Genomic DNA, 72,089 nt, shown 5'->3' with positions numbered 1-72,089 from the left:
TCCTCTAGAATGTAAGCCCCGTGGTGTCAGGGAACATGTCGACCAACTCTGTTATATTGCAATAATAATAATAATAATTGGGGTATTTGCCTAGTGGCAAAGCACGGTCTTGGGAATCAGAGACCTTGGGTTCTAATCCCACCTACGCCACTAAGTGCTTGCAGCATGGTCTAATGAATAGAGCACAGGCCTAGGAGTTAGAAGATCATGGGTTTTAATCTCTGTTTCACCATTTGTCTGCTCTGTGACCTTGGGCAGTTCACTTCACTCCTCTGTGCCTCAGTTACCTAATCTGTGAAATGGAGATTGAGACTGTGAGCCCTTCATAGGACAATCTGATTACCTTGTATTTACCCCAGCGCTTATAACGGTGCTTGGCACATAGTAAGCGCTTAACAAATACCATAATTTTCTTCTAGATTGTGAGCGCGTTGTTGGGTAGGGACTGTCTCTATACGTTGCTGAATTGTACTTCCCAAGCGCTTAGTAAGCGCTTGAACACAGTAAGTGCTCAATAGATACAACTGAATGAATGAATGAATATGTGCCAGGCACTGCACTAAGCACTGGGGTGGATACAAGCAAATCAGGTTGGACACAGTCCCTGTCCAACGTGGGACTCTGAGTTTCAATCTCCATTTTCCAGATTAGGCAACTGAGGCACAGAGAAGTGAAGTGACTTGTCCAAGGTCACACAGCAGACAAATGGTGAAATGGGGATTAAAACCCATGATCTTCTGCCAGACCTGTGCTCTATTCATTAGACCATGCTGCAAGCACTTAGTACAGTGTTCTGCACACAGTTAATGCCCAATAAATGTGATTGTTTGACTGATTAGTAAATTCCCAGCTCAACTGCACAGCCATTACAAGTGGACAATTGCAGAGTCAAGGGCCTGCTGTTTAAACCTAGGCAGCATGGCCAAGTAGAAAAAGAGTGGGACTGGGAATCAAGAGATTTGGGTTTGTGGCCCAGCTATGCCTGCTGTATAACCTCGGGTGAGCCACTTTGCCTATCTAGATCTCAGTTTCCTCATCTGTCAAAACGGGATAAAATTCCTATTCTCCATCTCTCTTAGACAGTTAGTCCCTTTTGAGTCAAGCAGGCACTGAGTCTAATCTAATTATACTGCATTCATCCCAGTGTTTGGCATATAGTAAGTGCTTAGTAAATGCCATTGTTATATTATTTTCACCATTCTAGATTGATCACACAGACTTGGTTAATCTTTACATTGGGCAACTAAAGGTCCAGCTGCAAGGAACAGACTCAGTTCTATATTAAATGAAAAAATGTATCTACTGGAGCTGAAAATAACAGGAGATCGTTTTTGCCCTCAGTTTAAGGGAAAGTGATATTTTAAATATAGCAACACCAACACCAAGGAGAGAGGAGAATGAGGAAGTGGGAATATATGATTCAGACTATAGCATTATTTTGTCACCTGTAAAACTTTGGTTATGGTTATCTTCAAAAGAGTATATTTGGACAGAGCATCGTGAAACCTTTGGCCAGATATGGGAAAAAATGCTTGAAAAAAACTGTAAAATTGGTTGAAATAAAATTACTAATTAAACAGCACATAAAAGAGATTATGTTCAAGTTCTCAGGCAATATGTGCATTTAGACTAGTAATTTCCATTTTTTGTTGGATTGGCCTGTAACAAGGTGCCATTAGGACCTTTTTATTAATGGCTCAACGAAGGCTTCAGCCTCCTCACTGACTTTGCTTTCTCCATCCCCTCCCTTTTTCTGTCCATACTTCATTTTACTGATGGGACCATTTTCCTAAAACACAGTTCTGTGCCTGCCTCCCACCTCCTCATAAATTTCCAATGGTTCCCTAGTGCTTGTATCAAGCATAAACATCTGAGCAAGGCTTTAAGGTACTCAATCAGGTCTCTCATTAATTATCTTTGTTCTTCTTCCATTACCCTAGCCCACACACTTCACTCCTCTGTTGTCAATCTGCAGTGTTCTCACTGTTCCACATTCTCATCTCCCTGCTGCTGACTTCACGCTCACCCCCTCACATCTGCCCGGAACTCTTTCACATCCACTGTTCTCCCAATCTTCAAAGCCCTTCTGAAATCATTCCTCCTCCACAAGGCCTTCCCTGATTAATATTTCATCTCCCTACCCTATTTCACCCCCTTGTTATTTCAGCTTTTTCCACAACATCTCATAGCCCCAACCCCAGAGCATGGGGATTAAGACTGTGAGCCCCCCGTGAGACAACCTGATCACCTTGTAACCTCCCCAGTCCTTAGAACAGTGCTGTGCATGTAGTAAGAACTTAATAAATGCCATTATTATTACTATTATATCTTGAGTCTATTGCTTCCTCATTCCTGCAATTTAATAATAATAATATTGATAGCATTTGTAAAGTGCTATGTGCCAGGCACTGTACTAAGTGCTGGGGTGATTACAAGCAAATTGAGTTGGACACAGTCCCTGTCCCACATAGGACTCACAGTCTCGATCCCCATTTTCCAGTTGAGAGAATTGAGGCCCAGAGAAGTGAAGTGAGTGGCCCAAGGTCACACAGCAGACAAATGGCAGAGCCTGGATTAGAACCCATGACCTTCTGACTGTCAGGTCCATGCTCTGGCCACTATGCCATGCTACTTCTCATTATAGTTTATGTCTTACCCACTACACTGTAAGTGTCTTGCGGGATTATGTGTAGTAAATGTACTCTTAGTAATGGCATTACCATTTACTTTACCAAGTGCTTCATCCTCTACACACAGTAGATTTTCACTACTAATGATTGATTGATTGTTTGAAGACTACAAATTGATATCTGCGGTGGTCTACTCTTGTTTTCCATTAGACTGTAAAATAATTTAGGGCAGATATCATGTCTTATTTTATTATACTAGTCCAAGCACTCAGTAAGGTGCTGTATACAGAGAAGGTGCTCAGTGGATAAAATTGAAGATCAATTCCATTGGATTGTAAACTTTCTGAGGACAGGGATCACGTCTACGTACTCTATTGTACTCTCCCAAGTGATTAGCATGATACTCTGTACATAGTGAGAACTCAATAAATACCATTAACTGATTGATTGGTGGAAATGGGTAACAGAATAAGGTAGAGAAAGAACGTGGCCTAATGGACAGAGCACGGGTTTGGGAATCAGAAGGACGTGTCTACTTGTTTTGTTTTGTTGTCTGTCTCCCCCTTCTAGACTGTGAGCCCGTTGTTGGGTAGGGACCGTCTCTACATGTTACCGACTTGTACTTGCCAAGCGCTTAGTACAATGCACTGCACACAGTAAGCGCTCAATAAATATGATTGAATGAATGAATGAATGAATGAATGACCTGGGGGCTAATTCCGGCTCTGCTACTTGTCTGCTTGTGATCCCCCTTTTATCTGTAAAATGGGGAGTAAGACTGTGAGCCCCATGGAGAACTTGGATTGTGTCCAATCTGATTAGCTTGTATCTACCCCAGCACTTAGTACAGAGTCTGGCATGCAGTAAGTGCTTAACAAATGCCATTAAAATAAAACGTTCCTTGTCCTCAAGTAGCTCACATACCTCGTTTTTAATAGTGTTGTCTTTTTAATTATGCTGGCCTCTACACCATAAGCTCGTTGTGGTTTGGAAATATGTCTGTTACACTGTTCACAGTGTGAAACTCTCCCAAGCGCTTACTACAATGCTCTGCATACGGTAACCACTTAATAAATACTACTGATTGATTGATTGGCTGATAAAATACGAGGGGTTCTCCCTTCCAGACTTGGTGCTTCCCTTTCAGGGAGGGTTCTTACTCCCTGAAACCTGACACATAAAAGTCTCACATTACATTTATGGTAGGAAAATATTTTATAATAACAATGGTATTTAAGTGCTAACTACATGCCAAACACTGTGCTAAACACTGGGGCAGAGACAGAAAGATCAGTCCCCAGTCCGTGCCCCAAAAGGGGTTCAGGTTTAAGAAGGAGGGAGAAGAGATATTTAATCCCCATTTTACAGAGGAGGAAATTGAGGCATAGAGGTCAGTGACATCCTAAAGGTCACTCAGTAAGCAGGTAGCAAAGCACACTTTCCACTCGGCCATGCTGCTTCTCTTTAGGTCTTACAGCTTCTTTGTCTTGGACTTCCCTATTGATGTTATATTTCATGGAATTCCAGAAAAAGCCTCCTGGGTATCATTCATCCTCATTAAATAAGCCCAAAAGCTTCTTAGAATAGTGAAGTAGTTGGGTGCAATGAATGAAATAATTTCAAAATAATTGAACGACACTCTATTTGCTTCCAAAAAGTTGACAAATGAATTGGTACCTACCAGAGTTGTTCTTGAAGGGAGAAAAATTGGCTAAGAATTTTGGCTCAAACAATACATGAAGAGAAGTCCCCAGGCAATCAAGAGGTGATCACCTGGGGTGGTTTGAGACTAAAAAAAGAGAATTAGAATTTTTCAGACGACTGTTCATTGTAAAGTGGACATGTGATATTCTAACCTATTTGAAGTATTCTACTCTTCCTCTAAGTGCCAGAGCAGTGCGTTCTAATGGATAGAGTGTGGGCCTGGGAGTGAGAAGGAACTGGGTTCAAATCCCGGCTCTGCCACTTTTCTGCTCTGTGACCTTGGGTGAGTCACTTCACTTCTCTGGGCCTCAGTCACCTCATCTGTAAAACGGGGATTGAGACTGTGAGCCCCATGTGGGACAGGGATGTTGTCCAACCTGATTATCTTGTATCTATCCCAGCGCTTAGTACAGTGCCTGGGACATAGAAAGCACTCAACAAATACCATAATTATTATTGTTATTATTGAGCCACCTTTATTTGATCCTGTGTCCCATTTCTGGGAAGTCTACTTTTACAACTCACACTCCTAGACCAAGTACTTTTGGCAGCAGGGGTGATCATTTCTCCCCATAAGATGGGTGGCCATGGAATCCAGTGATCTGTCCAGCCCATTCACATGCTTTCCTAGCATCCGTAGCATCTGGCCGGTACTGCTTTCAGGCTTTGAGGCATGTGTGTGTTTCATTTCCCACTAGTTCCTGACAGCAGGCATGATTTTTGAATATTTAGGCCTGTGTTTTACTTTCCTTCCTGAGGTTGGTCTCCAAAGACCTGGACCATATCCCTATTGGATAACCACCCGCCTTAATGCTTTAATAGCTAACCAAACACAGCTGTTCCATTCATCCCCAGAAAAATAACATTTCCAGGGAACTCAATTGTGAAAAAATCCGCCACTCAAAACTCCGCTGCAAAATGCAAAAAGCATTTGAAATGATTCCTGGTTTGCATTTGCTGGTGAGCTGCAAGCAACTGGGCTTCGAATGAAATTAGTTTGAGTCTTTCAAAACGGTGTCAAACATAAAACAAATTAAAACTGAAAAGACCGATCAGGGGCCCACTGAGCTCGTCTGGCCTGGTTGACCAAAGAGAGTTTTTGAGGCGGATGTGGCAAAGGCAGCTGCTAAATCAGTTGCAAAAAGAATCTGAGGAGAAAGAAAAATGTAAAAGGCCCTTTGTGAGAGGAAAAAATGATTGTGAACAAGAGTGCAGGTTAAAAACGCTACTGCCAAATCGAGGGAGATGAAATTTGACTTCAAGGATGAAGTTGTGTTTTCCATTTCATTCTGCCTTTGCCGCTGGAAAGAGTTGGAAGTTTTGGCAAGAGAAAGAAGTGGGTCTCTGGATTATGAGAACTTTCAAAAATCAGAGCAGATATCAGGAAACTAAGAGAGGAGAGAGGGACAAGAATCAATCTGAGGTTTATTTCTGGCAGTAAACTGCGTTCTGTAGAAGGTGGTGGGTGTTGTGGGAATCTCAAAAAGCTCACTTAGACTGTTAAATGGGTCAAAGCACTATTTTCATCAAAATGCCCTATCAATTTTTTCCAACTTCAAATCAAAAATTCAGTCGCTCTTCAAAGAGCCGCGGTCCCAAGTAACAGCAGCTTTCCTTGACAATGTCCAAAAAAAGACCAAACGTGATACAGATATTTTGGTGAAATGAGGCTTTTTAGGCCTTCACAGATACCAAGTTGGAGTGCTCACAGAAATAAGTCTAAACCAGATCCTGGATTTCTACCAATTATGACAATGTGGTTGCTTCTTTCAGCTGTTGAGACATCAGAATTGTTTAGATCTCATTCATTTTGCTTTCAGGACTTGATCATGCCACCAGGCAACCTTCCCTGATTAACTATCAACACCCAACAGGCCCGGCAATATGACAATCACCTAAGGGCAATGTCAATCCAATGGCTACTGAAAATTCACACCATCCCGACTGTCATGTCAAAGAAGCAACCACTTATTAGTCATAGCAATCATCAGTTGATGGTATTTATGGAGCGTTTACTGTGGGTGGAGCACTGTACTGAGCATTTGGGAGAGTACAATGCAGTTTACAGTCTACAGTAAAATCATTCAGTCAGTCAATCATATTTATTGAGTGCTTGCCATGTGCAGAACACTTTACTAAGCGCTGGGAGAGTACAATACAATAACAATACAATAGAAGTAGCATGGCTTAGTGGCAAGAGCACAGGCTTGGGAGTCAGCGGACATGGGTTCTAACCTCGGCTCCGCCACTTTTCTGCTGTGTGACCTTAGGCAAGCCACTTAACTTCTCTGTGCCTCAGTTACCTTATCTGTAAAATAGGGATTAAGAATGTGGGCCCCACGTTGGACAGCCTAATTATCTTGTAGCTACCCCAGCACTTACAGCAGAGCTTAGCACATAGTAAGCACCTAACTAATGCCATAATAATAATGATAATTATTATTATATTATATATTATTATTGGCTGGTTGGACATATAAATATATACACATATAAAAAGCCTCATATTATTATTATTATTAATAAAAACAGACACATTCCCTGCCCACAATGATCTTATGCTCAACAGTAAAGCCATTTGGCCTCCTAGAAGAGTACAGGGCTGGAAGTCACAAGAACTATGTCCTAATCAAGGCTCTGCCATTTGCCTGCTGTGTGGCCTTGAGCAAGTAATTTCACTTCTCTGTGCCTCAGTTTCCTCGGCTGTTAAATGAAGATTAAATATCTTCTCTCCCTTCCCCTTAACTCTAAGCCAAATGAGGGTCAGGGACTGTGTCTGAAGTGATCTTATGGTCTCTACCCCATGCTTTGCACAGTGTTCAGCATATAGCAAGCACTTAGCACATACCACTTTTTCTAGTATTAACAATGATAACAGCCATATCAACCCAATAGTCACCCCAGCACTTTAACCCATCCTCATCACTTCTGTGAATATGCATAATAACAATGATAGTATTTGTTAAGTACTTACTTTGCCAAGTACTGTTCTAAGCTCTGGGGGAGATACAACGTAATCAGGTTGTCCTATGTGGGACTCACAGTCTTAATCCTCATTTTACAGATGCCCAAAGTCACACAGCTGACAAGTGGTGGAGCCGGGATTAGAACTCATGACCTTCGACTCCCAAGCCCGGGCTCTTTCCACTGAGCCACGCTGCTTAGAACGGTGCTCCAGTGCTTAGAACAGTGCTTGGCACATAGTAAGTTCTTAACAAATACCATCATTATTATTCTCATTGCATACGCAATGTCACATTCATTTCTTTACTTCAATTTGTTCTGATGTTTCACTGTGGCATATTTCTTCCCTCAATCTGTCTGACCCTCACTCATCCTACTGCTCCCACTATTGTGAAATAAATGTGAACCCCAGTCTTCATCATTGGATTGCAATATCCTTGTGGGAAGAAAATGTGTGTGTGTTTGTTCCTGTTGGTCATTCAATCATTCATTTGATTGTATTTATTGAGCACTTTCTGTGTACAGAGCACTGTACTAAGCGCTTGGGAGAGTACAATGAATGGATACATTCTCTGACCACCATGACCTTACAGTCTAGAAGTGGAGACAGACGTTAATATTATCCTCTCCCAGGGGCTTACTACAGGATTAGAATCTGGGTCTCGACTTCTGGCCTTGTGTTATTTCCGAGAGGTCACAAAACCTCTCCTGATAATTTTTACAGCAGTAAGATTAAGCAAGACAGCCCTGAAATCAGTGTTAGAAGCAACAGTGCTCATTTGGTTTATATTGGCCATCTGGAAAACTAATAAATGCTTCAGAGTGCCCCAGATTCCTAGGGGATATTAATGAATAGAGGGATAATGGTACATAAAATGTCTAGAAAGAACTGTGATGTAATGCCAAGAATGACATGAAATTGAGCATTTATATGTCCAACCTGCATTCTCAATCAATATATGAATTTTTCTGTAGTCAGTATAAGTGCCAGATGCAGAGCACTGTCCTAATGGCTTGGGAGAGTATGATGCACAATCCCTTCCCTTAAGGAGCTCTAAGTCTTGACCAACGACAGTATCATTTCCGTTTTCATTCATTCATTCATTCCATCGTATTTATTGAGCCCTTACTGTGTGCAGAGCACTGTACTAAGTGCTTGGGAAGTACAAGTTGGCAACATATAGAGACAGTCCCTACCCAACAACGGGCTCACAGTCTAGAAGGGAATTGTTCCTTTTTAGGTACGAAAGAATGAGTTCTTGGCCAGTGAGTGTCGACTATCAACATTCATTTTCCAGTTCCCATCACTAAAGTATTCCTATTCTGCCATCTGCTGCCCAGGAAGTCTGGAGAGCAATAGCCAGGGCCCAGAAGAGGAGGAAGAGGAAAGGGGCAGGAATGTTCCTTTTCACCTCTCCAAAATACACCATCAATCAATCAAACAATCACTGGTATTTACTAAGTGCTTAGTGTAAGCTCAGCACTATACTTGAAGCTTGGAAAAGTAAAATACAACCTTGTTGGTAGACACAATACCTGTCCACAAGAGCTTACAACCTAGAGGGGGAAACAAACATTGACACACCTTAAGGCTATGGAAAATAGTAGAGCATAAGGGTATTTACATAAGTGCTGGAGTGGGGTGGATCGAAGTGCTTAAGTGGTATACTGCTAAAAGTATAGTCTATGCAGCGGGGAGGGCAGTTAGGGGAAATTAGGGATTATTCCAGGAAGCTCTCTTGGAGGAGATGTGGCTTTTAAGAAGGGTTTTGTAGGTAGGGAATGTGATGGACTGCCAAAAATGAAGTGGGAGACTTCCACAAAACTAAAAGTTATAGACAAGATCGAGGTGCAGAGATTAGGTTAGAGTTAGAGGAGAGGAGTGAGTGTGTTGGTTTCATTCATTCAATCATATTTATTGAGCACTTACTGTGTGCAGAGCACTGTACTAAGTGCTTGGGAACTATAAGTTGGCAACATATAGAGATTGAGGTAGGAAATCAGTGAGGTAAGGTAGGTGGAAATCAGGGAGGTAAAATAGGTGGGAGACAACTGACTTTCTTAAAACTAATGGGAAGGAGTTTCTTTTTGATGAGAAGATAGATGGGCAATGACTGGAGGTTCTTGAGGAGTGGGGAGATGTGGAATCATCTGGGCAGCAAAGTGGAGTATAGACCGGACTGGAGAGAGGAGAGACAGGATGGAGGGAGGTCAGGAAGAAGCCTGGTGTTGCAGTCGAGGCAGGAAATGGTAAGTGTTTTGATCGGTGTGGTAGCACTTCGGATGGAGAGGAATGGGTAGGAGATGTGAGGTAAAAGTGACAGGATTTGGTGAAAGATTGAATATGTAGGTTGAATGAGAGAGATTATTTGAGGCTAATATCAAGCTTTAGGCTGGTGAGACAGGGAGTGATGGGAAAGACGGAGGGAGGACAAGATTATATGACACGTTGAGGAGTTCTATTTGGGCCATGTTAAGTTGGAGGTGTTGGTGGGACTTGCAAAGCAGGAGGAAATGTAAGAATAAAGGGAAGGAGAGGGTTCAGGGCTGGAGAAGTAGATTTGGGGAATATTTATAGAGGGATAGTAGTTGTAGCCATGGGAACCAATGAATTCTTCAAGGCAGTGGGTGTACATAAAAAATGGAAGGAGATGCAGAAGTGGACCTCAAAGAAGTCTCACTGTTAGAGTGGGGGAGGCAGAGGAGAAGCCCACAAATGAGACTGAGAAGGAGCAGTCAGAGAGATAGGAGAAGAAACAGGAGAGGACAGTGTCAGTGAACCAAGGTTAGATAATGATTCCACGAGAAAGGGGCAGTCTAATCCATCAATTAATCAATGGTATTGATTGAGAGCTTATTGTGTGCAGAGCACTGTACTAAGTGCTCGGGAAAATGCAACACAATCGGTAGACGTAATCCCTGCCCACAGGGACCTTACATTCTGCAGGCAGAAACAGACAATAAAATTAATTACAGCTAGGAGAGAATAATAGAGTACAAATTTATTTATATATTTACATAAGTGCTGGGGAGCTGTGGTGTGTATCAAAGTGGTTAAGGAGTACACAGACAAGTACATAGTCAATGCAGAGGGGAAGGCAGATATGGTAAATAAAGAAATCCACTGTCCTCATGCAGTGCCACAGTCATCATGCAGTGGCACAGTTGTCATGTCGTGTCACCATCCATGCAGTGCCAGTCTCAAAGCAGTGCCACTGTAATTTTGCGGGAATAAGGTGATCTGGACTTAGTTAAAAAGTAGTCTTCTGAATGCCACATGCAAATGAAGACCCCCTTCCTCTCTCCCTCTCTCTCTCTCTCTCACACAGACACACACAGACACACACAAACACACACAGACACACACGGAGCCAAAGATGGGAAGCAGAAAGTATGCACAGTCTATTGTTTAGCTTTAGGACATCAGCAACTCACAATCCTGAGAGCAATACTGACAATTCTATTCAACTGATCTCCCTACTAGTCATGGAAAAAAAGAGGCTGTTTCTATGGCAACTGGCAAACGACCTGGTTCGTCCATTAATACGGAATCCTATACTTTTTAGGCTGCCACCCTGTCAAGAGAGCCCACTTAGAATAAGAGTTTCTGGCGGAGTTGGCAGACACGGGAAAAGGGTTTTGGATACAGGCTTCATTTAAGCAGATTGCCCTCAAATTGACCCAAATCCGCAGGAAACTATTTTACCCAGCACACGGAGTTTTTCACAACACTTTTGCCTATGTTTCATCTCCCAAACCCTTAATACAAAATACATAGTAGAGAAATTAATATATAGTCCCTAGCCCTGGGTTAACCACTACTGCTAAAACTACAGTTACCAACTGCGGCTACTACTTCATCTACTACTACTACTACTACTACTACTACTAATAATAATAATAATAATAATGATGGCATTTACTAAGCACTTACTATCTGCAAAGCACTGTTCTAAGCACTGGGGAGGTTACAAGGTAATCAGGTTGTTCCACGGGGGGCTCACAATCTTCATCCCCATTTTACAGATGAGGTTATTGAGGCACAGAGAAGTTAAGTAACTTGCCCAAAGTCACACAGCTGACAACTGGTGCAGCCGGGATTTGAACCCATGACCTCTGACTCCAAAGCCTGTGCTCTTTTCACTGAGCCACGCTGCTTCTCTTTTACTACTACTATGGCTGTTGCTACTACTAAGGCTATCACTGGATCCTAATGACTCAGAGAAGTGAAGTGACTTGCCCACAGTCACACAGCGGACAGTTGGCGGAGCTGGGATTTTGAACCCCTGACCTCTGACTCCAAAGCCCGGGCTCTTTCCATCTGAGCCACACTGCTTCTCATCTATATGTCAAATCTATATGTTTCCAACTTGTACTTCCCAAGCACTTAGTACAGTGCTCCACACACAGTAAGTGCTCAATAAATATGATTGAATGAATGAATGAGCAGCAGGAGACAATATGATGTGAGTAGCCTGCAGGGATCAATTTGACCTCCATGAAGTAAGCCATTGTGAATGACAAGCAGGAGGCTGGGTGGGTGGGATTTGCAAGAGTAGTGGGGTAAAGAGTGGGCCTGCTGACAACTTTTCCTCTGGAGTCCTGAGAGGAACAGGGGACAGGAATTTAGGGACGATAGGGCCTGGGAGGAGACAGGCAACAAAAAGCCAACAGACCAGAAAGGGGTCATTTTGTTGGTCTGTTTTCACTCCTGACTGAAAACCCTCAGATCTGATCAGAGACCTGGGATGAGCAAGTCTGGGAGTCCAGTTCAATCAATCAATACTTATATTTATTGAGCACTTACTGTGTGCACAGTAAGTAACAGACAGATAATAATAAGCACAGAGAAGTGAAGTGACTTCCCCAAGGTCACACAACAGGGAAGGGGGACAGCTGGGAGAAGAAGCCAGGTTCTCTGACTTCCAGGTTGCTGCATTTCTACTAGGTCACTACAGAGTAGTGTTTCTACCTATAAATATTTACTCATCCTCCCACTCCTGCTTTGTGTTAATCATTTCTACTTGGGTATCCATTTCTCCCATTAGACTTTAAGTCCCTTGTGGGCAGGAAACAAGATGTGACTTCCTTCTAATGTATTCCCATCTGAATCCAGTGCAGTGCTCTCCACTCAATAGTCACTCAGTATATACTATGATAGACGGTATTATTATTATTGTTATTAGTAGTAGTATTACTATAATAATAATAATAATGATGGCATTTGTTAAGCACTTACTATGTGCAAAGCACTGTTCTAAGCGCTGGGGGGATACAATGGGATCAAGTTGTCCCACGTGGGGCTCACAGTCTTAATCCTCATTTTACAGATGAGGTAACTGAGGCTCAGAGAAGTTAAGTGACTTGCCCAAGGTCACACAGCAGACATGTGGCAGAGTTGGGATTCGAACCCATGACCTCTGACTCCAAAGCCCGGGCTCTTTCCACTGAGCCACGCTGCTTCTCATCATTGCTATTATTATATTTTATAAGTGCCTACTATGTGTCAGTTATAGTTATATACTATGTCACAAGAAGTAGCATAGCCTAGTGGAAAGAGCATGGGCGTGAGAATCAGAGGATCTGAGTTCTAATCCCCTTTCTTACACCTGTCTGCTGTGTGACCTTGGGCAAGTCACTTAACTTCTCTGGACCTCTGTTGCCTCATCTGTAAAATGGGGATTAAGATGGTGAGCCCTATGCGGGACAGGGACTGTGCCCAACAACTCGATTATCTTATATTTACCCCAGTGCTCAGTACAGTGCCTGGCACATAGTAAGTACTTAACGAATAAAAAAAAACATTATTGTAAGCACCGGGGTAGATACACGTTCTTCAGGTCAGACATGGTCTCTCTCCTAAATGCAGCTTACAGCCTAAGCAGGAGGGAGAACACACATGACCACACTAAACAGAATGGTTTGCAGAACATTAAGCAAAGAATCACAAAACCGTGGTTAAAAAGTCATGATTAATACGAAAAAAGTCTGACATTCATTCATTCACTCATTCAATCGTATTTATTGAGCGCTTACTGTGTGCAGAGGACTATAGTAAGCACTTGGGAAGTGCAAGTTGGCAACATGTAGAGACGGTCCCTACCCAACAACGGGATCACGGTCTAGAAGGGGGAGACAGACAATAAAATAAAACTTCTTTTCTGCCCGTGTTTATTTACTGTATTAATGCAATGCTTTGAATCTTCAATCAATCAATGGTATTGAGTGCTTACTGTGTGCAGAGCACTGTACCAAACACTTGGGAGAGTATAGTGCTCTGCACACAGTAAGTGCTCAATAAATACGATTGAATGAATGAATAAATTGGTAGCCACGACCCTTGCTCTCAGGGAGCTTACAGTCTACTGGACTTTTTCCACATTCCCCTCCTCCTCTCACCCTCACTTTCCTTCTCTTCCTTGTAATCACATTAAGCAGGGGACCATTCTAGGTTGAAGTTTCCAATTACAGAAGGTTTTTTTAATTTTCAAACAAAAATAACTAAGAAATTGAGGTTTCCTTATCTTTCCAAGCCAATCACCAACAACACAGGGAAGCTCTGTTCTGGATCTAAACCTCAACCTTCAAGAAGGTTCTTAAAAAAAATAGTCCATATTTTTCCACCCCCATAAGGAAAATTGTTTCAGGTAGAGGACTTATTTCCTTAGAAATATTCAAACAATTTACTTGGGCAACACCACTCAGATTAGCTTGCAAAGTGATTTAAAAATAGAATTGTCTGAATGCACTACAATTCATCTTTTGTTTAAAACATTGCAGAACAATGTGGACAAAAGATAAGCATCCTATTGTAAGTCAAGCAAAAATGTGACTCTAATACCATTTGTTGGAATAGCAATTAAAATTAATTGATTTTTTAACAAAATGAAACAAGCAAATTTAAAGCACTTTGAAAGCTTTTTATTGTGCTCAGATACAAAGATCTTAATTTTCCTAAGCTTTGTAGGTGTGATTAATTTCATTACTTTGAAGTGGAGAAAGTTTGCATGGGAAATGAAAACAGAGAAAATCATCTTCACTAAAAAATTGTACTTCTCCTGCCCTTAGTCCAGTTTTCTTCACTGTGTTTCAAACCAAGCTGAGGGTGCCTCTAGGATTGCTGATGGAGGAGGAAGTGATAAAGGAGAGAAGAGGAGGAGGAGGAGGTGGAAGAAAACAAGGAGAGAGAAGAAGAGGAGAAGGAGGAGAGGGAAGGGGAGGAAGGGTTTGAAATGTGCTTGGCACATAGTAAGCGCTTAACAAGTACCATCATTATTATATACATATAGATATGTGTGTAAATGCACACCTAACTACAAGAGGTAGTTGAGGGTCAACACAACTTAGGATGTGGATATTAGTCAAGGAAGACTTTTTGGAAGAGGTGGAGTAGGAATTAGGAGAGAACTTTGTAGCTGAAGAAACGATGCAATTCCCATTTGATAAAAATGGAACAGACAAGATTAGAAGGGGGAAGGGCTTGTGCTGATTAACAAAGGCGACCTTTAGATAAACCAGGTAAACTACAGTTTCCTTGTAGCATTTTAGGAGTCAATTCCCCTTTCCACAGAGCTGGAATGTTTTATACTGGGTAAGTGGGAATGAATACTGAGCTCATTGATTTCCTGTATTGGAGAAAAATGGATGTGGCCTGGGAAATAGTTTTGCTGCACTGACATGGGTAGCTTATTAGTTAGAAGATCTGAGAGCCCGAAACAGACACAGGCTCTCTCCCTGCAGAGTTTGCTCATTGGTCATTGGGACAGAGGGGGTGGAGAACGGGAGAGAGGGCAAAGGGAAAAAAGGGAGGAAGATAATGGGAAAGGGGGACAGGGAGGAGGGAGAGGTAGAGGAAAAAGGGAGAGGGAGGGTAAAGGGGAGGGGGAGAAAAGAGGAAAGGAGAGATGAGGACAAGGTGAAGGGAAGGGGAAGGAATGGGGAGAAAGAGAGAAAAAGGAGGAGAAAAGAGACAGGAGAAAGGCTTTATCATACTCTGCTCTAATCCACTGGTAATGGTATCCATCCTCTCTACCCTGCACCTCCCTGCTCCACTGCTACGCCACCCAGTCTCCATTCAACCTCTCCACAGGCTTCTACTAGCCCCCTGCTATCCCCTGGTTTCCCTTCCATAGTCATTTCCACACTTCCCCCGGACTTTGAGGCCTGACCACTTCCCCTTTATCCCCATCTCCCTTGCACCTTGGTCCAATCTTCCACTTGGTAGAGTCAATCAATAATCAATAAGTGGTATTTACTGAGTGCTTACTGTGTGCAGAGCTCCGTACTAAATTCTTGGAAGAGACCAATGAAACAGAGTTGATAGACATGTTTCCTACCCTCAAGGAGCTTATAACAATTTATGAAAAGAAAAAAAATTTCATGCTTTCTCAAGCTCAGAGAGGCTCAGATTTCAACATCTAGAGGGAAAGCTGTGGAAAGAAAGTGCAAGGATGATCTCATTTAATCTTGAAGGAAAACCAAATTCACCAGCCTGGCTTTTCTCTGCAAAGCTGTCTGCTGAGTACATTTATTATGCTGATGCAAGAAGATTCTGTTCTTGTTCTCTTTCTTTCTGTTATACTCGAGCATCTGTTCAAATCGGGTGCAAAATTCAGGGAAACTTCTCCCTGATCTGTCATCTTGGGAGAGTCGATGAGGACTGTGCTGGGACACCCTAGATTCCCTTGTGAAGGGAGGTTAGGTGGTGAGGGTGCAGACAAACGATTCTGTCATCCCACAGACCGTCTATGCAAGCCCTGCCTCTGACAGAACAGCTTGTCATTTCCCTTCATCAATATTCATATACAGTAGGGCTTCTGTTCAGGATGCTGAAGAGAGCAGCAAAACCATTCAGCTATTTTAAAATTAAGCCAAGTAGATGAATTGATTGTTAAAAGGATCTAATCAGACCGTGGGTCCAACTTTCAAAATTCTGCTTACCCAGAAATCTTCCATCCCGCACTCCAGTCAACAAATCAATGTTTCGTGCGTCAAATAGCTGCGATTCCGGGTTTCCAGATCATTAGCTCCAATTGAGAAGAGACGTTCTTCTGATTCCTGCCAGTGGAACCCTGACAACAAACAACTTCTGTTACCTCTATCGAAAGTTTTGAGTGAGGAGGGTGAGACTAGGGGGACAGGATTATCGTGACTTCCCAAACAGTGGAATGCCAAGCATGTTGGGAGAAGCCATATCGCTAGGTGTAAGTTCTAGCATAGCAGCTTCATCTGACATCTGACACCACTGTATACTAGGGAATCTACTTCAGGAATCTATAATTCTTTTTTTATGTGGTATTTGTTAGGCATTTACTATTTGCCAAGCACTGTACAAGCTAACCAGGTTGGACACAGTCCATGTCTCACATGAGGCTCACAGATCTTATCCCCATTTTACAGTTGAAGTAACTGAGGCCCAGAGAAATTAAGTGACCTGCCCAAGGTCACACAGCAGACAAGTGGCAGAGCCAGGATTAGAACCCAGGTCCCTCTGTTTTCCGGGTCCATGTTCTATCTGCTAGGCCACTCTGCTTCTAAATAAAGATAACTCCATTGCACTGTACTCTCCTAAACACTTAGTACATTGCTCTGTGCACTGTACTCCCATCTGAATCCAGTGCAGTGCTCTCCACTCAATAGTCACTCAGTATATACTATGATGCACAGTACTCTGTGCACAGTAAATGCTCAATAAATACCACTGGTTGATTGAGTGATCCCAGCATGGCCAGAGGTGGGGGTGAGGTGGGAAGTCCTAAGGGTTAAAGAGAAAACATTTCTGCCGGAGGCAATGTTCAAGATTGGCCTCCCAGTGACACCCACTGTGCTGCTATGTCACCATTAAGCATCACCTTCTTTGAGGTTAGTTGTCTAGTTGTTAGTTATCTAGACTGTAAGCTGCCTCTCATGACCTAAGCGCTTGGGTCCTCACCACTCTCCCACTTTCCCGGCCCTTCTTTGTACTTACATTCATATCTTTACACTCTATTACTTCTGCTTTACCCGTAACATATTTTAGTGTCTTTCTCCAACCTGGATTGTAAGCTATTTGCAGGAAGGGATCGTGCCTACTAACTCTACTGTACTCTCCCAGGCACTTAGCACAGCGCTCTGCACAGTGCAAGTGCTCAAGAAATACTATTGATAGTGATTTACTTAAAGTGTTGAAAAAAGCACGCAACACTGACATCTGACACTTTAGAGAAGCAGCGTGGCTCAGTGGAAAGAGCCCGGGCTTGGGAGTCAGAGGTCGTGGGTTCTAATTCCGACACTGCCACTTGTCAGCTGTGTGACTTTGGGCAAGTCACTGAACTTCTCTGTGCCTCAGTTACCGCATCTGTAAAATGGAGATTAAGACTGTGAGCCCCATGTGGGACAACCTGATTACCTTGTATACGCCCAGCACTTAGAACAGTGCTTTCCACATAGTAAGTGCTTAACAAATGCCATCATTATTATTATTAATAGACCCAATGAGGGTTATGGCCGCTGACTAAATTTACATCGATTAAAACTGCATTGCGAGCCATTTAGTTACCAGTTCAGCTGCTTTAATGTGATCCATTTTTCCTATGACAGAAAAATCCCAGAGCAAAATCAGCCTTCTAGAATTTAAGGGTTGGCTCACCACAACATCTGTAAAATGGGGATTAATTCTGTGAGTCCCATGTGGGCCACAGACTGGGGCAAGCCTTATGATCTTGTATCTTAGTACAGAACTATGTGTCAAACATTGTTCTAAGTGCTGGGGTATATACCAGTTGATCAGGTGAGCCGAATGGGGCTCACAGTCTAAGCAGGAGGGGAACAGGTATTGAATCCTCCTGTCTCTCCCCACTTCAGTCTATACTTCACTCTGCTGCCCGGATCATCTTTGTGCAGAAACGCTCTGGGCATGTTACTCCCCTCCTCAAAAATCTCCAGTGGCTACCAATCAACCTACACATCAGGCAAAAACTCGTCACCCTGGGCTTCAAGGCTGTCCATCACCTCGCCCCCTCCTACCTCCCCTCTCTTCTCTCCTTCTACAGCCCAGCCAGCACCCTCTGCTCCTCTGCCGCTAATCTCACCGTGCCTCATTCTCACCTGTCCCGCCGTCGACCCCCGGCCCACGTCCTTCCCCTGGCCTGGAACGCCCTCTCTCCAGGCATCCTCCAAGCTAGCTCTCTTCCTCCCTTCAAAGCCCTACTGAGAGCTCACCTTCTCCAGGAGGCCTTCCCAGATTGAGCCCCCTTTTTCCTCTCCTCCTCCCCATCCCCCCGCCCTACCCCTTTCCCCTCCCCACAGCACTTGTATATATATTTCTACAGATTTATTACTCTATTTACTTTACTTATACATATTTACTATTCTATTTATTTTGTTAATGATGTGCAGATAGCTTTAATTCTATTTGTTCTGACGATTTTGACACCTGTCTACATGTTTTGTTTTGTTGTCTGTCCCCCCTTCAAGACTGTGAGCCCATTGTTGGGTAGGGACCGTCTCTATATGTTGCCGACTTATACTTCCCAAGCGCTTAGTACAGTGCTCTGCACACAGTAAGCTCTCAATAAATACGATTGAATGAATGTATGAATGAATCTTCATTTTACAGTAGTGGGAACTGAGGCACAGAGAAGGTAAGTTACTTGCCCACCGTCACACAGCAGGCAACTGACAGAGCCACAGTTAGAACCAAGGTTCTCTGATTCCCAGGCCTGGGATCTTTTCACTAGGCAATGTTACTTCTCCCAAGGGCTTAGTACAGTGCTTTGCACATGCAGAAAGAGCTCACTAAATACTCCTGATTGATAGGATTATATATATATGTAATTGATATATTATTGATATATTATATATTATATATACCGCTTCCACCATTATTCCTGTTCTTCCGTGGACCTTTCCCCTTAAAAACAATTTGTATCTGTCTCTCCATTAGTAGACTGTATACTCCACAGGGAAAGGGAATATAAGCCTTGTTATTATAGTCACCCAAGTATTTAGTGGAGTTGCAATTGATTGACTGATTGAGTGTCTAACGTACACAGAGAATTATACTAGATACTGGGCAGTAGAAATAACTGGAACAAAAAGAATGTGTTCCTGCCTTCAGGAAGCTTACAGCTTAATGGGTGCCTTTCAATTTGCTTCCAAATTTACACCGGAAAAATGGAAGAATTCCTCCACAACAAATACATTTCTGAAGGATTTCCATTTAGTAGTCAGTGCGAAATACTCCAGCTTCAGTCACTTGAAATTTCTATTGATTCATCCCATAATTCAGAAACTCTATCTTCATTCTGACACCAAGAGAGTCGTGTACACTGTGTGGAGGGCATAAATGCATTTGAATGCTTGGCCCGTAAGGCTATCAGGAAGTCTGTTAAGACTTTCTATCATAAAACTAAATCTCAAAGATTCACAACACATATTTGAAAAATTCATTTCAATTCCACGGTGTTACTGAAAAGAAATTATATTACAAAGGAGATATTACAACCTTAATTAAAATGTTAAAAGCCAGACATTTGCTATAGTTCTTCAGTCACTGAGCTAAATAGAATTTTTTATGAGATGATTTTCCTGGAGACTCCAAGGAGCTTATGTTCAGATTTGAAAATAAAAAACAGCCAGTTTAATCCTTGTCCAAGTGCATAAAAATGAAGATTAACTTATCCTAAGACACTACATCAGGAACCCTATCAGGTTTACATTTATTACATTTACATATATTACTAAATGTAACGTGGAAAAGTGATCTTTCTTTTCTATGAATGTCTTGTCGCTATCGACAGGAATGTGGAAATGATGATTGGGGGAAAATATATACAATCAAATCAATCGATCCAATGTATTTACTGAGCGCTTCCTGTGTGCAGAGCACTGTACTGAATGCTTGTGAGAGTACAATATAACAGTATAATGGAGTTGGTAGGCACATTCCCTGCCCTCAGTGAGTTTACAGCCTAGAGGGGGAAAGAGACATTAATATAAATAAATAAATTATGGATAAGTAACTAAGTGCTGTGGAGCTGAGGGAGAGATGTTTATAAAGCAAAGCCACATGCAAAGGTGACACAGTAGGGAGTGGGAGAAGAAGAAATGAGGGATTAGTCAGGGAAGGCCTCCTGGAGGAGATGTGCATCTTGGAGAAAATGTAAAATTAAATTTACCAGTTTGTCACTGGTAGACATATTTTTCTCTAGAATGGGATGCAAGGCATAACATATATTTTCTTTTGAATTTTTCCTTTCCCAAGACCTTATCTGGGAAGGGGAAGGAGAGGATATTTTGTATATTAGATGGGAAGCTCGTAGTGGGCAGTGATTGTTTGGCTTTGCTTCCACTGCCTCTCCCAGGACCTTCATACACATCTAGGTGCCTGGTAGGGGATGAATAAATACCACTGATGATAATGGTTGCAAGGATGAGGATGAGATTTCAACTTCCCGATCTACTTTCAGACCCACAGAGAGAAGTTCTCCAGTGAATAGAGATGTCTTAGCTGTGATCCTATTCAACACTCCTACAATTTTAGAACTAAAAGCATTAAATAATCATTCTGGTATAATTGCAGTGCAAGAGAGAGATCTAGTGTTTTAATATTTGTGGTCTGAATATGAATATCATATCATCATTATGTATTTAAATATGCAAGTAGACAGTCTCAAGAACCTCCAGTGATTGCCCATCCTCCTCCACATCAAGCAGAAATGCCTTACCATGGACTTTAAAGTACTCAATCACCATACCCCCTGACCTTTCCTCGCTGATTTCCTCTTACAGCCCAGCAAACTCACTTCTTCACTCTTCAAATGCCAACATTATACCTCGATTTCATCCCTCTTGCCACTTAACCCTCGCCCATGTCCAGTCTCTGGCCTTGGACTCCCTCCCTCTTCATAGCTGACAGATGACCACCCTTCCCACCTTCAAAGACATTAAAATCACATCTCCTCTAAGAGGTTTTCCCCACCTAAGCCTTCATTTTTCCTAATTCCTCCCCCCTTCTGCATATTGTCCTTGCACTGTTTTTTCAATGGTATTTGGTAAGCACTTCCTATGTGACAGGCACAGTACTAAGCCCCAAAGTAGGAACGAGAGAATCAGGTTGGACACAGTTCATGTCCCACATGGGTTCACAGTTTTACAGATGAGCTAAATGAAGCACATCATGAAGTGACTTTTCCAAGGTCACACAGCAGACAAATGGTGAAGCTCTTTCCACTAGGCCATACTCCTTCTCCACTCACACTTGGATTTGTACCTTCTATTCAGCCCACCTTCAGTCCCACAGCTCTTACGTGCGTGTCCATAATTCATTTTAGCACCAGTCTTCCTCTCTAGAACATAAGATCCCTGTGGGCAGGGAACATGTCTACTAAATCTGTTATATTGTACTCTACACAGTGCTTATATAGTGATGTGCACACAATAAGCATTCAATAAATGCAACTGATTGATTGATTGATTATAAGAACTAAGTGTGAGCATTGTATCTAATGTCCTATGGCCTTCCTTGGAAGCCCACAACAATCCAGGAATTCTCTATCGTTGAGTAATAGTATCCTTGGATGGGCCCAATTCCTTTGGTAAGAAACTCCTGGAGGGCAGGACCTGTATGTAATCCTGACTTTATAACCCCTAAAAAGATCAGTATCTAATGCTCAGATGAAACAAAGCGAATAACCACTAGACCAAAATATTAACCACAAACTGATCTATGATGTTATTTTTGCCCAATCAAATAATTTTAAGATATCCCATAGTGTGCTAGAAGGAGGTTCTATTTCTTCTGATGACTTGACACCTGTTCACATGTTTTGTTTTGTTGTCAGTCTCCCCCTTCTAGACTGTGAGCCCATTGTTGGGTAGGGACCGTCTCTATATGTTGCCAGCTTGTACTTCCCAAGCACTTAGTACAGTGCTCTGCACACAGTAAGCGCTCAATAAATACAATTGAATGAATGAATGAATGAGGTTTTCATTTTTCTTTCTCCAGTTTCATTAAAAATCCTAACTAGCGCGGAATACCAAACAAATGCCTTTGCCCCAACATATTAACTCTGCCTGCAATGCCTGTTTCCTAATTCCATTTTCTTTATGGTAGCATTGTGGCCCTGAAATGAATTTGTAAAACATGTGTTGTAAGATCTCCAAACTGACAGTAGAGTAAACAGGTTTTGATGTTATTCACAAACACGGTTTGGGAAGACAAGTGGAACTGTCGTTGCTATTATAATGTGGTGACAGTGATTTTGATCCCTTATGTTCTCAGAAATTCTCACAGAAGGAATTCGGCAGACACACCTGTGAACCACATAATTGATATGCAGTAATTATTACTTATTGTTCTCAAGTCGATTCTGCTTATGCATTTGCTATGTTATTTTCTGCAGTTTTCTCCCATTTTTTTCATTCAGAAGAACGCATTTATCATCTAATATCTACATTCGTAAATTTAATCACCTAGATAATATTACCTTGATTTTGCATAGTGCTTTCATTCCAGAACATTTTTACATTCATTAGCTCATTCTTCTCTGTCAGGTAGCCAAAAGGAGGTATTATTTTCAGGAAGGGAAACCGAGGCCTCGAGTGGTTAAGTGACTTGTCCAAGGTCACACAACAGGTCAGTTAGGGCCAGAACCCCTGTCCTCCACCCCCAGGCCAGTGCTCTGTCCAAAATGCAATGCTGCTGCTAATTATGCAGTTGAACCCGTGTCTTCCCACTGATTTAAAATCTCCCGTGGTTATCCATCCATCTCCACATCAAACAGAAGCTCCTTACCACAGGCTTGAAGGCACTCAATCGCCTTTAGTCACACCTACCTTACTTCGCTGATCTAATACAACCCAACCCACACACTTTTTTCCTCTAATGATAACCTACTCACTGTGCCTCGATCTCTTCTATGACACAGCTGACCCCTTGCCAACATCCTCACCGTGGCCTGGAGCTCTCCCCCTTCATATCCAGTAAACCTCCACTCTCCCCACCTTCAAAGCCCTACTTAACTCATAGATCTCCTCTAAGAGGCCTTCCTCGATTAAGTCCCGATTTCCCCTATTCAACCTTCCCTTATCTAGGCACTTTGTCTGGACCCCTAAAGCACTTTGATATTCAACCCACCCCAGCCCTATGACACTTATGCACATAGCCTTTCACTCTGGCATTTCCCTTATTTGTAATTTATTTGAATGTCCGCCTCCCCCACTATACTGTACATTCCTTGTGGGGTGGGATGGTGTCCTAATCAATGGTATTTATTGAGAGCTTACTGCATGCAGAGCACTTTAATGAGTGCTTGGGTCAATACAAGACAATGGAGATGATATTCACATTCCCTACCCGCAACGAGCTTACAGTCCTCCAACTTCATTGCATCACACTCTCCCAAATGCTTGGGACAGTGCTCTGCATGCAGTAAACATTAAATAAATATCATTAATTGACTGATTTATTGGACATGCATCTAGGGAAAGTCTTCTCCAGTAAACGGAGTTATGAGATGCATGAAAAGACACTAATGTATTTTGCACATTTTCCACATAGATTTATTTCCCACTTCACGGGCTCCTTGCTTCATATAAATCAATCAATGGTATTTATTGAGCACTTACTTCATGCAAAGCACTGTACTAAGTGGTAAGGAGGGTATAGCAGAGGTGGTAGACACACTCGCTGCCCAAAAGGAGTTTACAGCCTAGAGGAGACAGACATTAATAGAAATGAATAAATCTGGGATACGTACAAAAGTGTTGCGAGACTGAGGGTGGGATGAACATCTAACTGTATTCCTATTGCATCCACCTGCACATACTCCTATTTGTTCATATACATACTGTACATGAAGTCATAAAAATAAACTGCAGCTCTCAGCTAGCGTGTAAAATTCATCCCGCGTTTAGGCATTTAATAATTCAACAATGTAATCTTTACCGAACGTACGAGTTCAAAATTTAAGCAGAATTTCTGCATTAATGAGTAATCAATTAATCTACCAAAATCACTGGAGCATTTGAGAGTAAAATCTAATTATGAATTGAAAGTGAAGCCCATAAAAAAGAAGAATGACTCAAACTCCAAATCCTGTCAGCTTGGCAGTTTTGTCGACTCTTCATCGGTTTTGTCAGAAACTGTTAAGCCATCCTGAGTGACTCCAAACACATTTGGTGGGAAGGTGACAGTACAACGGAGCTGAAGACTAACAGGCCCTGCTATCCATTTGGTTCTCAAAAAGGGAAAAATAGTAACTGGGCATATCTGTGACTCTAAGGCAGCGAGTATTGCATTTGGTGCTAAATCATCAAGTTGCCAAGCAATTGTTGTGCACAGCTCTGTGGTTCAGGAGGCCTCGGGTCTAATCCCAGGTCTGCCCTGGCCTGTTATGTGGCCTTGGGCAAATCACTTAATCTGGCAGATGAGATTGGAAGAGGGTACCTAGTCTCTTTTTTGACTGTGGGCTCCGTGGGGATCAGGGACTGACTCAACTGTGAATATCCCCTACCAACCCGATGCTTAGCTCTTAATAATAATTGTGGTATTTGTTAAATCCTTTCTATGTTCCAGGCACTGTACTAAACGCTGGGGTAGGTACAAGGCAATCGGGTTGGACCCAGTCCCTGTCCCACATAGGACTCACAGTCTTAATCCCCATTTCACAGATGAGGTAACTGAGGTAACTGAGGCACAGAGAAGTTAAGTGACTTGCCCAAGGTCAAAGAGCAGACAGGTGGTGGAGCCAGGATTAGAACCCAGGTCCTTCTGATTCCCAGGCCTGTGCTCTATCCATGAGGCCACACTGCTTCTCTACTGCTGCACAGTTCTTTGGCCCAGATTCATTCATTCAATCATATTTATTGAGCACTTACTGTGTGCAGAGCACTGTACTAAGCACTTGGGAAGTACAAGTCGGCAACGTATAGAGACGGTCCCTACCCAACAATGGGCTCACAGTCTAGAAGGGGGAGACAGACAGCAAAACAAAACACGTAGACAGGTGTCGAAATCGTCTGAAAAAAAAATAGAATTAAAGCTATATGCACATCACCAACAAAATAGATAGAATAGTAAATATGTACAAGTAAAATAAATAGAGTAATAAATCTGTACAAATATATATACAAGTGCTGTGGGGAGGGGAAGGAAGTAGGGCTGGAGGAATGGGGACTAGTATCCTTTGCTACTTTCATACCTTCCCAAGTGCTTTGTACAGTGCTATTGATGATGGCATTTATTAAGCGCTTACTATGTGCAAAGCACTGTTCTAAGCGCTGGGGGGGATACAAGGTGATTAGGTTGTCCCATGTGGGGCTCACAGACTTAATCCCCATTTTGCAGATGAGGTAACTGAGGCATAGAGAAGTTAAGTGACTTGCCCAAGTCACACAGCTAATTGGCGGAGCTGGGATTTGAACCCATGACCTCTGACTCCAAAGCCTGGGCTCTTTTCAGTGAGCCACGCTGCTCCTCTAGCCACGCTGCTCAGCGATACATACCATAAGTCCCACTCCTACTATTACAGAAGACTCATCCATCCAGCATCTGAAGCACTACCCATAGAGATGAGAAGCAGTGCAGCCTAATGGATGGAGCATAGGCCTGAGAGTCAGAAGGACCTGGGTTCTAATTCCGGTTCCGCCACTTACTGCTGTGACCTTGAGCAAATCACTTAACTTCACTGTGCCTCTGTTCCCTCATCTGTAAAATGGGTTAAGACTGTGAACCCCATGTGGGACATGGACTTTGTCCAACCTAATTACCTCAGTGCTTGATACAGTGCCGGGCACATAGAAAGCGCTTAATAAATACCATAAAAAAATAGTAATCTACCTTACTTCACCACCCTTCATCACACCAACCATCTGAACAGCTGAGATGACCATGGAATGCCGTTCTGTGCTTACTACCAAAGTTATATATTATATGGAATTATATTATATGGACCGTCTCTATATGTTGCCAACTTGTACTTCCCGAGAGCTTAGGACAGTGCTCTGCACACAGTAAGCGCTCAATAAATACGATTGAATGAATGAATGAATATGGAAAGCACGTTCCATATGTGCTGAGGAAAGTGATGGTTGAACCTCACTGAACTGAAATTTTCAAGTAGATTCTCAGCAGGGTCCAGAAGCATGGCATTAGTGGATAAAGCAGGGGCCCGGGAGTCAGAAGGTCATGGGTTCTAATCCCGGCTCTGCCACTTGTCTGGTCTGTGACTTTGGGCAACTCGCTCCCTTCTTTGGTCCTCGGCTACTTCATCTGTAAAACAAGGATCGAGACTATGAGCCCGATGTGGGACAGGGATTGTGTTCAACCCGATTTGCTTGTATCTACCCCAGGACTTAGTACGTTGCTTGGCACACTGTAAATGCTTACCAAATACCACAATTATTATTATTATTATTAGATGTCATGACCTCTTAGTGTTTCTGATGGTTGCTAATTAGAGCTATTTGGTTGTCCCCATCTACCTCTCAAGTGCAACATTGACAATGGCATTTTCTGGCTAAAGAAAGCTCAGGAAGACCAGGATTGATTTAATATTTCTAAATCTAGATCACAGGGTATAGAAGCAGATTCACTACCTACATTAAATTTCACTTTCTCAATGATCTAGATTAAAATCAGTAAATATACAGTACTTCTAGTGGTAGTTCTCAAACTGATCAATACCGCTGGTCACAGACCTGGGTTTGGCCCACTGGGGCATTCCTAGTATGCCACTCCATTCCCACATCTCATCATGGTGGGGGAGGGAAGAGACACCATCAGTGGTAAGAGAATCCCTCCTTAGTCTACGCCATCAGCCTCTAGACTGCAAGCTCCTTGTGGGCTGGGACTGTCAACTCTGCTATATTATAATTTTCCAATCTCTAGTACAGTATTCCGCCCACAGTAAATGCTAATAAATAAGATTGATTGGTTGAGAAGGTTTCCAACTGAAGAGGCTAGACATGCCCAACAGGAATCTGAGAGACAACTTTTTTTATGGCATTTATTAAGCACTTACTTTGTGCAAAGCACTGTTCTAAGCGCTGGGGAGGCTACAAGGTGATCAGGTTGTCCCACGGGGGGCTCACAGCCTTAATCCCCATTTTGCAGATGAGGTCACTGAGGTCCAGAGAAGTGAAGTGACTTGCCCAAAGTTACACAGCTGACAATTGGCAGAGCCAGGATTTGAACCCATGACCTCTGACTCCAAAGCCCATTCTCTTTCCCACTGAGCCACACTGCTTCAGCTAGCAGCGAGAGTGGCACAGGCAGCAGATCTTTTCTATTCACTTGCATTTTGTTGCTACTCACTTCTCAACACTCCTTTCCTGCACAAGCCTGCTCTGGTCTCCCTCCAATAAATCTCCAAGAGAGCATCCTTCCATTTTTTGGATCACTTTGTATTTCTGTCCCAATATCGCCTTTTCTTTCTTTGGGGTAAGAGTCCCACCATTGTCTGATTCTTCCGTGATTATACTTTCTGATGTGTGCTGCTCTCAGAAACAGCGTGTCTCAGTGGAAAGAGCATAGGAGTCAGAGGTCAGGGGTTCAAATCACAAGTCACTTAACCTCTCTGTGCCTCAGTTACCTCACCTGTAAAATGTGGAATAAGACGGTGAGCCTCCCGTGGGACAACCTTATCACGTTGTAACTTTTAGAACAGTGCTTTGCACATAGTAAGTGCTTAATAAATTCCATCATTATTGTTATTACTTTTCCTTAAAACACATGAAAAGTGATCAAGGTCAGGTAGAAGCAAGGAACGTCTTCTAAAACAGTTTTGAGGACTAGCTCCAACAAAATCCTTTAGACAACTTCAGGTGTGCCAAGATCCTGAATTTCTTAATAATGATTTGACACGCCTTACTTTAATTATGAAAATGCATTCAGTTCGCCAAGGAAAAACTCCGTCATCCATGCCGAAAGTGAATATGGTGAAAGGGTATATCCTAACTGTATCTACTGCCACCTCTGTAACTCTAGAATCTTTTTTATCTGTATTATTTATAGACTGCTAAATATTATTGCATATCCTGATGATGTGGTTAAAACTATTCTCTTGGTTGTGAATTAATTAGCTAATGCACTGCTGAAGGTTGTTCAACAGACATGTCCAGATACAATGCCTTCAGCGAAATTAAACAGCTTAGAATAGATATGTTCGAATTTGTTTACAGTAAGTAATGACTTGCTTTAATATGTCAGCTGTAAAATCGTCAATTTTTTAGTATCTGGAATTCAAGCCAAAGCTAGTAATTTTTTTTTCCAAACCAATTGATAAATGTTCAACCTAGGTTATTAATTGGATTATTTTATTTCATTTCTTTGTGTCTTTGTGATTGATTTGTTTGTTCCTTTATGTATTCATACCTTCACTCAATTTTTCTTAAATGTTCTGGGATGTGCCTTTGGGTCCCCTGATTAAAGAACTTAAATAATTTGGGGATTTATAATACTTGAATCTCTGTAAAGAATGAGAAACTACCGTGAGTTACACTTCTGGTCATTTAAACTTAATCTGGGTTAGAATGGAATCCATAAGGTAAATACAATTATTGACATAACCAAATCCTTTCCAGTTGGTTCAGAATAGTAGTTGGCAGGTCCTCTGGTTTTCCAGAAGAAATCAGTATTTATGCTTCTTTTGATCAATGAAAACACTTTTCCCCCTGAACTCATAGGGTTTCCTCAGTTTTCCCATGCCCTTTGGGCAATAGTAGACATGCAACTGAATGCCTCTGATGCTCTCCCTATCTATTTTTCCCTCTCTCTTTCCTGATTTCTCTCTCTGTCTTCCTTTAATATTATCATCATCATCATCATCAATCGTATTTATTGAGCGCTTACTATGTGCAGAGCACTATACTAAGTGATTGGGAAGTACAAATTGGCAACATATAGAGACAGTCCCTACCCAACAGTGGGCTCACGGTCTAAAAGGGGGATACAGAGAACAAAACCAAACATACTAACAAAATAAAATAAATAGAATAGATATGTACAAGTAAAATAAATAAATAAATGAATAGAGTCATGAATATGTACAAACATATATACATATATACAGGTGCTGTGGGGAAGGGAAGGAGGTAAGATGGGGGGGACGGAGAGGAGGACGAGGGGGAGAGGAAGGAAGGGGCTCAGTCTGGGAAGGCCTCCTGGAGGAGGTGAGCTCTCAGTAGGGCCTTGTTAATATTAATAATAATTATTATTTTGTATTTTAAGTACTTGCTATGTGCCAAGCACTGAGGTACATACAAGGTAATCAGTTGAGCACAGTCCCTGTCCCACAAAGGACTCACAGTCTCAATCCCCATTTTACAGATGAGGTAACTGAGGCACAGGGTAGTTAAGTGATTTGCCCAAGATCACACAGCAGACAAGCAGCGCAGGCGAGATTAGAACCCATGTCCTCTGACTCCCGAGCCCGTGCTCTTGGCACTAGAAGAGGCTGCTTCTCTATCCCTCTCCCTCCCTTCTCCCTACGAAACCCTCTCCCTCCTTCCGCTCCCCTGTAGTCTCTTAGATTCTTTGGTTAGTGGGAAAGGGGATGGGCATGACATTTTAGTCATGGATGCTCTCTCCTGGACATTCCATGGCCACTGCTCCCCCAGACCTCCATAGACATGGTGAGAGCTCTCCCTGGACTTCCCCAAGCTACAGTTGTCACATCTGCAAAGTCTCCTCCAAAGCTCTGCTCAGGTCCCATCTGTCCCACACACATACTCAGCAACATACTGTTGAGGGTGTGGGGTGTGCGTGTGTTCAGGAGTGTGGGGAAGGAGGGAGGCAGAGCGTGAAGGTGTGGCAGGTTGTTGGGGTATCGGAGAATGTAGGTGTGTGGGTGAATAGGAGCGAGCATAGTGGGGCATTACTGTGTGTGGGATTTTGGGAGTGCATCAGGAGGCAGAGATGTGGAGGAGTGTAAGGGAGCTTGGGAGTGTGGGTGTGTGACACTGGGCCGGGGTGCTGCTTTCCTTGAATTTTTATCTCTTTCCTTGTTTCTTTCTGGTTCCCCCCCATCCACTGATTTGCTCATAATAACAACAAGAATACTGGTATTTGTTAAGCACTCCCTATGTGCCAAGCATGGTGATAAACCCTGGGGTGGATACAAGACAATCAGGTAGTACACAGGCCCTCTTGGGGATCACAGTTTAAGCAGGAAGGAGAACGGGCATTTAATCCCTATTTTACACATGAGGAAACAGAGGCACAGAGAAGTTACTTGCCCAAGGTCACACAGCAGATGAATGGCAGAGCCAGAATTAGCGCCCAGGTCTGCCGAATCCCAGGCCCGTGCTCTTTCTGCTGGGGCATGCTACTTTCTGATTCACACCGAGTGTCTTTTTCATATTTTCTGTCTGTGAGTGTCTCTCTCTGCCTCTGTTGCAAGCTCTTCCTTTGCTTCTTTTGGCTCCCACTGGGCACCGAAAAATGCCCCGTCGCCCAGCCTAGGCCTAGAAGTGCTCCAATTTCAGCGAATTCGAGTGATGGCAGCGGGGGTTGCTCTCTGGCCTCGTCAGCAGCTGCAGCGGGGCAGGGCCTCTGTCCTGTGCTGCATGAAGAGCGGAAGAGCAAGGCGGTGACTCCGGAGACTCAGACCAGCCATGAAAATCGGCTAACGACGAACAAGACCTTGGAAGTGTTGAAGCATAGACAATCTTCACTGAAAATTAGCAGATAGTCTGGGGAAATGGCTTCTCCCACTTCTATCTGAAAAATTATAAATAATTGATAACGGCATGCAGGTTTCAAATGCGTGAAAGGTTCAGATGTGCAAATCTGAAAACTTTCTGAAGAGCTTGAACAACATCGGAAATGAAACAGCTCCTGAAGTTTTGTTGTTGTTTTTTTTCTTTTTCCCCAGGGGCTGTAGTCTGAGAAGATGCCAATTGTATAATTTAAGTGGAGAATTGCTGATGATTTGGACTATGTAAAGGAAGGGGTTCACCCTGCAGACATTTTCTCCCAGGCCAGCTTCACTGACTCATAGAAGCAGGACCTGTCCCTGTGTTGGTGGTGAGAAAGGGGAGAGAGGGTCGGTGGGGATATGGGAAATTTCTCCCCTTTCAGGGGTCGGTGAACTTCCACATTTTGAAAGGGATTACTCAATGTTGAAGGTTTGAGCCACAGAGTCGAAAGATGTGAAAGTTTAAAGCCTAGTCTCGGTTTTTCCATCTGTAACATGGGAAGACAGCTTGGGGTTGGAAGCACAGCCTTGGAAAATGAGATCCTAGCCTGAGTTTCTCCATCTGAAAAATGAGTACACCCAAGGTGCTAATCCTAACTCTGTCATAAATCTGCTGTGTTACCTTGGGCAAGTCACTTAACACACACACCCTAATTCAGTCCAATTAATTCACCATATTCTAGCCAAATGGCGTAGTGAAAACATGTACTCCGCCAGAAGTGGGCATACCCGCATAAAACCTAAAGGCCAAATGAAGGAGAGCCTCACATTCTTTTATATAAATTCCCGAGCAGACAAGGACTGTTGCAGTCACTGTCTGGATAGCTGCTGTATGATACTACCAGGTGATTTGAGCATCTTTTTTTACTTACTTGTCCTAAGTAATGCCACAGACATTTCCCATTCAAGACCTCTTGACTAGAGATTAAATGACATGATCTTTACTTTGCCACGTTTAGCAATCTCAGAAGAGAAAAAGGTTTCACTGTACAATGGAAAGCTCTCAGTTTAATGAGGTCTCAGCATCTTTACTGACATGCTGTTCTATAGCTTCCAAATGTGTGTGTATTTCAAATAAAAAGGCCATACTGGAACATTTAGCTACCTAGCCTGAAGATTCACAAGACACAGAGCTATCCATATGCCTATCGATAAATATATGGATAGCTATATATGCATACATATATAGTGAATATATCTATATATATACTACCTAGTCTGGAGATTCACAAGCTATATATAATAATAATAATAATAATAATAATAATAATGGCACTTATGAAGTGCTTACTATGTGTAAAGCACTGTTCTAAGCGCCAGGAAGGTTACCACATGATACGGTTGTCCCACGGGGGGCTCACAGTCTTAATCTCCATTTTACAGATGAGGTAACTGAGGCACAGAGAAGTTAAGTGACCTGCCCGAAGTCACACAGCTAACAATTGGCAGAGCCGGAGGACCTCTGACTCCAAAGCCCATGCTCTTTCCATATATTATCATTAGCTAAAGACAGAGCACCTGCTAGCTCTCTTGCATCCTGATTTTCTGATCTATTTTCTGATATAGCCGAAACAGAGGAAAACAGTCAACAGAGCATCACTGTTTACACAAATAGCTTTTAAAATCAGGAATCAGTTAACTTTGAAAAAGAATTCTGTAAATTCTGATCTTTCTGTGTAATGAGGCAGTAGGGGAAATACTCCAAGAGTCCTTGATCAGGCTGTCAGATCCAGTATACTGCAAACTCCTGGAGGGCAAGGATCATGTCTACTAACTCGATTGGGCTCGACTGGATAACCACAGTGCTCTGCAGACAGTGGTTGTCCAATAAATATGACTGATTGGCAAGTAACTACATCGTGATGACACTCAGTGACAAAGTTAGAAGGCCTCAACTTGATAAAAAATTTACCCAAGCCTAGACTGGAAAATCTGTGGGGGTAGGAATGATGGTTACTTCTTCTATTGAATGCAGACAGTACAATGCTCTACACACAGTAGGTACTTAGTAAGTACTTTTTTATAATAATAATGATAATAATAACGATGGCATTTATTAAGCGCTTACTACATGCAAAGCACTGTTCTAAGCACTGGGGAGGTTACAAGGTGATCAGGTTGTCCCATGGGGGGCTCACAGTCTCAATCCCCGTTTTACAGGTGAGGTAACTGAGGCACAGAGAAGTTAAGTGACTTCCCCAAAGTCACACAACTGACAATTGGTGGAGCCGGGATTTGAACCCCTGACTTCTGACTCCAAAGCCCGTGCTCTTTCCACTGAGCCATGCTGCTTTATAGTATTTGCTGAGCATGTCTACCAACTCTATTATACTGTATTTTCCCTTTCTCCTAGCACAGTGCTCTGTGCACAGTAAATGCTTGATGAATACCACTAATATTTAATGGAGAGGAACTCTTTCTGCTGTGCCGTACGGAGAACCAGGGAGAGCTGCCTTTGTCCAAGGTGCTGAGTTCAGAATTCGCTGAGAGCCCATTTCAGCACAGCATCAGCACAAAAGAAATGTTTGAAGGTTTCAGTAACAGATGAGAACCAGTGTATCCTAGTGGAAGAGCATGAAACTTGGTTAGAGCCAGAGGATGTAAACTCTAATCCAAGTCCAACTCTTGACTACTGGGTGACCTTGGCCTAGTCACATAACTTATCTGTAGCTCAATTTCCTTATCTCTTAAATACACATTATTAGTATCATTATTATTAAGAATCATCAATCATATTCATTAAATGCCTAGTATGTACAGAACACTGTACTAAGCGCTTGGAAGTATACAATATAACAGAATTAGCTGACATTTTTCCCGCCTATTACAAGTTTATATTCTAGAGGAATTATTGTTATTATTATCATCATCATCAATCGTATTTATTGAGCGCTTAGTGTGTGCAGAGCACTGTACTAAGCGCTTGGGAAGTACAAGTTGGCAACATATAGAGACAGTCCCTACCCAATAGTGGGCTCACAGTCTAAAAGGGGGGAGATAGAGAACAAAACCAAACATAGTAACAAAATAAAATAAATAGAATAGATAAGTACAAGTAAAATAAATAAATAAATAAATGGAGTAATAAATATCTACAAACACATATACATATATACAGGTGCTGTGGGGAAGGGAAGGAGGTAAGATGGGGGGATGGAGACGGGCACGAGGGGGAGAAGAAGGAAGGGGCTCAGTCTGGGAAGGCCTCCTGGAGGAGGTGAGCTCTCAGTAGGGCCTTGAAGGGATTATTATTGTATGATTATTGTTATCATCATTATTATTCCAATAAAACCTCAGACATTGCTGCAACAGATAATAATGACGGTATTTGTTAAGTACTCACGATGTGCAAAGCACTGTTCTAAGCGCTAGGGGGATATAAACTGATCAGGTTGTCCCACATGGTGCTCACAGTCTTCATCCCCAGTTTACAGATGAAGTCACTGAGGCCCAGAGAAGTGAAGTGACTTGCCCAAAGTCACCCTGCTGACAAGTGGCAGAGCCAGGATTAGAACCCATGACCTCTGACTCCCAAATGTCAGCTGGGCAAGAACTGTTCCAGGAAGAGAGGTCTGGTACACTTAAATCAGGATTGGAGGGGCTGATTTTGACCAGAAGCTTCTTAAGGATGAGGACAGGCAAAAAGTAAAAGCAGCACTAACACAAACAATAAAAATGTCTGCATAACGAGGAAGTCATTGTGTGTTTTTGCGCAATGTGGCTGTGCGTTTGGTTCCTGCACTGGTCTTTTAAGTTTCTTTTGAGAAGTAGCACGGCCTAGTGACTAGAGCATGGTTCTAGGGGTCAGAAGGACCTGGTTCTAATCCTGGCTCTGTCACTTTGTCTGCTGTGTGATCTCAGGAAAGTCACCTAATTTCTCTGGGCCTCAGTTACATCGTCTGTAAAATGGGGATTAAGACTGTGAGCCCCATGTGAGTCCTGATTACTCTGTATCTACCTTCGTGCTTAGAACAGTGCCTGGCACATAGTAAGCGTTTAACAGATGCCATAAAAACAAAACAAACACCCAGTCTCACATACATTCACAAAAACCCCCACAAACATCCAGCCATAGATAATAATTATGGTATTTGTTAAGTGCTTACTATGTGGCAAGCACTGTGTTAAGTGTTGGGGGACATTTACCTTTGTGCTTAGAACAGTGCCTGGCATAGTAAGTGTTTAACAGATGCCATAAAAACAAAACAAGCACACAGTCTCACATACATTCACACAAAAACCCACAATCATCCAGCCATAGATAATAATTATGGTATTTGTTAAGCACTTACTACGTGCCAAGCACTGTGTTAAGTGTTGGGGGACATACAAGGTAATCAGTTTGGACACAGTCCCTGTCCCACATGGGCCTCACAGACAAGTGACAGAGCTAGGATTCGAACCCACACCCTCTGACTCCCAAGCCCGGGCTCGTGGCTCTAGACCACTCTGAATGGCACAATTTGTAGAATCCTTTTTGAGCACCAAGGATAATATATATATTATATATCTATATAAGGATATGAACAGGAAGCTAACATGGTAATAGGAATACAATAGGTCTTCAATAAAGACAGAACTTACTGAGAAAGAAAAAAATGAATTTTTAATTGATTACCATGTTGGGATTAATTCAGAGAAATCAGAGAGTCACTCATTATGTCAATCAACATTATCTACCAAGTGCTTAATCTGTGCAGAGTACAAAACCAGGTGCTTGGGAGAGTACAATAATAATAATAACAATGATGATGGCATTTGTTAAGTGCTTACTATGTGCAAAGCACTGTTCTAAGCACTGGGGGGATACAAGGTGATCATGTTGTCCCATGTGGGGCTCACAGTCTTAATCCCCATTTTACAGATGAGGTAACTGAGGCTCAGAGAAGCTAAGTGACTTGCCCAAGGTCACACAGCCGACATGTGGGGGAGTCAGGATTAGAACCCATGACCTCTGACTCCCAAGCCTGTGCTCTTTCCACTGAGCCATGCTGCTTCTGGAAATCAGGAAGCAGAAATGATCCCTGCTCTCAGATCCCTGCTTAGAATCTAGTGGAGGAGCTCTGGACGAAAGACGGTCAGATATCATATTCCAGGCTGTAAATATTTCCTAAATTACTAGTCTCACTATCTTATTTAAGCAGCAGTTCCAAAGACTTCTCTTTGGTTTTTTTTTTTACAGTTTATGTTCGTTTCATCTATTTATCATGCAAACTCCATGAGGACTTTCATACGTTCCCAGTAAGGCTTAGAGGGTAAAGAATGAATGTTAAATATCAATGAGGATAACATTCTTAATGTTTACCAGGATAAAATTGAAAGGAAGCATTCATATTTGTCTTCTCTTTGGTTTTTTTTTACAATTTATGTTCGTTTCACCTATTTATCACGCAAACTCCACGAGGACTTTCATACGTTCCGAATAAGGCTTAGTGGGCAAAGAATGAATGTTAAATCAATCAATCAATCAATCAATCATATTTATTGAGTGCTTACTATGTGCAGAGCACTGTACTAAGCGCTTGGGAAGTAAATACCAATGAGGTTAACATTCTTAATGTTTCCCAGGATAAAATTTAAAGGAAGCGTTCATATTGGTCTTCTCTTTGTTTTTTTTTTTTACAATTTATGTTTCTTTCATCTATTTATCACGCAAACTCCATGAGGACTTTCATACGTTCCGAATAAGGCTTAGTGGGCAAAGAATGAATGTTAAATATCAATGAGGATAACATTCTTAATGTTTACCAGGATAAGACTTAAAGGAAGCGTTCATATTGGTCTTACATATAAGCATGACAATTGCCCAAATATGCAAGTGTTGACAATCAGAAAGAATAGAGCAATCAGCATGATATTTCCATGCATGGAACCCGCTCTCTGCTTAAGAGCTCTAAAGGATTTTGTGTGTACGGGGGGCTGAGAGGGACCACAAAAATCAGTCCTTCAACCTCAGGCTCCAATTTGCAGGTACATCCATTTCAGCCACCATTCCCAAGCATTTGTGGCTAGATGTGCGGCCCCCTATTCCAGGAGGTGTGGAAATCCCCAGGGCCGGTCGGCCACACTGACATGATGAGGAGCGGATAGCAAACACAGCAGATGGGGAGGGCTATTTCGACCCACCACCTCTGGGGAGGATTTGAGGTTTCATTTTCCCGAGTAAACGTTCCCCTCTGTTGAAAGACCATTTACCACAGCAAGCCGCGGTAAGCAGATTTTCCCAAGTCCAGGTTTACTGCATGCCTATCCCATTAGCACGGCCGCCTTGTTGTCATTCAGACCGCTCTAATGATCACGGCTGGAGTGTTTACATCCTGGGTTCGCTGGCGGGCTGCTGCTTACACAGTGGTAAGAGGATTGATTGCGGGCCCTTATTAAGAAAACGTTAGGCCATAAGCCGTGAGAGTTGAGCGGTTGATAATTCAAGAGGCAAAGCTGGCAATTATATGGGGATCAGGGGGATTATTACATCCCCGGCCTTGGCAAATATGACTGATTGCTATTGCACGGGGTGACGACTATTTAAATTAAAATGTATTATCATTGATTTGTGGGGGGGGAGTTACTGCATTTTCAATCTACATCTTTTCAATGTAAATAGCCCATTTCACCCCACTGACACAGTCTGCACCTGGAACCAGATGACTCGTGAAAACCCACAGAAGATACAGTTTTGTCGCTGTTCAGTCCAGAAGAAACAGCATTGATGTAGTGGATAGAACCTGAGCTCGGGATTCAGAAGGTCATGGGTTCTAATCACTGCTCTACCACTTGTCTGCTGTGTGACCTTGGGCAAGTCACTTCGCTTCTCTGGGCCTCAGTTACCTTATCTGTAAAATGGGGATTGAGACGGTGAGCCCCATGTGGGACAGGGACTAAGTCCAACACGATTTGCTTGTATTCACCCCAGTGCTTAGTACAGTGTCTGGCACATAGTAAGTGCTCAACAAACACCACATTGATTATTATTATCATTAAAAAGCTAACCTCTCAGAAGCCTACCCCCAAAACACGTCTTTTGGTTGGGCAATGAATCAGATGGTGGGGTCTACTTACCTGGAAGCATTGATGGGCTTCTGTTAAAGAAACCACATCAAATTATGAAAGGCATACTGTCTTTCCGGGCTAAAGTAAAAAGTCATTTATATTTTCTTTTTTCTTTTAGGAATCTGTGATTTCTTGTGTTAGTAATCAACTGATCAATCCGTCAATGGTATTTATCGAATGCTTACTGCATGCAGAGCACTAAGTACTTGGGAGAGCACAATAAAACAGAGTTGGTATATGTGACCCCTGCCCGCATGGAGCTTAAAGTCTACAGGGCCGTAATAGTAGTAGTAGTAGTAGTAGTAACAATAGTCATAGCAGTAGTGAGTATTAGTAGGAATAATAATAATAATCATGGTTTTGGCTCAGCACTTGCTATGTGACAAGTACTGTGTTGGATTGTATGCTCCTATCTAGATGGAATTCTTATGGGCAGGGATTGTGTTTATCAATTCTATTGCACTGTACTCTCCCAAGCGCTTAGTACAGTGCTCTGCACACAACAAATGCTCAATAAATATCATTGATTGATTGGTAGCTACAATCAGATCAGATACAGTCCCTGTCCCATCTGGGGCTGACAGTAAAATAAAAGGAATGGTCTCATGGGGAAAGCAGGGACCTGGGATTCAGAGGACCTGGGTTCTAATCCCACCTCTGTCTCTTGCCTGCAATGTAACCTCGGGAAAGTCACTCAACTTCTTTCTGCCTCAGTTTCCTCATCTGGAAAATGGGGATTAAATACCCATTCTCCCTTCCCCTTAGATTGTGAACTCAATGTGGGACAAGGACTGTATCCAAGCTGATGACCTTGTATCTATCCAAGTGCTTAGTATAGTGTTTAGCACCTTGTGTTTAAAGTATTATTATTAATATTTACTATTATCATTATTATTATTATCTTAGTGACTCAATTCAAGCTAGGTGAAAAATCCTTGTATTCCTATTCCATTTGGCTTCAGCCCTGTATATCTGACTAGAATCAAATAAAAGAAAACCCAGAATGGGATTGACAGAGAAAAGTTTGATACAAATTTTGATACAAATACCCATTGTCCCTTCCCCTTAGATTGTGAACTCAATGTGGAACAAGGACTGCATCCAAGCTGATGACCGTTCATCTATCCAAGTGCTTAGTATAGTGTTTAGCACATTGTAAGTGTTTAAAGTTTTATTATTAATATTTACTATTATCATTATTATTATCATCTTAGTGGCTCAATTCAAGCTAGGTGAAAAAACCTTGTATTCCTATTCCATTTGGCTTCAGCCCAGTATATCTGACTAGAGTCAAATGAAAGAAAACCCAGAATGGGATTGACAGAGAAAAGTTTGATACAAATTTTGAAATAAAATTAAATGTTGTGTTGTGTTATTAAATGTGTTATCTTTTGACTAATGTTCATCGTAATTATCGCATTCGTCTTCAAAAGCATTTTTTAATGTACATTTGGCTCTCTATCTATGAATTTTCTTAAATGTCTTTGGATTTTTTTTCTTGGAACATATACTTGTTATGGGAAGTGAGTGGTAAACACGCTAAAGAAATACAGTTTTCAGCATCTGTTACAATTTTTCTACATAAACATTTTTCTGCCTTTCATGTGTGTGTGTGTGTGTGTGTGTGTGTGTGTGTGTGTGTGTGTGTGTGTGTGTGTGTGTGTGTGTTTGCAGTTTGGGATAGTCCCAGACTATCCTTTTCGAAACAAACATCCTTTTCGAAAATTCATGTGTCTGGATATTACGGAGTGTGTAGTTTATTTTACTATAATGGAATGCAGCAAGCTTAGTGGTCATTAACTGTTTTGTGGATATTCTTTCATAAAGACCTATTTGTAATTTTATCCATAGCCCCTTGCTAGGTTTCCTCATTGATCTTAATAACTGCATCTGCATAAAATCTATGGAGATTCTCAAATAAAATACCTCTAATTTTTTCTGTCTTTCTGGAGATAATGTGGCCATTACATCAAACTGAAAAGCAAGACAACAACAGAAATATCTAGACTGTGAGCCCCAAGAGGGACAGGAACTGTGTTAAACCTGATAAATTCTATCAATCACTCAGTCAGTCTTATTTATTGAGTGCTTAACTGTGTGCAGAGTACTGTATTAAGCACTTAGAAGGGTAGAATTTAGTAGAGTTGGTAGAGATGGGATCTACCCTCATGCTTAGAACAATGCTTGGCACATAGTAAATACTATGAAAGATAAAGAATTGTGAGAGCAGTACCAGACACTTTAATTTTCTTCATTTCTGCTATAGTGTTGTTTTTTTTTAAATCACAAATATGAAATTCACTTCTTATAGACTGGAGGGAAACAAGTCATGATTAAGAAAGTTCATAAATCATGTTGAAATTAGAATCCCTCAGATGGTCAATGAAAAATTCTGAAATTATTAATTATATGCATTCAAAGCTCATTACGTATAACTGACTGTCAGCAACTTATTCATTTATTCTGTTACTCTATTTACAAATGTGTTAGCCTCTCCTGTCAATAAGGCAGTTAATCAATTCAGATAATGTGAATTGCATAGAGTGGAAGCTCCTTATGGGCAGGAATCATGCCTCATGCCTCCTTTGTACCTTGCCACATTCTCTCGGTGCATTACACCCAATAGGTGATGAATAAAAACTTTTAATCCTGCCTTTACTACTCATTCCCTTTTAATGAGCTCTACCAAGAGAGGGACAGTTTCTCTCAAGGCATAAAGAAGAAACTCTTCCAGTAAATTTACTTCAGCATTTCCTATTCTTAAGATGTTCAAACTACACTTGAGAAGCAGCCTGGCTCAGTGGAAAGAGCTGGGGCTTTGCAGTCAGAGGTCATGGGTTCAAATCCCAGCTCCGTCAATTGTCAGCTGTGTGACTTTGGGCAAGTCACTTTATTTCCCTGGGCCTCAATTCCCTCATCTGTAAAATGGGGATGAAAACTGTGAGCCCCCCCGGGACAACCTGATCACCTTGTAAACTCCCCAGCATTTAGAACAGTGCTTTGCACATAGTAAGCGCTTAATAAATGCCATTATTATTATTATTATTATTATTATTATTATTATTATTATTACACTTGGTGCTTTTTGAATCAGGGTGATGGGACTCAGCAAGCCAGAGCAAAGCTAATAGAGAGGAGAGAGGACTTCAAGGGCTTCCGCAAAATGCATCCTTCCTTAGGATAAGAACTGCACTTTGAAAAGGGATTAAGTGTGAAGGAATTCTTTCATTTATTCCTTCATTTGTTCCACTCAAATGCATTCACTGAGCTCTTACTGTGCACAGAGCACTTTATTAGCCCTCTGTGGTAATAATAATGGTATATGTTAAGCCTTGGCTCAGTGGAAAGAGCACGGGCTTTGGAGTCGGAGGTCATGGGTTCGAATAACGACCAGGCCACGTCTGCTGTGTGACCTTGGGCAAGTCACTTAACTTCTCTGAGCCTCAGTTACCTCATCTGTAAAATGGGGATTAAGACTGGGAGCCCCACGTGGGATGATTTGATCACCTTGTATCCCCCCCCAGTGCTTAGAACAGTGTTCTGCACATAGTAAGCGCTTAACAAATGCCATCCTTATTATTATTATTATTACTATGTGCCAAGCACTGTTCTAAGCGCTGGGTACAATGCAACAGGGTTGGTAGACACGTTCTCTGCCCACAAGGAGCTGATATTCATGCAGCAGTATTTATTAAGGATTAGAGTGTGCAAATCATCATATTAAACTCTGGAGACAAAAACTACATTTATGAGAATTAGGCACTGTCCTTGGCCTACTAAAAGTTGACAATCAAAGAATGAGAGGAGGTAGGATTGGATGGATACATCAGGAAAGATGAAACAGTAGAAACATGAAACAACCAAAATGACAAGGAAAAAAAAAATACAATAAGAGCAGTATAAATAGAAAAATGAAAATTATACTATAAAGGTAATAAGTAACAGAGCATTGAAGTTAGAGGAGCAGAGTTTCAGAGCTATTGTTCCCAGTAGCACAACATTAAAGCTAGATTTCAAGAAATACCGTTAAGAAGAGTTTTCTTTTATTATCAATTCTATTTATTCTAGACACTAATCAACTCTAATAACCTTAAATATGTGTTCCTCTCCACATGGACATAGGTTTTATAAACCTTGTGGAAATACATTTTGAGCATTTCCTGGCAAGATTACTCTTGTTTATGCTCCTTTCCTTAGTGGCAATTTTCGTGCTGTAATAATTTGTCTGTCTTTTCTTCATATTATCGTTTTTCAGCATTAAGGATATTTATTGAGCACTTACTCTGTGTGCACAGCACTGTACTAAGTCCTAAGTACTAAGTACAATATCACAGAGTTGGTAGACATGTCCCCTGCCCACAACGAGTTTATAGTCAGTGAATTTGTGTAACTACTACTGATGTAAGCCAATTTTTAATAATAATGGTACTTGTTGAGAGCTTACAGTGTGCCATATGCTGCCCAAGGCAGTGGCACAGACTCAAGATAATCAGGGGCTGTCCCGCACTGGGCTCACAATTTGATTAAGAGGGAGAATAGGTGTTTAATTCCCATTTTACAGATGAGGAAACTGAGGTACCTAGAAGTTAAGTGACTTGTCCATAGTCACAACAGGGAAATGTTGGAGTCAGGATTAGAACACAGATCCCTTGGCTTCTAGGTTGTTTTCCTTTCCACTAGACCAATTATCCGGTGAGCACTCATCACACTGTGGGGTTGCTACATCAATAATATCTAATAGAGGGGTGGGGAGGTTAAAATATTAGACTGAAATTCGCCAGAAGTACTACAAAGTCCTATGTTCATTTATTTAGCATTTTATTTTCCGGTTCATTTACCCTAGAGATTTGTTGTTGTTTCTGCAGTAGTTGTGATGGTACTCTAAAAGCTTGCTGTGGGCATGGAACATGTCTGTCAATTGTTATATTGTACTGTCCTAAGCATTTAGTACAGTAATCCACACACAGTAAGCACTCTAAAAACACGATTGATTGATTGACTGATTTAAGCACTTGCTATGTGTGAAGCTCTGTGCTAAGCACTGGTGTGGGGCTCGCAACATAAATAGTGGAAAACAAAGCAACAAGTAATTACCAAACTGACAACAGAAGATCATCATGTGAAACCAAGTTGCTCAACACAGGTCTGAGGGAGGATTCCTCACAGGTCCCAAATCTTAAGGCACAGGTTATGCTATATGGTCTGCCACTATGCAATCAATGCTAATTGAAATGGGCTCTAGTCACCCTACTCAAGTCAGTAAAAATCCTTCAAACGAAGAAAAATCCTTAAGCCAAGTAAACTCGGCACCATTTTCTCAAGGAGAATAAATGTGGGAAATAATACAGGTCTACAAGCCCAACAGTGCCATCCAGAAAGAGTTCTGAAAAAAAAGCATTCTAAGGTTTTGAACAACGATATGGAGTTCTATGATACATTATCAAAGGTGATGGTCACACTGCCTTTCACCTTGATTTACCCCATCCTATGAAGGCAAGCAGGAAAAAGTGTTCATATTTATACTAAGAAGATTGAAGTCAAGTCAAAGTCAAGGGGAAGCAGCACGGCATAGGGGAGCATCATGCTGTGGTGGATATAGCATGGGGCTGGGGTCAGAAGGTTATGGGTTCTAATCTCTGCTCCGCCACTTGTCTGCTGTGTAACCTTAGCAAATCACTTCGCTTCTCTGGGCCTCAGTTCCCTCATCTGTAAAATGTGGACTGAGACTATGAGCCCCACGTGGGACAGGGACTGCGTCCAACCCGATTTTCTTGTCTCCACCTCAGCACTTACTACAATGCCTGGTACATAATAATAATAATAGCATTTATTAAGTGCTTACTATGTGCAAAGCACTGTTCTAAGCACTGGGGAGGTTACAAGGTGATCAAATTGTCCCACTTGGGGCTCACAGTCTTAATCCCCATTTTACAGATGAGTTACTTGAGGCAAAGAGAAGTGAAGTGACTTGCCCAAAGTCACACAGCTGACACTTGGTGGAGCTGGGATTTGAACCCATGACCTCTGACTCCAAAGCCCGTGCTCTTTCCACTGAGCCACGCTGCTTAACTAGTAAGCACTTAACAAATACTATAAAAAAAGTCACAAAAATGAAGAGGAGGATGGAGGATAGAGAGAAGATAAAAGAAAGGTGGGAGAGAGGAGGGAGGAGGAGGAAGTGTGAAAAAGAAAGAAGGGGGAAGAAGGAAGATGGAATGAAGAAGGAGGAGGGAAAAAGTGAGTAGAGCAAGGAAGAGGGAGAAGCGTGATGGAGGAAGATGATGGTGGAAATGATGATGGCGAGACACGGTTTCTAACTGGCTAGTGTGTTAAAATGCCTTTTGCCCCTCTGGCATTGCAGACAAGGCCTGTCGATGATTTTTGACACAAAACTACCCATTCAGTTGGCGAAATTGACTTTTGCTCTTCTTTTAGCTGGATCCAGATTCTGCCCCACCAATCTGAGACCTAATCAATACCCTGCTAAATGCTCTATTAATCCTCTCTGCCTGCTTTTCTCTTTCATCTTTCCATAAAGCTGTTCAGCGTTGTAACTGCAGAGCAGATAATTGATTTTCACAGGTAATAACCGCAGAAGTTTATCAGGGATTTTCCCCTCCCCCAATGCAGGTCTCTATCAAGTCCGGACAGGGAATACTCACTTCTGATTATCTAAAATGGATAATCCTTGTCTACCTTGTGCAGAAAGCTAAGACTATCACAATCTAGGAGGAGGAATAATTAACTCCAAGTCCACACTCTGTGCCGTCAGCATATCATCTCACCAGGAGGCATTGAACCCCGAAACCAGGGAAAAACTGAATTCATTTGCCCATGCAGCACTATGGAGATGGAGCAAGGTGAAATTAATTTGAATACAAGCAAGAGTCACACTAAAGAACCTTGGCCGAGATTCCACAGAGCCAGTGATTTTTCTTTTTTAGAGGTGTTTGTAAAGGATTTACTATGTGCCAGGCATTGTACTTAGCACTGAAGTCGATACAAGTTAATCAGGTTGGACACAGTCCATGTCCCACAAGAAGCTCACAGCCTTAATCCCCATTTAACATATAAGGATTAGTGCCTCGCCTAAGTGATTTGCCCAAGGTCACATGCAGACAAGTGGCAGAGCCGGGATTAGAACCCAAGTCCTTCTGCACATACTAGGCACTCAATACCAGTGATTGTTGTTTCATTTTATTCACTTTTAAAAACACTCCAAAAATTCCTCCTCCTCTAATACATCCTACACAATTAATTCCCATCTCCCAAATCAAATCAGCTCAATACCATTTACATATTTATTTTACATATACTCATGATTTGATTTTGTACTGCCTCTGCACCTGTATTTATATGTGTAGTCAATCAACCAATGGTATTTATTGAGTGCATACTGTGTGCAGAGCACTGTACAAAGAACTTGAGAGAGTACAGCACTTGGAGAAGCAGGTGGCTCAGTGGAAAGAGCCCGGGCTTTGGAGTCAGAGGTCATGGGTTCAAATCCCAGCTCCGCCAATTGTCAGCGGTGTGATTTTGGGCAAGTCACTTAACTTCTCTGTGCCTAAGTTACCTTATCTGTGAAATGGGGATTAAGACTGTGAGCCCCACATGGGACAACCTGGATCCCCTTGTAACCTCCCCTGCGCTTAGAACAGTGCTTTGCACATTGTAAGCACTTAATAAATGCCATCATTATTATTAATTATTATTACAGTATAAGAGAGTTGGTACACACGTTCCCTGAACACAGGGAACATACTATCTAGTGCAGGAGATATCCAATAATATAAATAAATTACAGATCTGTACCTAAGTACTGTGGGGCTGAGGTCAGAGTGGATATGAAGCACTGAAGGGGTGCAGATCTAAATGCATAGATGACGCAGAAGGGAGAAGGAATGGGGAAAAAGACTTAATGAAGGAAGGCCTCAGAGTAGATGTGATTTTAATAAAGCTTTGAAGGTGGGGAGAGAGGGGGTCTGTTGTATATGGAGGGGGAGGGGGTTCCAGACCTTGGGAAGATGTGGGAAAGGGGTTCATGGTGAGAGAGATGAACTCGAGATACACGGAACATGTTGATGTTTGAGGAGTGAAGTGTATGGGCTGGGTTTTAGTACGTAATTGGAGGGGTGAGTAGGAAGGGATGAGCTGATTGAATGATTTAAAGCCAAAGCCAGAGAAACAGAGAGTCTGGGTGTCAGAAGGACCTGGGTTCTAATCCCAGGTCTTCTACTTACCTGCGATCTGGCCTAGGGAAAGTCACTTAACTTCTCTGTGTCTCAGTTACTGACTGTGAGCCGTAAACACAATGTGGGAAGGGAATGTGTCTGTTACATTGTTGTATTGTACTCTCCCAAGCACTTAGTACAGTGCTCTGCACACAGTAAGCATTCAGTAAATAGGGTGATTGAATGACAGGGACTATGTCTAACCTGCTTAGCTTGTATCTACCCCAGAGCTTAATGCAGTGCCTGGTAAATAGTACATGCTTAACAGATGGCCTAAAAGAACAAACAAAATGATTTTCTGTATGAGGAGGAGATGGATGGGCAACTACAGGAGGATCCTGAGGAGTAGAAAGACGTGGATGTACCAATTTTTTGGAAGAGTGGTCCAGGCAGCAGATTAAAGTGTGGACTGGAGTGGGGAGAGTCGGTAGATGGGGAGGTCAGCAAGGAGGCTCATTCAGTAATCAAAACTGAAAAGGATAAATGCTTTGATTAGTGTGGTAGCAGTTTGGATGGAAAGGGAAGGGAAGATTTTAGCAGGGTTGTGAGGGTAGAATACGTGTGTCATGTGAGAGAAACAGTGGAGAATAATGTCAAGGTTACGGGCTTGTGAGATAGGGTTGGGAGTGTTTTTTTCCATAATGCTGGGAAAGACAGAGGGAGGAAAGGGTTTGGGTGGGAAGATGAGTTCTCTTTTGGACATATGGAATTTGAGGTGTTATGGGGATTGCCAGGTAGAGATGTCTTGAAGTCAGGAGGAACTGTGAGACTGCAGGGAAGGAGAGAGGTCAGGGAAGGAGATGTCAATTTGAGAATCATCTGCATAGACATGGTAGTTGAAGTCATGGGAGCACATGGATTCTTTCAGGATCATCATCATCATCATCAATCGTATTTATTGAGTGCTTACTATGTGCAGAGCACTGTACTAAGCGCTTGGGAAGTACAAATTGGCAACATATAGAGACAGTCCCTACCCAACAGTGGGCTCTAGATCCATGGATCTATGCCCCTTAGCAACTATAAAACAATCAATCAATTGATCACATTTATTGAGTGCTTATTGTGTGCAGAGAATTCATTCATTCAATTGTATTTATTGGGCACTTACTGTGTGCACAGCACTGTGCTAAGCACTTGGAAAGTACAATTCATCAACAAAGAGAGACAATCCATGCCCAAAATGGGCTCACAGTCTCCCTCCCTCTAGACTATAAACTCACTGTGGGCAGGGAAAGTGTCCCTTAATTGTTGTATTGTATTCTTCCAAGCTCTCAGTACAGTGCCCTGCACACAGTAAGAGCTCCATAAATATGACTGAATGAATGGATGAATGAATTCCCTGTCCACAAGCTTGCGGCCTAGAAGGGGAGACAGACATTAATGTAAATACAAAAATTCTGGATATGTATATAAGTGCTATGGGGCTGGGGTGAGGTGAATAAAGTTTGCAAATTCATGTGCAGGGTGATGCAGAAGGGAGTGGGAGAAGAGGAAATGAGATCATGGGGAAAGGCTCTAGGAGGAGATATACTTGGAGGGTTTGAAGGTGAGTGAAGTGGTCATTTGTTGGGGATAAATTGTTGTTTGCTGCCTCTGCTACTCACCCTCTCAGTGTAGCACCTGGAGGGCTTCCAGTACTCTATCAGTCTTGACTATGCGATAGAGAATCAAGCAGAGGAATATCAGACAAGCAGTGGAGAAGGAAGTTGCATCTCAATATCTTCCTAATTCATTCAATCAAACATATTTATTGAGCGCTTACTGGGTGCGGAGCACTGTACTAAGCAATTAAGCACTTGCGAGAGAACAATATAACAATAAACAGACACATGGAGTGGTAAGAGCGAGTTTGGCAAATAGCAAACCAGAGTTCTGGTTTCGTAGCATTGGCCTGCTTTGGACTACTCATTCAGCTTTCCTGAGCCCCCTTCCTCATCCATTATATGGGGATGAAGACACCCTTTTCTTCCTGCAAGATAAAGATGTGGAGAGGATAAAGAAGGCAACTAATATGAAGACTGTGAACAATACATGGTCTTTGTTTTGTTCAGTTTTGTTTTTATGGTGTTTTTTTTTGTTTTGTTGTTTAAGGGCTTACTATGTGTCATTCACTGTACTAAGTGCTGCGGCAGATACAAACGAATCAGGTTGGACACAGCCTCTCTCCCATATGGGGCTCAATCTTAATCCCCATTTTACAGATGAGGTAACTGAGGCTCAAAGAAGTGAAATGACTTGCCCAAATTGACACAGCAGACAAGTGTCGGAGCCTGAATTTGAACCCAGGTCCCCTGACTCCCAGACATATGCTCTTTCCAACAGGTCACGCAGCTTCGCAATTTTTAAATATCAAATTCAAAACTATATTCATAACATTTTAAGGATGAACAATTCAATAGATTTGCCTGTAATATTTTTGTGAGTATTGATTTCTGATAGGACGTGCATTCCCCACCAATTACCAGCCAATCTTACAATACACGGAATCGATAAGCAAAACACACTGACAAGATAATCTGATAGTCTGACGGGAAGGGGTACTCTCTTTCAAAGTCATTTCAACCCTGACATTCTCTCTCATGTAAGCTGAAACACTCTGGAGGAGAGTCACTCAGTTCAGTTTTTCAAGCAGCCGGAGCCAAACCGGCAACCTTTCAAGTGCACATCGATAAGAAGGGAGAGCCCAGGATAACATCTTCTCAGAGCAGCAGGCAGTACTAGAGACCTGATTTATTCTCCAGTTCAAAAATGTCTATCCCCAACATCTCAAAATAAACATGAGATATATAGAAGATTGAGCTGTCTCATAAAATGAGGATTTACAGCAAAATGATGGATTGTACCCCCTTCTCCCTCCTATCTCACCCTTCACTCAGTGGAGTGAATTGTAGAAGTGGACAACGGTAATGTCAGCTTCTGTCCATAACGCTTTATTCGATAAATACATAGGTGTAGAAATGAGGTCCTTTTGTGGGATTCCTTAGATAAACTAGATGGCATCTTCATAAGGCCTGTCATTTTGAAGCCTTCCCCATCAGTCAATCAATCAATCAATGGATCTATTGAGGGCTCACTATATATGTTCGACAGATAAAGCTACTGATGGACATAATGGCCTACCTCTAATTAATGCTACCATTGACTGGTAAAGGCTTAGTCTGGTGGAGAGAGTCAAAGGAAAGACATGCTCTCCCAAGAGCTTAGTACAGTGCTTGGCACACATCAAGCACTCAATAAATGCAATTAAATGAATGAATGAGAGCTATCTATCCATCCATCAGTCAATCAATCAATGGTATTTCTTGAGCATTTACTGTGTGCAGAACACTGTATAAAGCCCTTGGGAAGATACAATGCAATTGGTAAACAATAGGGTTAGTAGCTTGCAGTCTAGAGGTGGAGACAGACACTAAAATAAATCCCAGATAGGGGAAATAGTACAGTGAAAGGGTATAGACCTAAGGGCTGATAGGCTGAGGTGAGTATCAAAGGGTTTATGGAATGTACAGCCAAGTCTGTAATCGACCCAGAGGGCAAAAGTGACTAGGGAAAATGAAGGTGTGGTCAGGGTAGAGATGTGAATTCAGGGAGATTTCGAAGGTGGGGAAAGTGGTAGACTATCAGATATGAAGAGGGAGGGAGAGCCAGTTTCAAAGGAGGACATGGAAATTAGGTGGGTGGTGAAATAGACAAGATTCAGGTACAGAGAGTAGGTTGGCATTGAGGGAGTGGGAAGAATGATGGGGTTTAATGAATTCATACCATGTGCCAAATATTGTGCTAAGTGCTACGGTAGATAATGGATAATCAGTTTGGACACAGTCCCTGTCCCCTGGGGCTGAAGAAGAACATACAGGTATTATCTCTATTTTACAGATAAGGTAACTGAGGCACAGAGCGATTAAGTGACTTAACTAAGATCACACAGAAGGCCAGTGACAGAGCTGATATTAAACTCTGGGTCCCCTAATTCCCCATTACAAGACCTTTCTAATATATCAGGCCTCCTAGTGCTACTAACATTTATTAAGTGCCTACTGTGTGCAAAGCATTGTATTAAGTGTTGGGAAAACTGCACAGATGTGAATTACAAATATTCATACCAGACCTATGATGCTTCTACAACTTACCTTCTCGTGTTTTAGGAGGATGCAGTGGGTGAAAAGTGGAAGGAATAGCATTTCTTACACAGAGAAATGCAGCAATTTATTCAGTGATCCCAAAAATACATTGCTGAGAGTGCAGGTGAGCTTCTTGTCACCGTAGGAGAGATGGTGCAAAAGGGCAGGAGGGGGCTGAGGCATTTTAAACTGTTGCGAGTTACTAATTTGACACAGAAAGCATTCAGGTGTGCCACTAAAATTCAAGTGAGTTGCTAAAGATGGGGGAGGCTTCTGAAGCTCACAGATGACAGATTTTTTGTGTGTGTATAATTCTTTCATATGGATTTTTTCTTTTAATGGACAATATGCATAATGGTTCACACTGACCAAATAATAATAATACTAATGGCATTTAATAAGTGCTTTCTATGTGCAAAGTACTATTCTCGGAGGTTACAAGGTGATCAGGTTGCCCCACGTGGGGCTCACAATCTTAATCCCTATTTTACAGATGAGGTAATTGAGGCACAGAGAAGTTAAGTGACTTGCCTGAAGTCACACAGTTGACAAGTGGAGAAGCTGGGATTTGAACCCATGACCTCTGACTCCAAAGCCCGTGCTCTTTCCACTGAGCCACTCTGCTTCTCTCCACTGACCCATGCTGGGAATTGAGAATAACAGAACAGCAACCTAAGGCATTAAGTTAAAACATTATAGGAAGAACAATATCTGTTCTTTAGACATGAGAAAAATCAGCTTTTAATATCTCAGTGTTTTGCAGCTTGGTGTTGTATTTATTTTATGGTATTCATTTATATTACTATTGCTATTTTACTGTTGTTGTTTTTGTTATTACAATTACTATTCTTGCAATTAGTATGGAATTAAGCACTTGCTGTATGCCAGACTCTGTGCTAAGCACTGCGGTCCTATAAAAGAAAATCAGCTTGGACACAGTGCCTGTCCCACAGAGGGCTCACAATTTAAGTAGGAGGGAGAACAGTTATTTCAATTTATAAGCATGCCAATTTATTACTGGTGGTTTATTAGATGCTAATCCTGAAATATCCAAATCAACCTTTGAAAAATATATTTTTGGCAATGACTGTATTTTGACACAAAAATATTTCTCTCATGCATTACTATCTGAGACGAAAAGAAAGATGTATTATTTTTTCTCAGAATATTCACCCATCATCATCATCATCATCAATCATATTTATTGAGCACTTACTGTGTGCAGAGCACTGTACTAAGCTCTTGGGAAGTACAAGTTGGCAACATATAGAGACAGTCCCTACCCAATAGTGGGCTCACAGTCTAAAAGGGGGAGACAGAGAACAAAACCAAACATACTAACAAAATAAAATAAATAGAATAGATATGAACAAGTAAAATAAATAAATAAATAAATAGAGTAATAAATATGTACAAACATATATACATATATACATCAATTTTCAATGGAAGAAAATAGAATGTTTTGACATCTGTCTTCCCCTCAAGATTGTGAGCTCCTTTTGGACAGCCAACGTGTCGACCAACTCCAGGGTATTGGCCTCTCACACAAACGGTAAACTCTCAATACGTATCATTGCCTGATTGATTGACATGTACTGAATTCCCATTTTACAGATGAGGAAGCTGATGAGGAATTTTGTATTGTACTCTCCCAAGCACTTAGTACAGTGCTGTGGTCATGGCAAGCACTCAATAAATACCACTGATGATGATTGAGTGACTTCCTCAAATTCACGCAGAAGGCCAGTGGTGAAGCAAGGACTAAAAATGGGGTCTCCTGATTCTCAGCCCCAGCCTACTGTTGGGTAGGGACTGTCTCTATATGTTGCCAACTTGTACTTCCCAAGTGCTTAGTACAGCACTCTGCACACAGTAAGCGCTCAATAAATACGATTGATTGATTCACTGATTAAGCTCTCTGTGCTGACCCTCATTAGAGAGGCAGATCTTTGAAAGACACAGAAACAAAGAGAAGCAGCATGGCCCAGGGGAAACAGCACGCATCTGGGAGCCAGAGAGCCCAAGTTCATTCATTCATTCACATTTATTGAGCGCTTACTGTGTGCAGAGCACTGTTCTAATCCCTTCTCCACCACTTACCTGCAGAATGACCTTGAGTAAGTCACTTTACTTCTCTGTGTCTCATTTCTCTCATCTATATTCAATCCCTCTTAGACTGTGGGATCTGATGCTCTTATCTCTACCCCAGCGCTTAGTGCACTGCTTGGCATATAGTAAGCATACAGTTTAGCACATAGAAAGCACTTAAATGTTTAGAAGAAGTATGGCCTAGTGGATAGAGCACGGGCCGGGAGTCATAAAGACCTGGGTTCTAATCCAGATCCACCACTTATCTGCTGTATGACCTTGGGTAAGCTACTTAAATTATCTGTGCCTCAGTTCCCTCATCTGCGAAATGGGGATTAAGGCTATGAACCCCAAGGGCTTAATACAGTACTCTGCACACAGCAAGCGCTCAGTAAATACAATTGAATGAATGAATGGATTGTGTCCAACCTGATTAGCTTGTATCTACCCTAGTACTTAGTACAGTGTATGTCACATAACAAGCGCTTAACAAATAACACAAAAAATGTCACAGTTTTTATCATTTTCATTATCATGAGAGGTGAGGGTAATGTGAGGGCAGTGAGTGGGCGGAAGGAAAAGATGGAGGGACTTTTACAGTCTTACATTTGGATTACATGCTAACAGCAATATAATTGGTCATCTTATGATTCTCATAAATGCTCCTGTGACTATTAAATATAATTATTCCCTTCCGAGAAGAAGGCTGGTGCAGATTATTAGGCAAGACAAGGAAAATTACAGCAGATGCTAATGCCGTCTCAATCTCTATCAAGAAACTGCCTGAAGTAGCCCTACAAATAGGTGAGAAAAATTACCTGGGTTCTCCGAATTGCTATTTTGTTCATGCAAAATGACCTCAATTAATGCAGAAGAGTGCTGCATCATCAGAGCTTCTTAAGATTAGGTTTTGAGTTTCTCTGGCAAGGTAGTTTGCTTCTTTCTTTACTCCCAGCCATAGTGTGACATCTTTGACTTCTGATTCTACTGCTTGTAAATCTTTTAAGTAAATATTTTGCATTTAACCTCCTGGTGTGTAGGAAATGTGTCTGTAATTCTGTTGTATTTTCCCAATTGCTTAGTACATTGGATTGGATTTTACAGAGCAATTCATGCCCTTACTACTACTACTACTACTAATGCAACACCTATTACTGTAATTACTACAGCTACTACTATTCCTATTACTACTACCTTTGCAGAGCTCAACAAATACTAGCACTTATAAAGCCAACGCAGAATACGGTGCACTTTAGTGACAGAGCAGAAGAATCAACCCGTAGTATTTATTAAATACTCGTTATTTATTAAATGCCTACGGTGAGTGTCCTGCAGGATGACTGATTTAAAGCTACGTGACTGCTCCTGTTTTGAATGAATCATTTTGTTGTAACAAATTCAGAAATGCAACCAGAGTAGGAGACCAATATGCACGGGGCCTGAGTCCTAATGAATGAGCTCTGGATCTTCAGTGGGAGATCATGGAAAAAGCAATTTTCCAAGTGGACCCACTGGAAAATGCATGGGGTAGTAAAGTTGGGGCTTGGGAAGTTGTGTGAGACATCCCTTCGGAAGCCCTTTGTGGACAGGGATTGTATCTATTTATTGTTGTACTTTTCTCTCCAAAGGGCTTAGTATAGTGCTCTGCACACAGTAAGTGCTCAATAAATGCAACTGAATGAATGAATCCCTTCTCAGGCTGATGAGCTTTCTCCAACTAATTATGAACATCCTAATTCTTGTCAATCCTTCAAATGTCTCTAACACTGATGCACTGATTAATTGATATCCGCATCGTGTGCAGTGCTCTGCACACAGTAACCGCTCAATAAATACAATTGAATGAATGAATGAATGTGTAAGAACAGATGAGAAGCAGTGTAGCCAGGTGGGAGTGCAAAGATCTGGGTTCTAATCCCAACTCTGCCACTTATTTGTTGTGTGACCTTGGGTAAGTCACTTAACTTATCTGTTCCTCTGCTTTATCATCTGTAAAACGGGGTTAAAAATCTGTTCTCCCTCCTACTTAGGTTGGGAACCCCATGTGAGACAGGGACTGTGTCTGATCTAATTATCCTGTATCTATCCCAGGCCTTTGTACAATGCTTGGCTCATAGTAGGTACTCAATAAATACCACAGCTGTTATCATATGTGTAATCAGTCAGTCAGTCATATTTAATGAGCGCTTACTGTGTGCAGAACACTGTACTAAACTCTTGGGAGAGTACAATATAACAATAATAAGGCACATTCCCTGCCCATAATGAGTTTACAGTCTAGAGGGGGAGACAGGCATAAATACAAATAAGTGAATTACAGATATGTAAATAAGTGCTGTGGGGCAGGGAGGGAGTATAAATAAAGGGAGCAAGTCAGGGTGATGCAGAAGGGAGTGGGAGAAAAGGAAAGGAGGGATTAGTCAGGGAAGGCCTCTTAGAGGAGATGTGACTTCAATAAGGCTCTGAAGGGAGGGAAAGTAATTGTAGTCCTGTCCCCCTCATCCCCCTCTCCATCCCCTGCATCTTACCTCCTTCCCTTCCCCACAACACCTGTATATATGTATATATGTTTGTACATATTTATTTATTTATTTATTTATGTTACTTGTACATATCTATTCTATTTATTTTATTTTGTTAATATGTTTGGTTTTGTTCTCTGTCTCCCCCTTCTAGACTGTGGGCCCACTGTTGGGTAGGGACTGTATCAATATGTTGCCAACTTGTACTTTCCAAGCACTTAGTACAGTGCTCTGCACAAAGTAAGCACTCAATAAATATGATTGATTGATTGATTGATAGGCTATTAGGAAGGAGGGCGCTCCAGGCCAGAGGCAGGACAGTGTGCGCAGTTAATATTTCTCTATTTGTCTCCCCATATTTGAATCTAAACGTCTTGTAAACAGGGATAGTGTTTTGTACTTCCATTTTACCTCCCAAAAACTTTGTTCAGGGCATTGCGTGCAATAGAAGCTCAATAAATTTCAATACTACTACTACTACTACAACTCTTCCTCCTCCCCTTCCTCCTCTTCCTCCTACTAAAAGGAGCTTGGTTAAAAGACTACAGGTAATCTTAGCTATGTTGGTTGCTCACATCCTCATCCCCCACCTCAACTGAGGGGAAAATGCAGGTATGAATTGAGGTAATCTCAGGGCTCCAACCAAGCTTGTGTGAGGAACCAGAACATTCTCGTTTGGCCAAGTATTGAATGTTTCAGCAACAAAATCAAATCGCTTCCTTTTAAAGCTATGAAGCAGATGGGATTTTTTTTTCCCCCATTTTTTTTACTCTGTTGTCTGGCCAAGATCAAAACTGGAAGTATCAAAGCCCAAGTGAAAGCCGTTGCTAGCAAGTGTTCCGAAGTGGGCCAAAGAGCTTCGGGAAGCTTTACAAAAAGCATTCTTGTGTTCTCTCCAGGCCACATTTGCATCCAGAGTGGACCAAGGACTTGGCCGACCCTCAGAGAGGCATCAGAGACAGAATGCTGGCAGCTTCAGCTCGATGCCCACTGAAAAGTCTGAAAAACATCAGCTGGAAATTTTCGCTTCCTCTTACGGATCCTGTCTCTCTTAATGCCGGCTGACAAACGTGTGATTGTAAGCAAGGGGCCCAAGTGCCGTCGTGAGCTGAGACAGGTTGCACTTCCCGATTGGACAATGGGCCTTTGGAATATCTTGGAAAAATGTTCCTGCTATTTGGGCTTTCTGTCTTTTGCCTTAGTAATATTAATTGCATTTCTTAAGTGTTTTTATTTATTTTTAAAGTATTTTTAAATACTTTTTAAAATAATTTCAATTCAAATACTTTAATAATAATAATAATAATTTTGGTATTTGTTAAGCGCTTACTATGTGCAAAGCACTGTTCTAGGCGCTGGGGGATACAAGGTAATGAGATTGTCCCACATGGGGCTCACAGTCTGAATCCCCATTTTACAGATGAGGGAACTGAGGCACAGAGAAGGTAAGTGACTTGCCCAAAGTCATACAGCTGACAATTGGCAGAGCCGGAATTTGAACCCATGACCTCTGACTCCAAAGCCTGGGCTCTTTCCACTGAGCCACGCTGCTCCTCTAAATATTTAAATATTTAACCTTAAATATTTCTTTATTTTTTAAAAAATACTAAAGTATTTTTAACGATACTTTTTAAAGTCTTTTATAAGTACTTTTATTTGGCAAGCACTGCATGAAACCCTGGGATAGCCACAAGATCATCAGGCCTGACACAGTCTCTGTCCCACAAGAGACTTGCAGCCTCAGAAAGAGGGAGTACAGGTGTTTCATCCCCATTTTACAGATGAGAAAACTTAAGCCTGAAGAAGTTAAATGACTCATCCAAGATCACAGAGCAGACAAGAGGTGGAGTTTACAGGGAACATTACAGGGATCATTTTTCTAAACAATTCAGGGCATAGGTCCCCACTCCTCAAGAACGTCCCATAGATGCCCATCCACCTCCACATCCAACAAAAACCCCTTAAAGCACTCAATCACACTGCTCCTTCTTACCTTACCTCTGTGATTTCCTACTACAATGCAGCCCATGCACTTCACTACTCAAACATCAACCTATTCACTGTACCTCAATCTCGAGCCTCTCTTCGCCAATCTCTTTCCCACATCCTCCCTCTGGCCTGGAACTCCCTCCCCTTCAAAATATGACAGACCACCTCTCTCCTCACTTTAAAAGCCTTATTTAAATCAAATCTCCTCCAAGAGGCCTCCCACGACTAAACCCTCATTATTCCTACTCCCTCTCTCTTCTGTGCTGCCTAAGCACTTAAATCCGTACCCTCTGAGCACTTGAAATTGGCCCCACCATTAGTGCCTCAACACATACATATATTTCCATAACTTACTTTAATGTCTGTCTTCCCCTGTAGGCTTCTTGTGGGCAGGGAACTCATGTCCACTGACTTCGTTGTATTCTCCCAAACTTTTAGTACAGTGCTCTGTACATTGTAAGTGCTCAATAAATACCACTGATTGATTGATTGACCAACTAAGGCCCCCACCCAATAGACAAAGACCAGAAGACTTCCTTCGGAGAAGCAGCATGGCTCAGTGGAAAGAGAATGGGCTTTGGAGTCAGAGGTCATGGGTTCAAATCCCAGCTCTGCCAATTCTCAGCTATGTGACTTTGGGCAAGTCACTTCTCTGTGCCTCAGTTACCTCATCTGTAAAATGGGGATTAAGACTGTGAGACCCCCGTGGGACAACCTGATTACCTTGTAACCTCCCCAGTGCTTAGAACAGTGCTTTGCACATAGTAAGCACTTAATAAATGCCATTATTATTATTATTATTATTATTAAGACTTGACAAAGCAATAAAAGCACAAAGTGTACACGAGTGAAGAGGGGTTACTTGGGGGCTTCTCTCACTTTTTTGTTAGAGTCCCTGCATGATCAGGATGAATCATTTTAATCTTGAGATTAGCTGAGATTAAAATTTTAATTAGTTTGGCACCCACAATGATAATGCTACTTAATATTTGCACGGCACCTTTCATCCTAAGATCTCAAAGCCAATTAACACATGAATCCTCATAGCTGTCCTCTTGAGAGAGTTTGCCAGTAAATGTTATCCTTATTTTAACAATGGAATAATTGAAGCTCAGACCAGTTAAGTGATTTTCACCAAATCAGATAATGAGGCATTAACGGAACTGCAAACAGAACACAGGATTCTCTTCCCTGCTGCTATCCTCTCTCATCTAAAACCTGCAGGGCTAGATTCATTCGATACTATTTATTGAGCCCTTAGTGTGTGTGCAGAGCACTGTACTAAACACTTATATTGGTCAAAGGTGGCTACCAATTAAACTGCAATCAAAATATCACTAAAAGCGTGAGAAATAGTAAATAATAAATCTGGAAACAACACTCAGAGACTATGGGTAACTCTTGGCTCTAACCTGAAACCGACGTTGGAAACTAAGAAGGTGGATTCTTTGGTCGTCTACTCAGATCTAAGCAGTTTTCCGTGTAGTTCAATGTGATTTGTCCAGCAAAAGGAAATGAGCTGTTTTTACACATCTGCACTATTAATAATGATGGTATCTGTTAAGCGCTTACTATGTGCCAAGCACTGTTCTAAATGCTGAGCACTGTTCTAATCGCTGGTGGTGTCCTGGGCATCGAAAGGTCTTCACAATTACTCACACCCATGGTTAGGACAGGTATCTTAGCCTCCCTTTCAAGATTAGGAAACTGAGGCCCAGAGAGGTTAAGTGATTTGCCCCAGGTCACATAGCAGGATACTGGTTCTCCTCCTGCTCATTCACAGTGTCTTGTACTGGCTCCTCCTCTGCCTCTGATTCCCTAACTGTGGGTGTCCTTCTGGCTTCAGTTCTGGGTCCCTTTCTAGTCTCCATCTACACCCAATCCCTTGGAGAACTCATTCACTCACATGGCTTCAGCTACCACTTCTACGCAGACGATAGCCAAATCTTCATCTCCAGCCCTGAGCTCTCTCCCTCTCTGCCGTCTCACATTTCCCCCTGCCTTCAGGACATCTCTATTTGGATGCCCTCCCTTCACCTTGAACTTAACATGTCTTAAACATAACTCCTTATCTTCTCACGCAAATCCTGTCCTCCCTGTGACTTTCCCATCACTGTAGACAGCACCATCATCCTTCCTGTCTCGTAAATCTGTAAACTTGGTGTTATCCTTGACTCCTGTCTCTCATTCAACCCACAAATTCAATCTATCACTAAATCCTGTAAGTTCCACCCTCATTACATGGCTAAAATCCACCCTTTCCTCTCCATCCACACTGCTACCACATTAATCCAAGCATTTATACTACCCCATCTTCATCTGTAAAATGGAGCTTGAGACTGTGAGCCCAGTGTGAGATGGGGACTGTGTCCACCCTGATTTTGTATCTACCCCAGTGCTTAGTACAGTGCCTGGCACATAATGAGTACTTAACAGATACCAAGAAAAATTGTCCTTTTGGGTGATGGTAAGACAACCAAAAGAAAGCACCTTTGTCTCCTCAAAGTTGGACAATAATACAATAATAATAACAATAATGATAATTATGGTATTTGTTAAGCATTTACTATGTACCAGGCACTATACTAAGCCCTGGGGTTGGGAGAGGATAGCATTCTCCCAACATCACCAGTGTAGAACTCACCCCAGATGGCCTCTGATGAGAACAATAGTCAAAATGGCATCTGGGGACAAGGGAAGAAGCCAAGCATATCAGTGCCATGGAACTGACAGGTCAAGAAGATTGTGTTAGTTTCATCCAAGCAGGGAGATGGGAAAACCAAATAGCATCCTCCCTAATCCGAATCATCTACTATTGTTCCTGGCTTGTGTTTCTAATGTTCTTCCAGGTGCTTAGCTCAGTGCACTGCATTCAGTAGGTGTTCAAGAAATACCATTTCTACCACTATTGTTCTTATTTTTTTCTGTGTCTTTTCACCTTTTCTCTCTATCACTCTGACCTTTCTCCTGTAAACAGTGCAACGAATCAAATGGTGATATCTATTGAGCACCTTCTGACTGTGAAGCTCTGCACTAAACCTTTGGAGGAGTGTTACTTTCCCTTCCTTTCCTGGGTTAAGAGCTGCATCTGGTTGGATGGCCTTAAACTTTCTCCCAAGGCTGCCCTTCATCTCTCCTTAATACATCCTATTATCAAGGGATTGCTAGCATAACCTACAACTTGAGGCAGAAGTAATATTTATGCTAACCATTGAAGAATCCAGAATCTATATTTTACTTTCAGATATTTGTGAGAATGGGCTGGGGTTTTGAAAAGCTGTGAGGGAGACAACTGACTGATGTAAGTGAGGTGAGGGTCATGTGAACAAATTCCAAGTCATAAACACTGGTGTTATGTCCAGGTTATTGGTGTCTGTCACCTGTTTGTTACTGGAGTCATATTTCAATCAACGATATTTGTTGAGTACCTACCGTGTGCAGATCCTTATTAATCATTTGGGAGGCTACAACACAACACTTGGTAGACAAATTCCCTGCCCACAAGGAGCTTATAGTCTAGACGAGGAGTTTACAGTCTAGCTTACAACACTGGGTTAGTGGTTACCCATTTATTTGTTCTTCTTTCTGAATTACACAGATATAAGATCAGTAGAGCCGATTTTTTCTCAAGGGGACATAGGGGAGTTTTAGAGGGGGGCAGGAAGTCATCTGCTGGCCTTCAATATGTATCATCAAATTTATCTGAATAAAGCACAATCTGTTGCGAAACACTCTGTGATGCTTTCACATGAAACAAACAGTACAGAAATAAATAAAAGTCAGTACAGTAACAATGTTCCAAAATAGAATGCATTAGGTACTGTGAGTCTAACAGAACACACGTTGAGCTGCATTTACAAGATTAAAGATGCTATCATTATCACATTTAGTGTGGGAAGGAGAAAAATTAGAGATATAAAAGAGGCATAGGAAATAATGCAGATTAGCAAGGCCACTTGGATGCTTTTACTTATTTTCTTCTACAATACAAAAGAAAGACATCACTCAACCAAAACCACATGTTTAATAGTAATGAAAGCAAACAGGAGCTTGCATATTGTAGGATTTCACTAAGTATAGTGTCATCTTCAAATTCAGAGGACACACATATACACACACACCACACTTCACAATAATTATATATTTGGATTTCACTAAGTATAGTGTCATCTTCAAATTCAGAGGACACACATGTACACACACACCACACTTCACAATAATTATATATTTATATATCACAACATATACATGTCTGTCTCTACTTCTTGATGGTAAACTCCTTGTAGGAAGGGAATGTATCAGCCAACTCTTTAATGTTGTATACTCCTAAATGCACATTACAGTATACCATACACAGTATAAATAAATACCATTGATGATGATATATATATATATAAACATAAATCATTTAATACCAGAATGGAAACTGACTTCATTGATAAACATGGGTCAGATTTACACAGCCAGTCAAGTAGAGGGTTAAGATGACAGAATTGAGAAACTGAGGGCAGGGAATGTGCCTACCAACTCTGTTGTATTGTTCTCTCCCAAGCACTTAGTACAGTGCCCTGCACACAGCATTCAATAAATACCATCGATTGATTGAGAAGGCGAAATTATGAGCCAAACAGAAAGGGAATAGATAAATTGGGATGAAGTCAGTGAGCACCTGTATATATGTACATGCGTTTGTACATATTTATTACTCTATTTATTTTACTTGTACATATCTATTCTATTTATTTTATTTTGTTAATATGTTTGATTTTGTTCTCTGTCTCCCCCTTCTAGACTGTGAGCCCACTGTTGGGTAGGGACTGTCTCTATATGTTGCCAACTTGTACTTCCCAAGTGCTTAGTACAGTGCTCTGCACACAGTAAGCACTCAATAAATATGATTGATTGATTGATTGATTGATTGATTGAGCAAAAAGCCATAGAACCCTTCTCAACAACCAACATTCTGAGCAAGTGGATCGGGGAGAGGGCTTGGGATATGGGTTTGTGGCAAAGGAAACTTACCTACCCAGTTTTCGACTCTTGATCCCAAACCTACATCCATTTTTCCATTGTAAATCAATCCATGGTATTCATTGAGGGTGCTCTCTCTGCAGAGCAATCAATCAATCAATCGTATTTATTGAGCATTTACTGTGTGCAGAGCACTGTACTAAGCACTTGGAAAGTACAAGTTGGCAACATATAGAGGCAGTCCCTACCCAACAGTGGGCTCACAGTCTAGAAGGGAGCACTAGAGCACTATCTAAGCCTAGAGCACTGTACTAAGCACTTGGGAATGTACGATGAGGCATACTAGAAGCTGTTCCCCCACTAGACTGAAAGTTCCTTGAGGACAGGGATCATGTCTTCTAATACTATTGCACTCTCCTAAATGTGCATTCTCTCCTGAGCAGAGAGAATGGGGAACTTCAGGATGGCAGTGGAAAAAGAACCATAATGAACTCCATCTGAGTTAATCAGTCAATCAATCAGTGGTATTTTTGAGTATTTACTGTAGACAAAGCACTGTACTAATTGCTTGGAGAGGTCTGACAGCACAACAGAGTTGGTAGATTCAATCCCTGCCCAGAAGGATCTTACAGTCTACAGGAGAAGACAGATATTCCCTTTGATTACAGACAGGGGAAATACTAACTTTAGCATGCTCAGCGCTTAGTACAGTGCTCTGCACACAGTAAGCGCTCAATAAATATGATTGATGATGATGATGATGCTCAGGTCCACTTCAGGGAGCAGGCAGTGGGGAGAGGGCACGGATGCCTTCTATCATGCCACCAGGACCTCCATGAGGCAGGACTCCTCATAAGGGAGTCGTACAAGTTCTTACTCTCACTACACACAATTCCTCCATGCATCACCAGCTCAAAATAAATAATATCCAAATTCAGAGGGCAAGGAATCAATCAGTCTATCAACTATAGTTACTGAGTACTTACTGTGTGCAGAGCACTGAACTAAGCACTTGGGAGAGTACAATAGAACACAGTGGATAGGCACATTCCATGCATTCAGCCAACTTGAGGGGAAGACAGACATTAATATAAATAAATGACTTATAGCTATGTACATAAGTCTTCGGGGGCTAAGGATGGAGTAAATGCCAAATGCATAAAGAGTATGAATTCATTCATTCATTCATTCTGGCATACATGGAGAGGGAGTGTGGTCACGATAAATAGGTAGATGATCGAAAAACAGCACCACTACACAGAAATCATTCTGAAGAAAGGGCAGCAGAGACAACCATCTCTCCGTTTAGCCCACCCTAAAGTTCACCCCAGTATGGCTGCCGAGAAGAGGCCCAATCATAATGAATAAAAAATAAGACTGAGGTTTTGTTTCCATGACAACTTAGGCCAAATATCTTTTGAACACATCCCAAATTAAAATTTGATATCTTCCACTGGTTAAATAATTAAGCATAAAATCAAACTTTTATAAATTAGCAAAATTGGGTTTGGCTGAGTTTCTAGGGAAAATTGGCTGGCTTCAGCAGAAGTTACTATTATATTCAATCTCTAACCAAAGGGAAATTTTAGCCTGGGAAGAAGTTTGGGATTTAACTGTAGAAGGGAGGGGAGCTTCTATTAATATCGTCTCCCCAAAATCAATAATTTGCATTTCCATCTTTTTTAGGGGAATCGGGATTCTCTTCCTTTCTGTCGGGAAAAGGAATTATACTCACCAAACCTTCGATCTTATGATTTGCAGGCTGTTGGTTTGAGACATTGGGGAGGTAAGTCAGTAGTTTCTTCAGAATATCCCCCCAGGAGCTAGGATCATAGGCAGCCAGACTCCCTCTGCAGCTGAGAATCTATGCTTTTTCACTCCTCTCAGAGGAAAGACCACAAGGGTAATATGTCCCTAGAGCTTTGATATGCTGTCATCAGCCTTCACAAACCAAGAGGGAATTAAAGTCTTTAAGCCTACAAAGAAGTTAGGTACAAGATGATTAAGTAGAAGTGAGGGGAATCATAAAATATGATGGAAGCTACCATGGGATTCCTCCTCTTTCTCTTCCAAATTCCCTTTAGAGCATTTCGGCAAAAAAAACCCAAAACATGGGCCTGGGAATCAGAAGACTTGGGTTATAATCCTGCTCCCCTACTTGCCTGCTGGGTGATTTTGGACAAGTCACTGAATTGCTCTGGGCACCAGTTTCCTCATCTGCAAAATGAGGCTTTGATAACCGTTCTCCATCTTATTTAAATGGTGTGCCCCTGTGGGATAGGAATTGTGTCCTACTGGATTATCCTGTGCCCAGTGTTTAGTACACTGTTTGGCATGTAGTAAGAGCTTATCTTCTCTGTGCCTCAGTTACCTTACCTTTAAAATGGGGATTAAGACTTTGAGCTCTCTATGGGACAGAGACTGTGGTCTACCCAGTTATCTTGCATCTACCCCAGTACAGTGCCTAGCACATAGTAAGCACTTAACTTTTAGACTGTGAGCCCACTGTTGTGTAGGGACTGTCTCTATATGTTGCCAACTTGTACTTCCCAAGCGCTTAGTACAGTGCTCTGCACACAGTAAGCACTCAATAAATACGATTGATTGATTGATTGATTAACAATTATTATTATTGTCATTATTACTCTCGATAAGTACCACAATTATCATTATTATTCTTCCCCCACTTTCTTCTTAATGACAATAATAATAATAACTGTGGTATTTGTTAATGGCTTACTAAGGTGCCAACCCTAAGTACTAAGTGCTGGGGTAGATACAAGATCACTGAGTCCTAAATGGGGCTCACATTCTAAGTGATCATTGTTTTGCTCAATGTCTTGGCTCTTGGGAACGCAATAAGCACCCTATGTGGGAAAGGGACTGTGTCCAACCTGATCATCTTGTCTCTTCTGCAAGCGCCTGCCCTGAAGAAATGCCTCAATTGTTATCATTGTTCCTTTACATTTTTCCTAAATTAAACCGGGCTTTATTCAGTGCACTTTTGCTTAACCCTGTTTTTCATGAGACCAATTAAAAGCACTAGCTAGGCTACAGCTCTATTATATTGCAGAACACCACAAGCTTCTCGCTTCCCATTAATGACTGGGAATTCTGATTTACAATGACCCATTTGGAACAAGCCCCAGTAAATATTTCAGTACATTTCTTATGTAAGAACAAATGTAATTTGAAATCCTTAACAAAGAATAATTACCTTTCGCACATAAATAGCCCCTTAAAGTCATTCATCTCAGCACTTTCCACAGGCAATTACATTGAGACCTCAGAAATCAGCTTTTTTTCTGAATCATTAAAGACTCTCTATTTCTTATTCACTATCTTTCCTTCTATGCTTTCATGCTCTTTCCCTCCTGCCACTCAATCAGTCGTACTTACTGAGAGGTTATCACAGGTGCTGCTTTCACAAAGGCAAGGGGAGGATTGTCAATCGATCAATCAGATACCTGTCTAGATGGTAAGCTCATTGTGGGCAGGGAAGGCATTTGCCAAAGTTATTGAACTGTAGTCTCCCAGGCAGTGAGTCAGTCAGTCAATCAATCATATTTAAGGAGCGCTTACTGTGTGCAGAGCACTGTACTAAGTGCTTGGGAGAGTACAATATGAGACATTCCCTGCCTACAACAAGCTTACAGTCTAGAGTCCGTACAACCTATAGTCTGCAGTCCCAAGCATTTTACATAGTTCTTTGCACATGGTAAGTGTTCAAGAAATACCAACTATTGATTAATCGCTGCCCCATGGCTATCCGTGCTTCAGTCCCAGATTTGCGCACCCCAGGTCTCTGACCAGATCTGAGAAAGTCCAGTCAGGCCGGAAAGATCACCAACAAGTGCTCAGAACTACTAGCCCTTTGAAGCCTGTCACTCTCTAGTCTTCATTATTTATTTTATTAATGGTATTTGTTAAGCACTTACCCTGCAATAATTTTGGTATTTGTTAAGTGCTTACTATGTGCAGGCACTGTACTAAGCACTGGGATAGACAAAAGATAATCCAGTCACGCACGGGGCTCACAGTCTAAACAGGAGGAAGAACAGGAGTCACTGAACTTCTCTGAGACACTGTTACCTCATCTGTAAAATGGGGATAACGACTGTGAGCCCCAAGTGGGAAAGGGACTGTGTTCAAACTGATTAGCTTGTATCCATCCCAGTGCTTAGTTCAGTGCCTGGCAGATAATAAGCACTTAACAAATACCATTTAAAAAACCAAACAGGCATTAAATCCCCATTTTGCTTCTGATGGAACTGAGGCACAGAGAAGTTAAGTGACTTGCCCAAAGTCACACAGCAGATAAGCGGAGGAGCCAAGATCTGAACCCAGGTCCTTTGACTCCTAGGCCTGTGCTGTTTTCACTAGGCTAGGCTGTTTCTCTTGCTGTGTGTCAAGTACTGTTCTAAGTGCTGGAGTAGATGTATGTTAATCAAGTCAGACCCGATTCCTGTCCTACATGGGACTCAGGGTCTAAGGAAGGAAAAGGTACTAAATCCCATTTTACAGACAAGTAAACTGAGGCACAGAGCAGTGTGCCCAAAGTCACGCAAACGGTGGAGCTAGCATTTGAAGCCAGGTCCTACCCACATCCTCTGATTCCCAGGCCCATGATCTTTCCACCAGGCCATGCTGCTTCCCCATCCCTAAGAAGCAGCATCCCTGAGAAGCAGCATGGCTCAGTGGAAAGAGCCCGGGCTTTGGAGTCAGAGGTCGTGAGTTCAAATCCCGGCTCTGCCAATTGTCAGCTGTGTGACTTTGGGCAAGTCATTTAATAATAATAACAATAATAATAATGATGGCATTTATTAAGCACTTACTATGTTCAAAACACTGTTTTAAGCTCTGGGAAGGTTACAGGGTGATGAGATTGTCCCATGGGTGCTCACAGTCTTAATCCCCATTTTACAGATGAGGCAACTGAAGCACGAAGAAGTTAAGTGACTTGCCCAAAGTCACACAGCTGACAGGTGGTGGAGCCGGGATTTGAACCCATAACCTCTGACTCCAAAGCCCATGCTCATTCCACTGACCCACGCTGCTTCTCTACTTCTCTGTGCCTCAGCTACCTCATCTGCAAAATGGGGATTAAGACTGTGAGCCCCCCATAGGCAACCTGATCATTTTGTAACCTCCCCAGTGCTTAGAACAGTGCTTTGCCTAAGCATTTAATAAATATTATTATTATTATCCCTACCAAAATCTCTGCGCCCTTTCTGCCCCCATGCCCACGATGACTAGTTGGCACCTTTGACACCCATTGTGTTATATTGTACTCTTCTGAGCGCTTAGTAGTGCTCTGCACACTGTGAGTGCTTAATAAATACCACCAATTAAGTGTATTCAGAACACTAATCTAAGCACTTCATGAGTACAACAGAATAAAAAGACCTTGTCCCTGTCCTCTAGGTGCTTAGGGTCTGGTGGGAAAGAGACACTAAAGATAGGATAAAAAAGGAAAAGGGGATATGCACGTGAGTTCTTAGGTAACTGAATGTTTAAGTCGACATTAACAGAAACACATCTTCCTTCACCTACAAAACTAGAGCTTTCCTAAAATATCTCAAGGCCTTATATCTTTCCTCAAGGAATTTCCTATTTCTGAAAACTCATTCTCCGTTTCCCTCCTTCTGAAAGAGAATCATGAAGCAGACCTCTGGGCCTGAAGAGATGAAGAGGTTATATGAACCTCGAAAAAAAAATGTGTTCTGTACAATGTTGAACTGGTATCATAACATACTTTGACCTATACATTTATAGCTCTGAAAAGCCAGATGAGATTGAGAAATTACATTTGACATTTCTTTCCCCTTTTCTATTAGGAGTTTTCCAAGAGGGAAAAATGACAAACCACTAATGAGCCTACTGTACTTATCAGCTGCAACTGTGTTGTATCTTTGATCATTTTTCAAGGAGAATAAATGTTCTTTGAGGGTGGAATGCTCTCTCTAAGCACTTAGGCATTTACCCCACTCCATGCCCCCACAGTGCTTCCCTACATATCTTTCTACTCGTTGCTTTCCCAACCTGCAATTTATCTTAGTGTCCGTTCTCCCCTGCTTTACTGTAAGCTCGATGAGGGCCAGGATTATGTCTTCTACCCCTATTGTATGGTCTACCTTTACGCTGAAAGGTCTTAGAATCGGGCTCTGCACAGTGTAAGTGTTAAATAAATATGGCTGATTGATTTAGTTACAAGTGATTTTAGGGGAGAATTCTGTCACCAGAACTCTGTGAGAACAGAAATCTCTTTTTTTAGCTGGAGAATGAATGGTCAAGCTAAGAAAAAGGGGTGTAAGTTGTTCACAACCAGAGAAACAACTGGGTGTTTGCCTTTAAAACAATGATTTCCACATACCAAAGTAATTTGGGGTGACGTTCTGAAAAAAAATCATTCCACTGTCATAACTGGCAATAGCAAAATAGTTAAGAAATTTTTTCAGAAGAGAATCTCTTCTGAACTGACTTTTAGAGATGTACGTGTCACATGAACATCGAAAATGTGAGCATGTTAGAGTATTCTGATTATGTCTAGAAAAAACTTTAATATTAAATTCCTTGAGTTATCTTATTGATGAAAGATTTTTTATCACCGAGAAAGCGTGAAAGTGTTTTAAATTTAATATGAGATGATAACCACCTATTGATTTTTCTGAGACAGCAAGCAATATACTGCAATTTTCAAATTGCCTCAGTAGTCTAATACCCTCAATCCATAATTAGAGGCCTCATTCAGCTGTAAATGCTTGTGCCAATTGACTGCCCTTTGAAACAACAGATCTGGGATGAGGGAGTCAACCTCTTGACAGGCAATCCCCAAACGGAAAGGCAGAAAGCCCTTTTCCTTCATGCAGAGGACTGGGTACATATTGCCAATACAGGCAATCGCCCCAGAATTATTTTAATCAGGTTTGATGGTTCAAAATCCCTCCCTAATGGATCAGAAAAAGGCGTTTGTCTTCTGAAAATCCCAGCTGGTTTGTGGCAATTGATATCAGTAAGCTGGTGATGAGTTTGATCCCTTGTAATCAGTGATGTAAAGTCGCCTCAGAGGTGAACTGTCTATCCCCATCAGAGTGATTCAGTAGTAGCTAACACTGGCGTTTGTGTGCTGCCCAGCCAAAGGGTCATTTAAATCAATTCATTCATTCAATCGTATTTATTGGGCACTCACTGAGTGCAGAACACTGTACTAAGCACTTAATCAATGAGTTCATACCTCAGAACATCCATGCATCGTTCTTCTTACAGGAATTCTGTCAATGGTAAAAATACCCCATCCGAAGTCTTGCCTAAAATTTATGCTTATTGAAAGGGGGAAATTTGGATCTGAAGGGAAAAAGAGAAAATATCCTATGAGGCTAACATTCCTGACTTCTTGTCTTTATACAATAAGGTCTTTATTTATAATAATATCTGTCATATTAATGTCACTTGCCTAGAACACCCTCTCTCTCCAGAAAAGGCAACATCCCAGCTGAAGATTTGGAGTCAGTTGCTAAGGACAGACCTGCGTGACAGGGCCATCAAGTTGGGAGTGGCTCTCTTTGAGCAAAACCTGGGCACAAAAAGACAGATTGAGAGGTAGAAAGAAAACAGCATAAGTAGCGGAAAAAATGAAACCAAACAACACAATGAAGAGTATTATTGTGTGCCCGACGAGGCTGGGAAGATCAATCAATCAATCGATCGCATTTATTGAGCGCTTACTGTGTGCAGAGCACTGTACTAAGCGCTTGGGAAGTACAAATTGGCAACATATAGAGACAGTCCCTACCCAACAGTGGGCTCACCGTCTAAAAGGGGGAGACAGAGAACAAAACCAAACATACTAACAAAATAAAATAAATAGAATAGATATGTACAAGTAAAATAAATAGAGTAATGAATATGTACAAACATATATACATATATACAGGTATATACATATATACAGGTGGGCCCTGTATTAGCCTTTTCCATCACACGTGCACTCATAAATACACTTAGCCTTGGGTAAATCCTTTAATTTATCTGTGCCTCAGTTATCTCACCTGTAAAATGGGGATTAAGACTATGAGCTATAGATGGGACAGGAATTGCGTCCAACCCGATTATCTTGTATCTACCTCAGCTTCTGGAAAATAGTAAGTGCTTAAGGACTAACATGAAAAGACCTTTTATATGGTAATTGTTAAGCACTTACTATGGGTCAAGCATTGTTCTAAATTCTGAGGTAGGTACAAGTTGATCAGGCCAAAAACAATTACTGTCCCACCTGGGACTCACAATCTAAACCCAGGTGGCTTGTTAACTCCCTGGATTACTACAGAGTAAATTAAGCATGATAAGTCTGTCAACCAATCAATCGTATTTATCAAGCGATTACTGTGGGATTGAGTAGGGAAGTCTTCTAAGAAGGGGTGAGCTTTGGGTAGAACTTGGAAGGAGGAGAAGGATGTACCTTTCGGGTCTGGAGTATTGGTACAACAAAATAGTTCTGAACGTAGGGAGAGTGATCATGACCTGGTGGAAAGATTACAAGACCGGAGGTCAGGAGACAGTGGTTCTAATCCTATCTCTGTTAATGACCTGCTGTGTGACTTTGGACAGTCATTTTTTTTTAACCTCTCTGTGCCTCCATTTGCCCATCTGTAAAATGGAGATGAAATCCTTCCTCTTCATCCCTCTAAGACTGTGATTCCCTCGGGTGAAAGGGACTGTATCCAGTATGGTTCTCTTCGTCTATTCTCTTGGTTTTATCCCAGCAGCCGATACAGTGCTTGGCACATAGTAAATGCTTAACAAATATAAAACCACAACAAGAATGTTAGTGATGATGAAAAAATCAATATGATTTAATACTTTACTACTAGGAACAGTGGATTAGGTAGGTAATAGGTTCTTCTGACATTGCTGTTGTATTGTTCCCGCTGGCTTTAGTGGACACTGAACTAATAATAATAATAATAATTAATAATAATTAGGGTATTTGTTAAGTGCTTACAATGTGACAAGCACTGCTTGAAGCGCTGGGGTAGATACAAGGTAATCAGGTCATCCCACGTGAGGCTCAAAATATTAATCCCCATTTTACAGATGTGGGAACAGAGGCACAGTAAATAAGGTGGCTTGCCCAAGGTCACACAGCAGATAAGTGGCGGAGGCAGGATTAGAACCCATGTCCTCTGACATCCCTTCAGACCCTCTGACATCCCTCCACGGCCCATGCTCTTGCCACTAAACCACGTTGCTTAACTAAGTGTTAAGCCCTAGGCAATTGCAAATATCAATCAATCAATACTATTTATTGAGTAACTACTCTGTGCAGAGCACCTGCCAGTGCTTAGAGCAGTGCTTGGCACAGAAGTAAGCACTTAACAAATACCATAATCAGTATTATTATTGCCAGTGATAAACACTAGTATATTAGAGATGAAAGGCATAATCCCTTCCCTCAAAGAATTTGCAGCCCAGTGGTGGACACCAAACAATTTAAACAAGACACACCCAGTGAAAAGAATACAGGACTGGGACTCGAGAAACCCAGGTTCTAATCCTGCTTCCACTAACTGACTACCATTTAACCTTGGTCAAGTCACTGAACTTCTCCGAACCTCAGTTTTCTTATCTTTAAAATTAGGATAGAATACCTATCCATCCTATAAGACTGTATGTCCTTTGTGGGAAAAGCACAGTGTCCAGTCTGCTAATCTTGTATCCACCTCAGTGCTTAGCACAGTAGTTCACATATATAAACACTCAATAAATATCATCTTCATCCTCACCATCCCAAAGGAAAAATGTGAAGCAGTTATATTTTTGCATCCTTCTGCTCCCACAATTCTCAATAATCTGATGTACCTTCTCTCACTTCTCTTAGACTACAGTAGTAACTGTTGATAGTAGAGGTGTGTGTGTGTGTGTTTGAGAGAGTGAGAGAGAGAGTTTGGAGGTGAAAGAGGCTTTGGAGTCTTTCAGTTCAGTGTGTTCTTTGATTTATAAAGGTCAGCAAGTGACTGCATAGATCAAAATTTGACTTGTTTTCAATAAGCGTTGAGCTAGTCAATCAATAGGCTACTGCCTTTCTGATTTTAGTCCCCAAAGTCCTTGGACTAGCTCTTACTCTCTAGAAGTGTAA

The sequence above is a fragment of the Tachyglossus aculeatus genome, chromosome 17 (assembly GCF_015852505.1).
Source record: "Tachyglossus aculeatus isolate mTacAcu1 chromosome 17, mTacAcu1.pri, whole genome shotgun sequence".
Classification (NCBI taxonomy): domain Eukaryota; kingdom Metazoa; phylum Chordata; class Mammalia; order Monotremata; family Tachyglossidae; genus Tachyglossus; species Tachyglossus aculeatus.
The sequence above is the reverse complement of the archived record's forward strand: the minus strand, read 5'-3'. Positions refer to the sequence as shown.